Raw genomic sequence first — 72089 nt, forward strand, 5'->3', positions numbered from 1 at the left:
ATTCCAAATAGAAATAAACGTGCATCTTAATATGGTGTAACATAGCTGACATTCATGGCCAGTGTGTTTTCTGAAATCTACACTCATCAGCTAGAATCTGAAGCCAATGGGGGAATGTAATAGGTTGTGAGAATTAGAAAGTAAGAGATTTTGGGAGAGTTCTCCTGGTTTTTTTTTAAAGTAGCAATCATTTAGATGGCGAAATCAACCTGGCTTTGCCATGTACTGTAAAGGAGGGTACTCACGGAGCGATCGCTGCTTAAAATCTAAGCAATCTGACCAGATTGCTTAGATTTTAAGCATGATCGCTCCGTGTGTACCCCCCACAGCGATAGCGATGCGCAGCCCTGCGCATTGCTATCGCTGGTGCTAGATTGGGCTGCCATGCAGGCCAATCTAGCAGGTCGCTCATTTCACCCGCTGGGTGAAATGAGCGCCCCCCCCCCCCTCCCCATCTCCCCCCGCATGCTCAGCACACATCGCGCTGTGCTGAGTGGTGGGAGAGATGTGTGCTGAGCGGTTCGCTCAGCACACATCTCTCCCACATCGGCCCATGAATACGGGCCTTTAAAGATTGCCACTTTAAAAAAAACAGGAGAACTCTCACAATGGGCCTAATTCAGAGTTGATTGCAGCAGCAAATTTGTTAGCAGTTGGGCAAAACCGTGTGCACTGCAGGAGGAGTAGATATAAAATGTGCAGAGAGTTAGATTTGGGTGGGGTGTGTTCAAACTGAAATCTAAATTGCAGTGTAAAAATAAAGCAGCCAGTATTTACCCTGCACAGAAACAAAATAACTCACCCAAATTTAACTCCCTCTGCACATTTTATATCTGCTCCCCTGTAGTGCACATGGTTTTGCCCAACTGCTAACAAATTTGCTGCTGCGACCAACTCTGAATTACCCCCAATATCTCTCACTTTCTCATTCTCACACCCTATTACATTCCCCCCATTGTCTCTTTCCTCCGATGGTTTCAAGCAGTTGCTCTTTACAATTGGGAACAAGACAGTAATAAAGTAAGATTAGTTAATAGTGACAACAGAATAAGAGGTAAGAGGGCACTGCTTGCATAAACTATATACCTTTGTCACCTATACCAACTGCATATTTGTACTATCTGCAATAAGTCCTGGGATCAACTGAGTAACGTGAAGGCTACAGGAAAGGCAGCTGCTATAGGTGAACACTGGAAACTCATTGTATAGGTTTACGCATAGTTGCATATACTGTAGTTATTATACTTGCCAAAGGGGAAACTATGTAAAATACTATGTTAAAGCAAATATAAATGAAGCTCTATCGCAAATGTAAATGAGTTATTTTGCCTTGTGGGTACACTGTACTTCTATACTGTAAATAATAAATGACACTTGAGAAAAAACACAGCTCTGGCATTGGAAAATATTTGATGATCTCCTCTAAAGGTATCTGACTCGTTGCTGACATTGGCCTGTGTGAGAGAGATTTATATGCCAGTGTGTCTTATACCAAATTTGAATCAGTGTTATTTTTATCCTTCAAGACCTTATGTGGCATCTTAAAAATACTCCAAGGATTATGTGAATGGTCTGTTAAGTACCAGTCACATGACTCTCTGCTTATTAACAAGGAGCCATTGCTAATGTGTTCAGAGAAAGCCTGCTCTGTAAGATATATGGACATGTTATTTTTCATAGACTTATTTTTCTTTTCAACCAGTGAACATATCTACATATTCTGTTTGGTGTAAAATTCCATCATTACAATGAACCTCTTCATGAAGTAGTCACTCATAGGAAAATCAAGAATGATCCACAAATAGATTGGCTTATTGAATTTTCTCCAGCATGGAAAAATAATTTTGCTTTGCAATGGAAAATTGCAAAATGTGTTGCCTACTCAAAATAAGAGAGATAGAGGGTTGTCTACAGCGACAAGAAGTGCACAGAGTTTATATCCTCAACAAAACAAGCTACCATTTCTAAAATTGTTACTCCCGTATGTTCACAGTGACTTATAGTGGTAAATTCCATTGACCTCTCCAAGTCAAACAAACCCAGCCCAGTCGTTTCAGGTTGTTATTGCTGTTGATCTGCAGCAGTGTTCCACTTTTCTCACAAACTCCATCTATTTAAAGTGGAACTAAAACAAAGTTAAGAAAATACATATACAAAAAAAAAACTTGTAGCAGTAATGTATTTATGACTGGAATAAAATAGTAATATGAACTGGATTAAGTCAAACTAGCCGGTGATCTGCCTTTGGAGCAAGACCCCTCCTCTGGCACTTTGTCTTCTTTCCATCTTCTTTGACGCAAACTGGAATGTGACTTTATAGCCCATTACTAAATTTTCAGACAATCAAGATTCAGGCTTTCACTTCCACAAATGTTGAAAAAAATAAAAAATTATTTTAAAAAAACTAAAAAAAAAAACAACCTAAAACTAAAGTATTAAAAACAAATTAATTAAAATAAAAAAGCACAACTTTTAATGCATTTGTCATCCTGAGATGGTGTTATCAGTTGTTATCACAGTGATAAAAAAAAAACATGGCGGAGCTTTCCCCAGTAAAAGTAGATGCATCTTACTATCAACGGAGTTATTACCATCTACAATCTCTTTCATGTATTAAGCAATGTGATAATGAGCCAAAAAGGATCTTTTCCTTAGATTTCATAATTTAGGTAAGCGATACAAATTATATAATTATTAACTGTTGTGTCACTTAGTGCAAAGCCATAAATAGGGTGGTGCAGCTTGAATCACTGCCCAGCATTCAAGGCTAAGCAGGGTGCCAGATGTGAGGAGTGATTAAAGCTAATCTGACTGTTACACTGATATTTAAAGCACTCCGAATAACTCAGGACTCAATCATCATGGTGTCCCTGGGTCCTAAAATATGGGAGGCACTATATGGCAGCAGGGCCATCGAGAGTTGAGACGGAACCAGGTACACAGGGGGTGGCCATTCTAATAGGCAGGGCAACACCACCTCCCAAAAATTTAGTAACAAATATTAAGAGAGGGTGATGCACATACAGCACAGATTCTCAAACTACAAGGGTGATGTAAATATACACATCCTCGGGGGGGCATTGAAGAACAATGAAGAATTCCTCAGTGTCTATGTCAGATGAGATGGCCAGGGCAGGGTACAGTAAAGGCCTCAGTGAGATATTTTCTTGGACACTGACAAGGCTGACATACAGTCTACATGTCGCCATTGCTGTTGCTAACCGGCTGGGCCAGGGGGGGTGCTCTTACAGACGGTGGGGTATCATGAGATTACTGCACACGTATGGCTTAGGAGAGATGAAGCGCTGTCATTTTTTTCACATTCCCATTTTCCTCACAGTCATTGCTGTCATTTTGGTGACTGACTGCCCCTTCAGAATCAGCCACCTTGGTCTATGTGCTAATGATCGAAGATCCATTTCTCCACTTTCTTTATAATTTCCTATTCTCTCTCCTCCACTTTATCCCACTCCCTTTCGCTCTCTCACACCTTTTTTTCCATCTCCTTCCTTCCTATCCCTTCCTATCTATGTCTTCTTTCTCCTCTTCTCTGTTCCTCCAGCCAGTCAGCTCCTAATTGCCATGTTACAGGCTGTGTTTGAAAAACATCATTTAAGAGCTGGTTGGTTGGTACTTTATCTCTCTCTACTTCATCTCTCTCCAAGGGGGATATTTCATAAACATAATTATCTAAATAAAATCAGGAAATTGGGATATTTATGTTTTCTGGAGATGGACATACGTTTGCATCTTCTCCAGTGGAAGTTACAGTACAGTCCAAAATTCAAATAGGGAAGCCACCCCAACTGCCAGTGAGACTCGGAGAGTGATGTTTGGCAGTGTTTGGGTGGCAGTTGGTGTGAATCCCCTATTTGAATTTTGAACTGCACTGCAACTGCCACCTGAGAAGAGGCCAACTCATCTCCATCTCCAGAAAACATAAATATCACAATTTCCTGATTTTACTTTGATAATTATGCTTATTAAATATCCTCCTAAGGCTTAGTAAATAAACCGCTATATCTTATACATTTAATTTGCCAGCTGTCGGGATCCCGGTATTCAGGATACCGATGCCGGAATCCCGACAGCTGCCAATGCCAGCAACCGGAATACCAGCTCCACAGGACTATTCCCACTCCTGAATGTCCCTGACTCCCATAGAGTGGGAATAGAACCTGTGGCTGCGAGTCCGCAAGGGGACTCTTTGCGCTCGCCCCGCTGCTGGCATACTGGTAGCCAGGATGCAGCTGTCAACAGTAAATCATACTGAACCCTTCTAAACTACCCTACCTTTGTATGGTGACACTCCTTGTCACTAACATGTACAGTAGTTTCCTGTTGCCTTCCCAACTGCTTTAACAGTTTTATATGAGTAAGTCGATGATTATGTGGAGGTAAGGCACAGAACACAGCTGATCTAAAGCACACCTATCAATACCTGCCATCCTATAAGTAACTCTGACTAACACTAACCCCATTCACATTTTACTATATTACAATCACTTATACATATAAAAGAGAAAACAAAGTTGAACCAGTATTTCGGGACAATGCTGTCTGTAGAGAAAGGTCATACCAATATAAAAGCTATTAAAGAAACAGATTTGCTTTACATAGATACAATAGAATTATATGAAAGAAATGGAAGCAAGTTAATATTTTTCATTTTGTCATAAAAAGTAATCTGATAGGCACAGCACAAGATACTTGCCAAACGTGTTACATTTCCTCAAAGTAATGTAGCAACTCCATGGCTTTGTTCCAGATGATTTTTGTAGAAATATATGTAATGCATTTTAACTCGTCCAAAGGCAAAGGCAGAAATGTGTTCATTGTCTATTTCAACAAATCCAAGCTACCAGTTTTTCACTCTCTCAAGTATACAGTGGCTTGCAAAAGTATTCAATCCCCTAACAGTTTACAGATTTCTGTGAATCACAAATGACACACAGATTGCATTACTATTGTATTGTAAACCAGTAGGCTCTTTAAGACCCATAAATTCATTATTTGCCTGCAAATCGAAGAAATTATAATAATAACAAAATACAAACTGCACAAAGCTGCTTGCATAAGTATTCAATGCCTGTGTTGTGGAAGGTCCAAGTTTACACTAATGAAAGATCAAGCGCATGCTAAAAAAAATGAAAGAGTTTTAGACATGTATAAGATAGGAAGAAGCTATAAAACAATATGCAAGTGCTTGGATATCCCAGTGATAGGGAAACCGAATCATATCACCATGTATCTCCAAGGCACTACTTAGACAAGGCCACCCCTCAAACTTCAGTGTCAGTGCAAGAAGATGAATTGCAAGGCAAGAAAGACCAACTATCACTTTGAGAAGCCTATTCATGATCACTAATGGGCTTGTAACACATGCAGGTCCATTTTATCATTAGGGGCCCAAAGTAATAATTCAGAAAGTACTGAAAACTTCAGATTGTGTTGGTTCCAGGAGCCCCGCTCCTCTCTGCCTCCTTCCTGCCTATATACTGTATACGGGGGTACACACGTAGCGATTTTTGCTTAATTTCTAAACAATCTGACTAGATTGCTTAGAAATGAAGCACACATCGCTCTGTGTGTATGCCCCATAGCGATGCACGGCCCCGTGCGTCGCTATGGCTGGTTCTAGGTTGGTCTGCATGCAGGCACAATCTAATCAGATCACTCAGTTCACCGCTGGGTGAAGTGAGCACACACCCCCCCCCCCTTCCTCGCTCAGCATACATTGCGCTGTGCTGAGCGGGGGGAGAGATGTGTGCTGAGCATTCGGTGATAGATCGCTCGGCACACACCTCCCCGTGTGTACCTCCTTTATGTCTCCCATATCATTCCCTGTCTCTTTATTCTTACTATATAATGATAGCTCTTCATATTAATACTCCCCTTTTATGCAACTCATGTCCACCCCTCAAATAATTCTCACTGTATCAGTAGACATTGTTCCTGCAGATCAAGTGCAGTGAATGTCTTATTTGCAGTTAAGTTGGCAATACATGAACTTTCTCATCTTAGAGCTCCATGTCCTGCACTATGCACCAAGAGACAGCCTGGCAACAAATATCCTATGCAGCTGTGTCCTTCTAATTTGCTGCTAGGCTGCCTGTCATCATTGCATGCTCACTGCTTGTGCTGCTATATCCAGATTTACTACTAGGGCCTGTATACCCCACTGTAGATCTGATTATATATTAATCTCTAGGTAAAAAAAAAAAATTGAAATTTGAAATCTAATGTGAAAACGTAGACAGTTTCCATCCATTTTCATCATTTTCACCCTAGTAACATAGAATATGTTACAATAACCTGGCTAATACAGTGAAACATTGGAGCCTGTTTCCCAGACAACACCAAAGAATAAATTAGGTACTGTAGCCGGAAAATAAAACAAATCTCTCTGCTATACAGTATCTTAAAATATTAATTTTTCTTTTGCAAAATAATGCATCAGCCAACAACATAGCACAAACATTTGTAACACATCTATACATAAGTGACAAATGTGCAAAATAATTCAGTGGTTACAATACGGTCACAAGAAGACCAATAGGAAAATGCAAAAATGTATCACATTGGCCTAAAGTGACCATGCAGACAGTTTGCATGATATACTGTAGATGTAAAAAAGCAGAGTTGGATCAGATAATACTTTGGAAATATGGCTGAAAGAACCTGGGAGGGAGATGCTGGTCATATAATAATTATCAACTTAAGGATATCCTGGTAAGGTACCAGGGAAACTGTATAACGAAAAGGCTGTGGTGAATTTGTTCTCTGGTTGTTAGTGGGAGGATGTCTATATCAGTGACGTGTGGTGAGGTTAGGCAGGTGAGGCAGAGGCTTTCCTGTCATACTAACGTTTGTGCCAGAGTTTTGACTGTATAAAGTATATGAAAAATAGAAAGAATATGTTACAAATATCTTCTTTGTATTATTCTAATCATTTTTTGAGTCAAAACTCTGAAGTAAAAAGTTTGTGACAGGTGATACAGTGCCTCACCTGCCTATCTTTTCCAGACATCTCTGAGCAAACCTCACCAAACTTCCAGGAGTTTATACTACTGCACCTGTGTACAATGCCCACATGTTCCCTTTGGCTCATATATTGTATGTAAATTCCTCACCACACCTCTCTGGTTTTTATACAGTAAGAGTCTCATCATGTGAAAAAGCGTTCACCTGTTAGAATTAGAATATTAATTTTCAATCATTTTGTACAGTGCTGGAATTAATGTAACTGATAATTGGTATCACATTGAGAGTTCAGCCATAGTGCCAGTGGCACAGTGCATATGTATGAAATTAATACAGTATAAAAATGGTGATGTAGCTGTATGCTAAACTGATTCTAAATCTCATTTCAAATACAGTTTTAGAATATGCCTGACATATTGCCATGGTGCCATGGTGCAGTTTTTTATACATTTTACCCATTGCATTTTGTTCTGTATTATGCACTCTTGCACAGGATGGTAAGTTATGACTGAAAAGGAGAGTAAGGTATATTTGTTATGCATGAGCCAGGTTACACCCTGAGTTTGGAGGAGCAGTGTCCCTTTAAGAGTTAAGTTAAACCTCTTTTTTCCTGGAGTTGATTTGGTTATAACCTATAGGGCTTCTAGGGGTGTGTTTAGAGTTTTATATTAGTGTCTGTCACCGATACCCCTTTTCAGACTTACAGAGCCGTGTCGCACCCGGAAATTTGTACACGGATGCTTCCCAGGTGCGACCCGGCTTGAGACCCCTTTCAGACTTGCGGCCCGACTTAGGTTGGTGACATCACCGTCAATGCTGCAGAAAACGGTTGCCGGGTAGCCTTAACCCGGCTTACTCGTTCACACTGCACGCATCCCGGGTCGATTCCAGCTTCAACCCAGGTCTGGACCTGGGATGAAATGCCGGGACGCTAGACCTGGGATATTGCTTTAGGAACCTATCAGACTAAGCAAAATCCTGGGTTGATGCGCGTTCACATGCAATAACCCTGGAAATGTTGCTAGTCTGAAAGGGGTATGAGTGACAGCCTCTCTTTCTTCTGGAAACTTTTAGTCTACAAGGAAGTGATCCTATTATGTTAGTAGTTTGAAGTGAATTCTGTCATATTGCTTTTCTGTATTTTCTATTTTTTTTTTTTCCAAATTCTTTTTTTATTTCAATTGAAGCATATCAAAGAATCACATCAAAGTACAATGATAAACATGTTCGATAAAGTTCGTCACATGAACACTGATCTGTTATATATTTTCGAGACAGATTAACAAAGTAGTCTATTGTTAGGACCAGAGTACATATATATGTCACAGCGAAGTTTCCTTCAAGTATTGGCAAGTATTAAAAATAAATGAGATAGAATGAGTCCGGATCCATGCCCACCCACGCACCTACACCCACCTCCCCCTATGGCAAAGTGTTACAGTCCCTTTTGGGCTTAGCCGGTCATAAACGAGATCGGGGGGTCTTGTTCATAAACTCTAGTTTCGTACCATAAAGTATTGCGGAAACATTTCCATACTTGTTCCTTTAGTGGGTGGGATAGAGTTTCTATGTAGCTTTCCCATGTTTCGAAAAAAAATTCAGTGAACTTTTCCTTTCGTAGGGAAGCCTCCAGCCATTCCATTCTGAAAATGTGGAAGATCTTCCCTAAAAAAAGTGATAATGGTGGGGCTGTGGGTTGTATCCACATTTGTAGAATGCATTTTTTGGCAGCTGCAGAGATCATCATCAATAGTTTTTTAACACCCCGTGCCATCTTAGTGCCTTCCGGCATCATACCGAATATTGCCCATTCAGGGGAAAGCGGTAGATAGTTGACTAGGTGTTGGGTAACATATCTCCATATTTGGACCCAGAACCTCCGGATTATAGGGCACTCCCATAGGCAGTGAAACAGCTCAGCTTGTTGATTACCGCATCTAAGACAGGACGCGTCTTCCAATAAACCCATTAAATGTCTACGGTGTGGTGACAGATATGTTCTGTGCCATATATTTAAAAAGAGTTCGGTGTATGATGCGGAAGGTATCAGCCTGATGGATAATTCAAGGTGTTTCAGCAAATTTGTTACTGAAAGGGATGGGAAATGTTCTGTCCATTGTGCTAATCCCGTTGTTGTATCATTATATTGTAAGGGCGTGTGTAAGAATGAGTACAGGGTAGAAATAGCCTTGGAAGAGGGGTTCCCAGCCAGCAGTAATTTATCTAACGGGTTGTCATAATCCTGTGGGGATAATGTTCTAGAGATAGTAGCCACATAATGCTGAGCTTGTAGGTATGCCAAGGGGAACATGTTCAGTATTGGAAAAAGTTCCACTGCCTGTGCCAGCGTAAGTGGTTTTTGCGATTCCCTATGTATGATTTGACGTATAGAAGTAATACCGTACCGCTCCCAAAGCGTGAAAGGGTGACTCGCATTACCATCCTGAAAACGATTATTGCGGACTAGGGGGAGGAAGAGGGATGCATGCGGATTTAGGGAGCATTTACGTCGTAAGATATGCCAGACCTTCCGAGTGGACATTAGCAATGGGTTCGCTCGGACCGAGATAGGTATCTCTTCTTCGTGTAAATGCAAGAAGGAAGTTATACTACCACCACCCAGGAAGGCAGACTCCAAGGTCGTATTGGAGTACATATTCCCTCCATGCAGCCAATCTCTCAGATAGCGTAAGTGGGAGGCGTAACTATACTCCAACACGTTGGGGAGATTTACACCTCCATTTTGCCTATGCTGTTGTAATTTTACCAAACTAATTCGTGCTCGTTTACCATTCCAGATGAATGTGCGTATTATTTTGTTGATTTCTGTCGTGGCATTTCTAGAGAGTAAAATAGGGAGGGATTGCAATGGGTATAGAAGTCTAGGAAATAGGATCATTTTCACCAGGCTCACTCTGCCCAAGAACGATACTTTGAGATGTTTCCAGCGTTCAGTATCCTCCCTCATACTGCGTATGATTTGTTTTAAGTTAAGACTGTATAGGTTTGTTAAATTTTTTGGGATCTGTACCCCTAGATAAGTGATCGCTTTGGTTTTCCATCCAACTGTGGCTTCTCTGAACCAGGCCGGGCGCGCATAGCCCGGTTTTAAATATAGAGCCGTGGATTTTTCAAAGTTGACCTCGAATCCCGATACTCCTCCGAATTCCCTAACACGCTCCATCAGCGGTCCCAGGGCCCTCCGCGGCTCCGATAGGAACAAGAGGACATCGTCGGCGAATGCCGATATTTTTATCTCCTCCTCTCCGACACTGATTCCTCTAAATTGAGTCCAATTCTGTAGTACCCGCAACATAGGGTCCAATGCTAGGTTGAAGAGTAAGGGTGAAAGGGGGCAGCCCTGTCTCGTCCCTCTAGTAAGCTCAATTTTATCCCCTTTTGTTCCATTAATTAATAATGAGGTATGTGGTTGGGTATAGAAAAATTTTATTAGAGATTGGAACGTTAGTCCAAAGCCCCTCCTCACTAGTATATCGTGTAGATAGGGCCAGGAGACCATGTCAAATGCCTTAGTTGCATCTAGGCTTAAAAGCATGTTTGGGGTATCTGTTTGGAGATTCGCCGCCATTACTGCAGCTATGGCAGTGCGAATTCCCTTTACTGAGTGTCTGCCTTTGGTGAAGCCCAGTTGGTGGTCTGTGAGCATGGATGCTAAAAAGGATTGGAGCCTATCTGCCATTATCTTGGCTAGGATTTTGAAGTCAACGTTCAACAGTGTAATGGGTCGGTAAGAGGATGGTAGGGAAAGGTCTTTATTGGGTTTTGGTAGAAGAGTTGTGAAAGCCTGATTAAAAGTGGGGTATGTAGGAAATTCTGCTTGGATATGTCTATATAAGGCATGTATTGCTGGGATGGCATCATGGTGTAAGAGTTTGTAGTATTCTATGGAGTAGCCATCCGGTCCTGGTGATTTGTTGAGATGCATAGAAGAGATTGCCTTAGCAATCTCCTCCTCTGTAATCGCTCTCTCGAGGTCTTCCCTTTGTAAGGGTGTTATGCAAGGGAGATTCGCTTCATCCAGTAGTTTATCTGACAAGACCGGGTCATGTGGGGTCGGTGCATAAAGCTGACGGAAATAGTTCTGGAATGTTCGTGCAATGTCCGCAGTTTTAGTGTGTAGGGTGTTAGTGTGACTGTCGAGTATAGTAGATATGTGTCCATGTCGCTTAAAGCTTTTGGTCATATTTGCCAGCAAAGTTCCCGTTTTGTTTCCCCAGCGGAAGTATTTTTGTTTAGTGTAGTCCAGTTTTTGCTGGGCTTGTGTTACTAAGAAACTATCATATAGTTGGCGTGATTTAATGTAGGTGTCATGGGTGAGGGTAGTAGGATCTGAGATGTATGCTGCCAGGTGTGTCCGCATAGTGTTTAATAAGTCATCATGTTGTGCCTTGTTCACCCGATTTCTGTTCGCTACATATGACATAATGTGTCCCCTCATTACGGCCTTGGATGTTTCCCAAAATAAGACAGGGTTGTCCCAATGTTCCAGATTGTCGTCCAAGAACTCCGCCCACTTCAATCTAAGAAACTTTTTGAATTGTTCTGAGTGGAAGAGGTAAGAGGGGAATCGCCAGAAAAATGGACGTGATCCCACGGATCGTACGTTGAGCGTAACCGACACTGGGGCGTGGTCGGAGACCGCAATGTCCCCTATCTGGGTATCTATAGTGTCAGAAAGTAGGGGCGTGGACAACAGTATGTGATCTATGCGAGAGAAGGACCCATGGACCGCCGAGTGGAACGCGTAAGACCTATCCGTGGGGTTAAGCGTTCTCCACGGATCAATTAAAGAGTGATCCGCGAGTAATCTAGAAATCTGGCGCCACTGAGGGGCCATCAGGTTCGCCGGGGTCGGGTGTTTGTCGATTAGAGGGTCTAAGATTGTGTTGAAATCACCGCCTATTATGAGTTCATAGTTGCTTCTGCTATGGAGTAATTGGGAGATACGTTGGTAAAAAGCTGGTTGATCAACATTAGGAGCATACAAATTGAGCAGAGTGAACCTAGCATCATATATCTGAATGTCCATAAGAACGTAGCGGCCCTCCGAGTCCAAATTTGTATTTAAGATGGTGTAGGGGAGGTGTCGCGCCAAGACTATTGCCGCTCCGCGCGATTTAGTACGGTAAGACGCAGAAAAGCAATCCCCAATCCACCCATCACGTAGAGCGGAATCCTCTCCCCTCTTCCAATGCGTCTCTTGAATGTAGACAATATCAGGTTTGAGTTTTTTAAGGGCAGAGGTTACTTTTTTGCGTTTTATTGGGGTGTTGAGACCCCCCACGTTCCATGAGGTAATCTTGATGGAGCGGGGTAATCGTTGGGTAGGGTTGTGTGGTTCAGGGTGGTAAGTCGTCATCCCATTCCTGTCGGGGTGCGTATGCAGATACAGGTATATCTATTGTGCGTGGGGTCGCTCCTGTCCCAGCAAGCAGGGCAAACCCCAAGGGCGCGTAGCAGGCATAGATCCGTACCCAACATAGAAAGTAAAACCTTGTACAGTGAGTATAACCATAAACATTTCAGCTTCAAAAGAAAATTTTCAAACTTTTTCCCATCCAAACAGGTATCGCACCAGCCCCTGAATAACATTTCAGTGGGTGGCAAACATAGATAGAAACAATGCATAACATGAAAAATAAGCATTACACCAACTATAGGTGTTAACATATTATTGGTAAATCCAAAGTTGTCGTTTACCACGAAGTCAGGAGAGCATGTCGTCTCAATTCCTGTGAGCCATAAAGGCTCATTAATGAGAATAGGAACCTATATACGATCATTTAGGTGAGGTCCTAGATTGGCGAGTCAATTGTAGGTGAGCCCGGGCTTCAGTTGGGTTGTCAAAAATAAATGTCTGCCCATTCTCTGTGATTTTTAGTTTTGCCGGATATAACAATGCGAAACGTTTGTTGTTGTCAGCTAGAAACTTACATAACGGTGAGAACTCTTTACGTTTCTGGGCCACCGTGACGGAGAAGTCCTGGAAAATGAGGATTCGATGATCCTCAATGACCAGGTCACGATTCCGTTTAAACGCAGTTAGGATCTTCTCTTTGTCACGGTAGTCCAGAAATTTGGCGATTACTGGGCGGGGCCTCCTATCAGGTCCGTCGCGTTCTGGGCCCAGTCTATGGGCTCGTTCAATGCGAGGGATGTCCATGTCACTACCAAGGTTGAGCGCCTCAACTAGCCGCGTACTTATAAAATCTGTCAAGGTCGACCCTCTAATCTGTTCAGGGATGCCCACAAAGCGGAGGTTATTCCGCCTGTGTCGATTTTCTAAGTCGTCTACCTTGTCGACAAGCGTTTGGTATGAGGCCATGGTAGAGGAGTTGGACGACCGTGTGGCAAGTAAGTCGTCTTCAACGTCACTAACCCTTTGTTCCAATGTGTCCAGTCTGTTAGTGTGGTCAGTCAAGGAAGCTAGAGCTGAATCTAGGGACGTTTGTAGTTTGTCCAACCTTTTATCGATTTTAGGCATAAGTTGATCAAATTTAGCTTCAAATCTGGGGAGGAAATTTTTAAGTTTTTCATCAATCATGGGCATGAGTAGTTCAAATTTCTCCTCTATTTTTGGCATTAACACATTGAGTAGTGACGATGCCACGTCCGAGGGTGGTGCAATAGGACCTCCACTTTCCCCTATTGAATGTACAGGTGAGGAGTTACCCTGTGGCGAGGGTGGGGAAGGGCCAGATTTCGCTGGCGTTTTTTTTGGGTTAACCATAGTACGAGTAGTTCTGGGTGGGAGTGAGGACAGTGGTTTGTTTAAAAACTTGTCCATATACCAAGCAAAAAGATAAGTGACCCTGACTCCAAGGTATCAAGGATGAGACAGTTCCAACCCGGGGTTGATATAACAAGATAGAAGAGAGACCGCTCTCCTGAGAGTTAACGAGGTCACATTTTAAGAAATCAAGAAGTAGCTACTAAAATAAAAATAAAAATGGCCCTGATCGCAATACAATAATGAGTGCGTTTAGGAAATTGTATAAAAATCTGAGTAATAGTTGAAGCACTAACATTAAGGTCTAAAGGATGAGACCCACCCTAATATCTAGTGAGTCATAGATACTATAAGTATTTTTCTCCAATAGTATAATGCAGCACTATAAATCTTATAACAAGTATTTTCAAACCGGCCACCAGGTGGCAATACAATCACAGGAGAGAGTATCCATATTTCAGCGTGTCGGCTGTATGCGGGTATATATAAGTGAAAGAAGAAAGTAAAGAAAATAAATAAAAATGAAGATAAGATAATAACAGTCCTGCAATTCAATGGGACAGAGGTGTGTTTCTTCAATATATAGAACAGTTCACACCATCCTTTGGATAGGTATCAGCAGTAGTTGGAGCTTAGGTAACACAATACAGTTCAGAGCAGCTCTTTCTGTATGTCCCCACCAGGTGGCAACGTAATCCTCAATATAGAAAGCTTTTGCATCTAAACATAGAGTGCATATATCCAGAGACAGGGGAAAAGAAATCACTGGTTTCCTAACAAAAAACAAACACAAAAAAACCCCTGGACCTACAGATTTAAGGTCAAATAAAGTTACCCTGGGTAAGGGGTGATTTGATGTGTGCAGTTGAGAAAGCAAGGTACTCCTATAGACTGCTTGTAAGTAATCCACTGACAGCCACAGCACAGTTCACTAAAAGCAAAGTGGAGATAATTCAGGGGCAAGTCCTGTATCCTGGTTGGAACCAGCCACCTCACCTCGTTCAGTGTGACACACAGGAGAATATGTGTCGACTTCCCATATTATTGAAGCACGATTTACCAGAGAAGTGTCAGGAGAGAAGCAATAGTAGGACAGAAAGGGTTAAAATAGGATGGGTATAGGGGAAAGGCGGTGAGGGAGTAGAAGACACACTAGGATGGGTAGAATAGGAGAAAAACGAGTGAATGGATATCAGAGATTGTTAGCAAAGGTAGAAAAAGGAGAGGGGTGATACTTAGTGTTAGTACCTGGGGGAGAAAATGCACTCCGTCCTGTGTAGGCAGGTAAACAGCAGCCTTGTTGATATTATAGCAGAGGCTGCAGGACTTCCCAGACAAGGTCACCGGATGGTCTCTGTCTTAGCCGTAGAGCTGAAGGTATGAGAGACAGCAGATATCTCGTGATCCTCTGGACGCACCTATGGGTCTTGTAAAACCGGGTGATGTTCCCTTCGGGGTCCCCCACTCCACAACCCGGCAGACTGATGTTTAGGCAGTGCAGTGGCCAGAGAGATGTATCCTCGTCCCGTACGGTCCCGTCAGTCACTCACAGCCCGGGACAGAGTGTCCTCCTTTGCTGCAGCCGCAGCGTGTAGAATAGAGCGAGCACCGAATTTAGGAGTATCGTGTGAGGCTAGGGACAGCTCGCACCCCGTCACATCAACGAGGGTCGCAGGTAAGAGCCGGTGTAGGGTCTTTCCTCCTGGGTCCCGGCTGTCACACACAGTCCGGGATAGAGTGTCCTCCTGTGTTGTAGCCGCGTGTGGTAGGGCGATAGCAGGTCCCCGCCGTTGTGTGTAGAGCAGAGCGGATGCCAGACTGAGGAGCAGCCGATCACCGGAGGCTGGAGGCAGCTCGTGTCTCGTCACCGCAATCCTCAACCAGGGCCGTAGGTGGGGGCCGGCGTGGTCACGTCCCGAACGGGTCTCGTCTGTCCCTTACCGCCCGGGACAGGATGATCTCCTCCGCTGCAGCCGCGTGTGTCGGGGTGTCAGCAAATCCTCACCGCAACATGTATAGCAGAGCGGGCACCCATCTGAGGAGCGGTAGACCGTAGGAGGTTGGAGGCAACTTGCGCCTCGTCACAGCAACCCGCACCGAGGGTCGCGGATAAGTGCGTGTATGTTCCAGCAGTCACACGTCCCGCAATCCCCGCAGCCTCACACCAACGGGGACAAGCACAGAGTCTGGGAATAGCAGACTGTAGATGAAGGATAGCAGTCTCCCTCCATCGTCAGCAACTCATAGCGGGGATTCGCGCCAACGCCATGTTGGCGGTCATGCTGGCCATCCAAACCGATGGCCTGGCTCCGGGGTTAATCACCACCCTCCTCTACAATATAGGTATCCCTGCAGTCAGGGAAGTCTCAGCAGCAATGGGATGCTATTTTTATGGATGTTAGATCCACCAAAAAGGGGGATTCAGAGGGATTCTTTCTGAAGTGCAGAGGAGCTCTGTTAAAAAGCGGCCATACTAGCTGGCCACGCCCCCAGAAGTCCTGTATTTTCTATTTTTACATTTCTCTTTACTGCTCATTTGTCTTTGGGAGTTTTTTTGTTTATTACTTTTCTTGTTTTTCTGTTTTTTATTTTTTTATTTTGTTGTTGTTGTTTTGGTTTTCCTCTTTTACTTCGGCTCCTTTTAGTCTTCGTGCTTTTCTTTTATAATGTATTTATTTTGTTGACATTTTACTGTCTCTGCTTTGTCCCAGCCCACATGTGCTGCCACGCTGGGGAGTCTATTGATCATTATGTGGACTGTATGCAGCATGCCACTGTGTGGCATCACCGTTTGGCCTTGGCTTTTCAATCTCAAAAGCAGGAAAAGGACTCTCATATGTCTCAATCATTTGTCTAGATGAGATTTGGTACAGGTGTAGGAGGTGGCTGAGGTAACGAATGCCAGACCTGCCACTTCCAAGATGGCCTTGCCACCTAGGTCAGAAAAGGTGACGCTTTTCCATCCCATGCTCATTCCGCATGGCTAAGCAATTCCCATAGGGGCTCTACAAAGGCACTGCGGCTGAGGAAGCGGCACCCTGCTGCGACGCCGCCCCCCCCCCCCCCCCCCCATGCTTCCTTGCCAGCCCTGGTGCCTCATCCAAGATGGTGGTAGCATACACTGCTGGGACTACGGCTATTATATCACATGAGGGGGGTGGTTGGTGTCCATCACACTGGGTGTGACCCAATCAGAGGTACAAGGTAGTTGACCCTAAAATAGGGACATGGCCAAATTACACTGGTGCTGAGGGACCCTCTGGTCACCCTGGTAACAGTTAATGATGATTGTGCAGTGTTGGCAGTTGGAAAGTGCAACCCCATAGGAATAAGGGGTGGGGCTAAGTTATCCATAATAATGCAATTGCCAGCAGCCCTTTATATACTTTGCCTGCAACAATTGCTGCACCTGATGCTGGATGCTCTGTTGTGTCAGCAGTTGAGGGCTGTGTAACATGATTGCAGAATAGTAGTTTTCTGTAGCTGTAGCTTTGCCCTCTTTGCTTTCACCTGCTGTGGCTGCGAGTGGTATTGTACACCATCCTCCACTTTACAGTGAAGTGGTTGCTGGTGTATCGGCTGAAAGGTGTGCAGGATGTGGTTCTGAGTGGCAGTTCCATAAGCGCAATGTGCATCAGTCAAGGGATTTCCCACACAGAATTGCTCAAGTACCACTTGCGATGATTGATGCAGTGCCCATTACACTGGTGAACTTTTGGCCTGCTCTTCCTAGTACTGTGCCTAATTAATTGGCAGCAGCAAACACAATGGTTGTGCTGGCTAGTGCTTTGGTGTCTTTATTGGCTGCTCAATATTCACTGCCTCCTTGCGCATGTGGGATCTTGCAGATACAAGTGCAATTGCAGCTGCCTTTACTCCTCACAATGGTTAGCTATTGCAAGCTTAAGGCTTGGCATTGCCTACGCTGCCTTCTAACTCTATGGAGACTGCTGAATCTGAATTCTGAACCGTGGTAAGAAATGAATCGGGACGCTCTAATACAAAGCCACATAGACAGTCCCCACATCCCACAACCAACAAAATAGAAACACACCTCATACTGTACTGTATATCCACATAGAACACCCCATTTATACAATTAATTGCCCTAACTCATAGGGTAAAACACAGTACTCCTCTCCTAAAGTGGTAGGAAGTTTGTTGTTTTTATAGGAGATTTAAGGCCAGATGCATCATCGCTTGGAAAGTGATAAAATGAAGAGTGAAAAAGTACCAGCCAATCAGCTCCTAACTGTCATTTTTCAAACACAGCCTGTGACATGGCAGTTAGGAGCTGATTGACTGGTACTTTTTCACTCTCTATTTTATCACTTTCCAAGCGATGATCCATCTAGCCATTACTCTTGTTCACTGTGCTCTTCTTCAGATATTCCCACCTCCCTGTTACCCTAGGAGTAAATCCACTAAGCAGCAGCTTGCAAAAGATGCAATTTCTCAGCAAGTGTAGTAGGAAACAAAGCGTTTTTTTTGCTTTGAATGGTATTGTGTTTTAAATTTCCTACTTAAACATTTAGAGGAGCAGTGACTTTTGCAAGGTGCTGCTTAGCAATTGTGCCCCCTAGATGCACTTCCAACATAGAGTAGACATGCACATTGATATTCTTCGAACAGACAATCTTTCAGTGGGATGGCATTGGGATCCAAGTGCTTGGGATGCCAGCAGTCATAATACCAACAGTGATATCCCAACGCTCAGGATCCCGACATTTAGTAGAAAAGTATTTTAGTCCTAATCCCCAAACCCCCTAACCCTACTTTTCCGTAGCCTGACCCTAACCCTGCCCCCCAAAATAGGGTTTGAGGTGAGAATATGGTTAACAAAGAGGGAAGACTCGATGGGCCAAATGGTTCTTATATGCTATCAAGTTCTATGTTTCTATGATGTTATTTCAACAGTATGTACATTTTTCTGTTATTTGTATTTCAGAATTTATCAGTCACAACTTTATGTTTTTCCACTTACTTAGTGGAAAATATGCAGACAGGTATTCTTCATCCTCATTCTTTGGATTTTTATTTTTTTTTTCATTAGTGCAAATGTCATCAGATTGCTTTAAAAAAATATTTATGTACTTTTAGGATGGTGTAAGACAACCTGTAATCAGACGAAGCAACAGCATGGAGTGATTTCCATGGTATCAGGGAGAATTGAAAATGGAAAGTTTAGTGAGAGGTGCAGCTCCTGAGTAGGGGAGGGCACCCAAAGAGTTGTGCTTGTAGTGAGGTCGCTATATCTATATTATGAAAGCAATAGCCACAACATATCCAGCGATGCTATAAAGCCAGAGGCTTAACTCTAGGAGGCAATGGAGTCATTTGCCGCCGGGCTCCTGCTCTTAAGGGAGGGCACCTCTCCTCCCATTCTGTGACACCATTAAATTAAGTTAATTGATAGCTGCCGCTATCTTTTCAGTGGCCGACTTCCTCACTGGTTCCTGCACTTTACAAATCACACCCTTTTTATTATATTGTAGATATACATTTTACAGGTGTCATACCCAGGATTAGAAACCACGACCTGTTACACTGGAAGAAGCAGACACCTTATTGATGGAACTATTTGCTCCTGTATAAGAAATATGAGAATTCTAACTATATGAAGTTACTTCTCCGACAATTACACTGTAAAGTGTCTGCTGCCAGTGTAACAGGTCATGGGTTCTTCTAAACCTGGGTATGACTGCTAAGTAATGTGTGATTTAAAATAAAAGACAATGAAATATATATATATATATATATATATATATATATCCACAATATGTACATTTTTTTCAGAACACTCCATACACACACACACACACACACACACACACACATATCTATATATATATATATATATATATATATATATACACTGCTCAAAAAAATAAAGGGAACGCTAAAATAACACATCCTAGATCTGAATGAATTAAATATTCTTATTAAATACTTTGTTCTTTACATAGTTGAATGTGCTGACAATAAAATCACACAAAGATTATCAATGGAAATCAAATGTATTAACCCATGGAGGTCTGGATTTGGAGTCACACTCAAAATTAAAGTGGAAAAAACATACTACAGGCTGATCCAACTTTGATGTAATGTTCTTAAAACAAGTCAAAATGAGGCTCAGTAGTGTGTGTGGCCTCCATGTGCCTGTATGACCTCCCTACAATGCCTGGGCATGCTCCTGATGAGGTTGCGGATGGTCTCCTGAGGGATCTCCTCCCAGACCTGGACTAAAGCATCCGCCAACTCCTGGACAGTCTGTGGTGCAACGTGGCGTTGGTGGATGGAGCGAGACATGATGTCCCAGATGTGCTCAATTGGATTCAGGTCTGGGGAATGGGCGGGCCAGTCCATAGCATCAATGCCTTCGTCTTGCAGGAACTGCTGACACACTCCAGCCACATGAGGTCTAGCATTGTCTTGCATTAGGAGGAACCCAGGGCCAACCGCACCAGCATATGGTCTCACAAGGGGTCTGAGGATCTCATCTCAGTACCTAATGGCAGTCAGGCTACCTCTGGCGAGCACATGGAGGGCTGTGTGGCCCCCCAAAGAAATGCCACCCCACACCATTACTGACCCACTGCCAAACCGGTCATGCTGGACGATGTTGCAGGCAGCAGAACGTTCTCCTTGGCGTCTCCAGACTCTGTCATGTCTGTCACATGTGCTCAGTGAGAACCTGCTTTCATCTGTGAAGAGCACAGGGCGCCAGTGGCGAATTTGCCAATCTTGGTGTTCTCTGGCATATGCCAAACGTCCTGCACAGTGTTGGGCTGTAAGCACAACCCCCACCTGTGGACGTTGGGCCCTCATACCACCCTCATGGAGTCTGTTTATGATCGTTTGAGTAGACACATGCACATTTGTAGCTTGCTGGAGGTCATTTTGCAGGGCTCTGGCAGTGCTCCTCCTGTTCCTCCTTGCACAATGGCGGAGGTAGCGGTCCTGCTGCTGGGTTGTTGCCCTCCTACGGCCTCCTCCACGTCTCCTGATGTACTGGCCTGTCTCCTGGTAGCGCCTCCATGCTCTGGACACTACGCTAACAGACACAGCAAACCTTCTTGCCACAGCTCGCATTGATGTGCCATCCTGGATGAGCTGCACTACCTGAGCCACTTGTGTGGGTTGTAGACTCCGTCTCATGCTACCACTAGAGTGAAAGCACCGCCAGCTTTCAAAAGTGACCAAAACATCAGCTAGAAAGCATAGGAGCTGAGAAGTGGTCTGTGGTCACCACCTGCAGAACAACTCCTTTATTGGGGGTGTCTTGCTAATTGCCTATAATTCCCACCTGTTGTCTATTCCATTTGCAAAACAGAATGTGAAATTGATTGTCAATCAGTGTTGCTTTCTAAGTGGACAGTTTGATTTCACAGAAGTGTGATTGACTTGGAGTTACATTGTGTTGTTTAAGTGTTCCCTTTATTTTTTTGAGCAGTGTATATATATATATATATATATATATATATATGTGTGTGCACACAAACATACACATATTTATCTATATATAGCGAGGGGGGGGCGCCGATATTTATCTTGCCTTCGGGCACCTGGGACGAACTTACGCCACTGTATAAAGCATAGATTTAAATATTGCACTTCTCTCTAATCAATAAGGGCCTAATTCAGAGTTGGCCGCTAATGCAGCTGCATAGCAGTTTGCCGTACATTTGCAAACTATAAATGCGCAGTGGCCACATCGCATCTGAGTTGACATTCACATTGCAGGCACATTCCCCAAAAGATGCGTCCACATCATGATTGACAGCGGCGGGTGCTGTGTGAGCAGTGAGGCAGTGTTTCGCGGCCTGAATGAGGGCATGCGGGGAGCATTTTTGGGGAGGATGCGTGACATCACACCAATTTAAAAAATGGCAGCAGGCTGCCCCACAGTGCAGCTAGGCTTCGCTGTAAGGGGTCAACCTTAAATCGATGCTTCCGCAAATTTATTGCGGACGCATCGTGAGGTGGCGCCACACATGCTGGGCCGCCTTACCCTGTGTTGGAGTGTGCCCTGTGTGAGGAGATGGACGCAGATCTTGCTGCGTATGAAGCGATCTGTGTCCATCTCTGAATAACTCCCTAAGTGTACTATCTTTTATTAGAGGTTCCAAAAAAGACTGTGTGCCAGTAGTAGTGTAGTAAAAAGGCCCAGATACTGTAGGCTCAGGCCATAGATAGTGGTAAGGGGTTGGGTACGAAATACCAGTCTTCTGACTATCGGGATCCCGATGGGCTCGCGGCATGCCCCATCTTTTCTAGAGACACACACTTCGGACGATGGGGCGGGCAAACATGGCTCATGAGGGCATGCCGCGTGTCAAGGGGGTGTGGACTCGCGTACGCCACCATCTTTCCTAGAGACACAGACTCCGAGTGGGAAGAGCGGTGGCCAAAACAGAGATCCGGAAATTGTGCTGCACGTGGCCTTCCCAACTCTCTGTGGGACTGGACCGACCCACCAGACCATCAGCCCTTGTGGCATATGCCAGAAGTGCCAGATGGGCAGTCCAGTCCTGGTTCTGAGGCTCGAAGAAGAGCAACACAGACTTTTTTTCCAATGGTCAGAGGCTGATTGAAGTGTTATGTCTGAAGGTGTATTGGAATTTTCTGGCAATAATGAGAAAGCTAAAAGCCAAGGATGAAGACCATATACAGGTGAAACTTAGAAAATTAGAATATCGTGCAAAAGTTAATTTATTTCAGTAATTCAACTTAAAAGCTGAAACTAATATATTATATAGACTCATTACATGCAAAGTGAGATATTTCAAGACTTTATTTGTTATAATTTTGATGATTGTAGCTTTCAGCCCAAGAAAACCCCAAATCCAAAATCTCAGAAAATTAAAATATTACATAAAATCAACAAAAAAAAATAAGATTTTAAACCTACCGGTAAATCTTTTTCTCCTAGTCCGTAGAGGATGCTGGGGACTCCGTAAGAACCATGGGGTATAGACGGGCTCCGCAGGAGACATGGGCACTCTAAAGACTTTAGATGGGTGTGCACTGGCTCCTCCCTCTATGCCCCTCCTCCAGACCTCAGTTAAAGAACTGTGCCCAGAGGAGACGGACAGTACGAGGAAAGGATTTTTGTTAATCTAAGGGCAAGATACATACCAGCCCACACCATCCACACCGTACAACATGGAATATACGAACCAGTTAACAGTATGAAACAAAACAGCATCAGCCAGAGACTGAACAAAACTGTAACATAACCTTTATATAAGCAATAACTATATAAAAGTCTTGCAGAATTTAGTCCGCACTGGGATGGGCGCCCAGCATCCTCTACGGACTAGGAGAAAAAGATTTACCGGTAGGTTTAAAATCTTATTTTCTCTTACGTCCTAGAGGATGCTGGGGACTCCGTAAGGACCATGGGGATTATACCAAAGCTCCAGACCGGGCGGGAGAGTGCGGATGACTCTGCAGCACCGATTGAGCAAACATGAAGTCCTAATCAGCCAAGGTATCAAACTTATAGAATTTAGCAAAAGTGTTTGAACCCGACCAAGTAGCTGCTCGGCAAAGTTGTAATGCCAAGACACCTCGGGCAGCCGCCCAAGAAGAGCCCACCTTCCTAGAGGAGTGGGCCTTCACCGAATTTGGTAACGGCAATCCAGCCGTAGAATGAGCCTGCTGAATCGTGTTACATATCCAGCGAGAAATAGTCTGCTTAGAAGCAGGAGCGCCAACCTTGTTGGCTGCATACAGGACAAACAGTGCCTCTGTTTTCCTAACCCGAGCCGTCCTGGCTACATAAACTTTTAAGGCTCTGACTACATCAAGAGACTTGGAATCCTCCAAGTCACCCGTAGCCACAGGCACCACAATAGGTTGGTTCATATGAAATGATGAAACCACCTTAGGCAGAAATTGAGGACGAGTCCTCAACTCTGCTCTATCCACATGGAAAATCAGATAGGGGCTTTTGTGAGACAAAGCTGCTAATTCGGACACCCGCCTCGCAGATGCCAAGGCTAACAACATGACCACTTTCCAAGTGAGAAATTTTAACTCAACTGTTTGAAGAGGTTCAAACCAGTGTGACTTAAGGAACTGTAACACCACGTTAAGGTCCCATGGTGCCACTGGGGGCACAAAAGGAGGCTGGATGTGCAGCACTCCCTTTACAAAAGTCTGGACTTCTGGGAGAGAAGCCAATTCCTTCTGAAAGAATATTGACAGGGCCGAAATCTGCACCTTAATGGAGCCCACTTTAGGCCCATATCCACTCCTGTCTGCAGAAAGTGGAGAAAACGGCCCAGGTGGAAATCTTCAGTAGGAGCATTCTTGGCTTCACACCAAGATACATATTTCCTCCAGATACGGTGATAATGTTTCACCGTCACCTCCTTCCTAGCTTTTATCAGAGTAGGGATGATTTCCCCCGGAATACCTTTCCTAGCTAGGATTTGGCGTTCAATCACCATGACGTCAAACGTAACCGTGGTAAGTCTTGGAACACGCAGGGCCCCTGCTGCAACAGGTCCTCCCTGGGAGGAAGAGGCCACGGATCTTCTGTGAGCATTTCCTGAAGATCTGAATACCAGGCCCTTCGAGGCCAATCCAGAACAATGCAGTGGAGCCCCAGCGTCATGCGGTGGATTTTGTAGAAGCAGGGGAGGACTTCTGTTTCTGGGAACTAGCTGCAGCAGGCATTCTTTTCCCTCTACCCTTACCTTTGGCGAGGAAGGACGAGCCCCGACCTCTTCTAGACTTATGCGACCGAAAGGACTGCATCTGATATTGAGGTGTTTTCTTTTGCTGTGGGGGAACATAAGGCAAAAAAGAAAATTGACCCGCGGTAGCTGTGGAAACCAGGTCCGCGAGGCCCTCCCCAAATAAAACCTCACCCTTGTAAGGCAAAGCTTCCATATGTCTCTTTGAATCGGCATCACCCGTCCATTGGCGGGTCCACAGGGCTCGCCTAGCAGAAATTGCCATGGCATTGGCTCTTGAACCCAATAGCCCAACGTCTCTCGCAGCGTCTCTCATATATAAAGCTGCATCTTTAATATGACCCAAGGTCAATAAAATGCTATCCTTATCTAGGGTGTCAATGTCAGATGACAAGTAATCTGCCCATGCTGCTATTGCGCTACATACCCATGCCGACACTACTGCCGGTCTGAGCAAGGCACCTGTATGTGTATAAATTGATTTTAAGGTAGTCTCCTGTCTGCGATCAGCAGGATACTTGAGGGCTGCCGTGTCTGGAGACGGTAGCGCCACCTTTTTGGACAAGCGCGTCAAAGCTTTGTCCATCCTAGGCGAGGATTCCCACCGTAACCTGTCCTGTGCGGGGAAAGGATACGCCATAAGAATTCTCTTGGGAATCTGCAGTTTCTTGTCCGGAGTTTCCCAAGCTTTTTCAAATAAAGCGTTCAGCTCATGAGATGGGGGAAAGGTTACCTCAGGTTTCTTCTCCTTAAACATGCATACCCTCGTGTCAGGCACCGAGGGGTCCTCTGTGATATGCAAAACATATTTTATTGCAATAATCATATAATGAATACTTTTGGCCACCCTTGGGTGTAACCTCGCATCATCGTAGTCGACACTGGAGTCAGAATCCGTGTCGGTATCAGTGTCTGCTACCTGGGTAAGGGGAGGTTTATGAGACCCTGAAGGGCCTTGTGACACAGTCAAAGCCATGGATTGACTCCCTGCTTTTTCACTGGACTCTGCTTTGTCCAATCTTTTATGTAATAAAGACACATTTGCATTTAAAACATTCCACATATCCATCCAATCAGGTGTCGACTGTGCCGACGGAGACCCCACAATCATCTGCTCTACCTCCTCCTTAGACGAGCCTTCCGCTTCAGACATGCCGACACACACGTACCGACACCCCCACACACACACTGGGATATATATATATAAACAAGGCGGAGCGGGCAGGGGGAGAGGCAGAGAAAAACGCTAAGGCCTAAAAACGACCTCATTATCAACCTTTCCTCCCACGATCTAACTGCAGAGGAATCCTCATTACTCAACAAGGGGTTAACCTTTGTACCAATAACCAGGTTTAACCGATTTGATTGGAAAGTTGATTCCTGGAAGCACCAGAGGAACATTAAATTAAAAGAATTTTATGGGAAAAATACTGCCGTGGAAGAGGTTGTATCCAGCAAGCACCCCATACGCCCTAAATCCATCTTTGAGCCGCAGACTCATAACGCAGCCATCAAGAGCTACGCTCGCATGTTGGAAGACGGGGTTGATCATGAGGCAGGCAAACTATCCAAAGCTTCTGCTAATTTATCAAAAGGGGAGTTTCAAGCGTTGCAAGATCTAAGCAAAAATAGATCTGTAGTCATAAGGGCAGCCGACAAGGGTGGAGCAATAGTGTTACAAGATCTACCAGCATACAATGCAGAGATTTACCGTCAATTAAACGATCAGGCTGTATATTGCAAGTTGGGCGCAGACCCAACGATCAGGTTTAAGCAAGAGATCGATATGATCCTGATGCAAGCTCATCAAGATGCCATCATAGACAAGCAAACTTTGAAGGCTTTGACGGTTGACTATCCTGTAACTCCACTCTTGTACACGCTGCCAAAAGTCCATAAAAATCGGGACGCCCCCCCAGGACGCCCTATAATCTCAGCCCGGGGATCCCTCTATAGCAACATCTCTAAGTACTTGGATAGTTTTCTTCAGCCTGTTATTCAAGCAGAACCGACGGTTCTGTTGGACACTACCCAGCTTCTATTATTATTACAGAATCTCACGCAGCTTCCGGAAATATGTACACTTGCAAGCGTTGACGTAGTGAGTTTATATACGAACATCCCTCATCTGGAGGGTATTGAGGCTGTGAGAACACTACTGTCTGGCAATTCCATCTATAAAGGGCCAGACGTGGAATATTTTCTTGTTTTGCTGGAGAAGACACTCACACGTAACTTCTTTTACTTTAATGGACATTTTTACCTACAGCGGCTCGGTTGCGCCATGGGGAGCAATGTAGCCCCGGCTTTTGCAAATGCTTACATGCTGAATGTAGAGAAGCGTCTATTTCTACAAAATCCATCTCTTGCTGAGGGACTTATTCTCTTTACACGCTACATTGATGACTTGCTGCTCATTTGGGCTGGCACTCCAGAAGAATTCAAGGACCGGATGCAGACAATTAACCATCTGGATGCCAACATTAAATTCACGTTTGAATGTAGCACTGACGTTATTCATTATCTGGACGTGCAGATTACGAGGCATGAGAACCATCTACAGACATCAGTGTATCATAAACCTACGGATAAAAATACGTTATTACATGCCAAAAGTTTCCACCCCATGGCTATGAAAAAGGGTTTACCCTTCTCACAATTTCTTCGTGCCAGACGTATCATCAGTAATCAGGAAGATTGTGAGTTGGAATTGGATGGAATGATTGGGAAATACCTAGAGAGAGGGTACCCGTTGAAGGACCTTGAAAGTGCCAAAAGAAAAGCTTTAGCACTTCCACGTACACAATGTCTGCAGCGGAGAGAAAAAAAACCTGAAAAGGTAATCCCGTTAATTACCACCTATAATACTGCAAGTACAGTAGTGAGGAGGAAGGTTAGAGAATTGTGGCCAATCATCAAGACTGACAAATCTTTACCATCCCTTAATCAATACAGGGTGTTGAACTGTCATCGGAGGGGACGTAATCTGAAAGACTGGTTGGTTCACAATGACACTACGGCTGAGAAAATGGAATTACGCTCTCACTTTTTAACTAAGAAACCTGGCTCATACAGATGTTTAGGTTGCACTACTTGCAGGTATCTAGAAGTAGGTCCAGTAGTATTACACCCGCATTCAGGAAAGAAAATTCCCATCAAGCATGTTTTGACCTGCACGTCCAAATTCGTGATCTACATTATCAAATGTCCCTGCGGCCTTGCTTATATTGGCAAAACCACCTGTACTTTTAGAGAACGGGCAGCGCATCATAGATCGGCCATAAGGCAGGCCTTGGAAGGGAAGGAGATGGAACAGCCCGTTGCTAGACATTTTAGGGAGGCACGACATACGATGGCTGCTCTCCGATACAAGCTCATCGATCATGTTCCCCCGATGTCTAGAGGAGGTGATCGAAATAGGAAACTATTACAGTTGGAGGCACGCTGGATTTTCGAACTCAACACTGTCGCCCCTTTGGGACTGAATGAAAATCTTTCCCTCCTTTGCTTTTTATGACATTTTTGTTAATTCTGACCTGCATCTTTTGTCTCTTTATAATCCTTTTTTCAGCGTACCCATTCGCTACTAGTGTTTGCCTTTAGGATTAATCATTTGATGTATCCATAGTCTTTCCTGTATGATCAGGTCCACGGTTTTAGATACTATGCACATACGACTTGTTGTGGGCCATTAATTAGATTATAATATATTTTGGCCCTATGCTTATGGAATTGATCTTAGCTCTACAGATGCTATACTTATATCCTTAAGGCAACCATCTATGTATGCTATAATCTGTATGTTGTGGTATGGTTCTATAATTAGTTGCACAGCCACATTGAATTCCGTTCTAAACAGACTATCTTTATGTTTTGTCCCCTCTGGTGCTGGTATTTGGTGGGGGTTTGTGTTTATCACGTCGTTATCCTCATTGGAGCTATGTGGACTGAGTGTAATGTCTCTCAGCCCTATTGGCTCTATACGGGGAGAGATCCGCTGTACTTAGCGGTGTTTTCACACGGGGTATGCCACGGGCTCCCTATTCTGACAGCCCGGCGCACTGGCGGGTTGTTGAGCAGGTCGCTATGGTAACAGCCGCGCCTATCAGGCGTGGTTAGTACGGCCTGCTGGAGCATGACGCTACGCATCTAAAGTCTTGTCCGTTGTTATGACTACCATCCCGCCCATATCCTACGTCACAGTAGGGGACGGCGTTTGTGACGTCGGCGCCGGGTGCCGGAAGCAGGGGGAGCGTGGCATGTCGTACACGCTGGTGTTATATAAGGTATGTGGTCTTGTAATTTTGTATCCTGACGAAAGGTGTAAATAAAGACACCTGAAACGTTGAAATGAAGCTGGCTTGGTGAGCTATTTATTTTTCAAAATCCATTGGAGTGCCGCCCTTTACATTGTTTCTGTTTGCTGGGCCTTGTAGTGCCACGGGAAGGCACCCTGGTATTTATTATCTGCTGTAGGAGTGCCGGTCATATCTGGTGTTTTATATATATATATATATATATATACATGGAGACAATCCCCCAATAAAGCCCTTTGGAGAGACAGAGAGAGAGTATGCCAGCATACACCCGGCGCCACTGGACACTGAGACAAAATCCCAGTCTGTACAGCGCTTTTATATATCAATAATACACTCACTGCGCCAAATAAATGTGCCCCCCCCCTCTTTTTTGCCCTCTGTACTTGTGTTCAGCAGGGGAGAGTCCCGGGAGCAGCTTCTCTGCAGCGTGCTGTGGAGAAAATGGCGCTGGTTAGTGCTGGAGGATCAAGCTCCACCCCCTCAACGTCGGGCTTCGGTCCTGCTCAAATTCTTTATACTGACGGGGGATTATTTTATATACTGCCTCCGCAGTATATATATGTCAGCCAGTGTCCCTTGAGGTTTATTATTGCTGCCCAGGGTGCCCCCCCCTGCGCCCTGCACCCATACAGTGACGTCAGTGTGTGTGAATGTGGGAGTAATACCTCAGTGAAGATCTGAAGTCTTCTGCCGCCTTTGAAGTCTTCTTTCTTCTTATACTCACCCGGCTTCTATCTTCCGGCTCTGTGAGGATGACGGCGGCGCGGCTCCGGGACGAACAGCGAGGATGAGACCTGCGTTCCAAGCCTCTGGAGCTAATGGTGTCCAGTAGCCTAAGAAGCAGAGCCTATCATTTAAGTAGGTCTGCTTCTCTCCCCTCAGTCCCATGATGCAAGGAGCCTGTTGCCAGCAGTGCTCCCTGAAAATAAAAAACCTAACAAAAGTCTTTTTCAGAGAAACTCAGTAGAGCTCCCCTGCAGTGCATCCAGTCTCCTCTGGGCACAGGATCTAACTGAGGTCTGGAGGAGGGGCATAGAGGGAGGAGCCAGTGCACACCCATCTAAAGTCATTAGAGTGCCCATGTCTCCTGCGGAGCCCGTCTATACCCCATGGTCCTTACGGAGTCCCCAGGGTCCTTACGGAGTCCCCACCATCCTCTAGGATGTAAGAGAAAGGATTTTAAACACAGAAATGTCGGCCCTCTGAAAAGTATAATCATGCATATGTACTCAGTACTTGGTTTGGGCCCCTTTTGCATGAATTACTGCCACAATGCAGCATGGCATGGATTCTATCAGCCTGTGGCACTGTTGAAGTGTTATGGAAGACCAGGATGCTTCAATAGTGGCCTTCAGCTCTTTTGCATTGTTCGGTCTCATGTCTCTCATTTTTCTCTTGGCAATGCCCCATAGAATCTCTTTTTTCTTTAGCCATGGTAATATACTTTCGACGTTTTTTGTGGTTCAGGAGCGCTTGACAAGAGGAATACGACATTGGAAGCCCATCTCCAGGATCTGTCTGTGTATGGTGGCTCTTGATGCTCTAACTCCAGCCCCATTCCACTCCTTGTGAAGCTCACCCACACTTTTGAATGGCATTTTCCTGACAAAAAAAAAACTGGTCTGTTGCTCAGTGGTCTAAAGTCCTCTTTTCTGATGAGAGCAAATTTTGCATCTCATTTGGAAACCAAGATCCCAGAGTATGAAGTAAGAATGGAGAGGCACACAATCCAAGATGCTTGAAGTCCAGTGTGAAGTGTCCACAGTCTGTGTTGATTTGTGGAGCCATGTCATCTGCTGCTGTTGGTCCACTGTGCTTTATTAAGTCCAGAGTCAATGCAGCCATCTACCAGGACATTTTAGAGCACTTAATGCTTCCTTCTGCAGACAAGCTTTATGGAGATGCTGACTTCATTTTCCAGCAGGACTTGGCACCTGCCCACACTGCCAAAAGTACCAAAACCTGTTTCAATAACCGTGGGATTACTATGCTGGATAGGCCAACAAACTCCCCTGACCTGAACCCCATGGAGAATCTATAAGGCATTGCCAAGAGAAAGATGGGAGACATGAGACCAAACAATACAGAAGAGCTGAAGGCCGCTATTGAAGCATCCCGGTCTTCCATAACACCTCAGCAGTGCCACAGGCTGATAGAATCCATGCCATGCCGCATTGAGGCGGTAATTCATGCAAAAGGGGCCCAAACCAAGTACTGAGAACATATGCATGATTATACTTTTCAGAGGGCCGACATTTCTGTATTTAAAATCCTTTTTTTTATTGATTTTATGTAATATTCTAATTTTCTGAGATTTTGGATTTGGGGTTATCTTAAACTGTAAGCCACAATCATCAAAATTATAACAAATAAAAACTTTAAATATCTCACTTTGCATGTAATGAGTCTATATAATATATTAGTTTCACCTTTTAAGTTGAATTACTGAAATAAATGAACTTTTGCATGATATTCTAATTTTCTTAGTTTCACCTGTACAGTATGAAATCGAGAGATTTTAGAAGAAATATGGTAGTGATTGTTATGAGCAAATTCTGCCCAAGGCAATAAGTCTGACCGATAATCTAGTGAGAAAGATACATACAGACGAAGGAAAATCTCTAAATCTTGTTTGACTTGTATTTTCCATTTGTTTGAGGGTGATGAACAGAACAGAACTTTATTATGATTTGTAAAGCAGCACAAAGAGCCCTCCAGAATTTGGCTATAAATTGTACTACACTGTCAGAAAATATTTTTTCTGGACACCTATGTAAATGGAAAATTTATTTGACAAATATTTGGGCTAAGACTGTAGCTGAAGGTAAGCCTTTCAATGGAATAAAATTTTAGAGAAGCAGTCAACTACCACCCAGATAGTGTTGAAATGGTTGAAAGGAGGCAATTCATTAATAAAATCCATTGATATATGTGTCCAGGGAACAAGGGCCAGTGGGAGCTTATGTTGATGCTTTGTGTTGCACACATATAGGACAGGCCAATACAGTACTTAGTCCTTCACTCAACATGCACCCCCTTTCCCCACACACTGCTCTCCTACAACACCCCGTCACTGTGCACCCACTCTCTGCACACACTGCTCCCCTACACAACCCCTCACAATGCCCCCCTGATTGTTTATCTGATTACTGCATTGCATGGAGGAATACAGTGCTCTCAACACATTTTGTACTTTTTGACAACAGTCTAGGACTTCATCAGGAGACAAAGAAGCTTTTTTCTCCAGAAGTCCTAGACTTTTGTCAAAAAGGACGAAACGCGTTGAGAGCACTGTACTCCTCCATGCAATGCAGCAATCAGATATGCATATGTTTTGGTTTTAAATTGTACGAGTCCATTCCTTATTCATTTGTTTATGTGTAATAAATGTTTTAAACTTATTACACTATCAGTATATTTTCCCTCTTGGGAGTTCGTTTTAATTTAAAGTGGAGTTTTAAAAGTCCTCAGATGCACATACAGAGCAGTAACAATCCCCAGCTACAATCTGTTGTAACTCCAAAAGGACTCATAATCCAATGTACCCACCGAGTACCGGTGCCATAAGAGGGACAAGTGGAGGAAAGGGATGAAAGACACTGCTATGAGCTGGATTGTCGGTATGCATATATATTTAACTGTTAAGGATTGATTGTACACTGAAGGCACCAGGTTCTACAGTTCTTTGAACATTCTACTTTGGTTTGTGGAATATCAACTAACTTGAGAACTCTTTTGGCTGCCATCATAATTGTGAGTGTTATATGAACTTTATCTATACACTACACTGTATATTTTATACTTTTATTGGTCTTGTCCACAGAAACAATGCAATTGTAGATACTTCTACATATTCAGCAGTTTCACCATAATAGTTTTATAGTGTTTGGTAAATTTAAGTCTTTTGTGCAGCAATACCACATATATATTTTTTTTTTCGACTCTTGTTGCAGCAATAGAATATCTTTTATCACCATAATGTATTATTAAAGTATTCCCTGTCACTCTGGTCCCAAGCAGTAATGTTTCACACCGCTTCACTGGCCAAGGCTCTGGGTTTATGCACAATTGCAGATTGTCATCATCAATGTTTATTTATGAGGCGCAACAGATTAAGCAGTGCAGTATAGTCACCCTTCCATAAAACAGAGCATTGAAGCTTACCAGTTATATTACACGAATACAGGTTGAGTCTCCCATATCCAAAAATCCAAACATTTTATATCACTACTGATATAGAGGCACCTTTGCTTTCTGATGGTTCACTATACACAAACTTTGTGCCAATGTACAAACTTATTAAAAATATTATATAAAATGACCTTCTGGCTGTGTGTATCATTGTTTATGAAACACAAATGTATTTTGTGTTTAGACTTGGGTCCCATCTCCAAGATATCTCATTATGGAAAGTAATTAATCCAAAATACAGAAAAATCCAACAGCCAAAAAACTTCTGTCCTAAGCATTTCAAGACTCAGCCTGTACCTATAGGAACAGAAAAAAGAACAAACAATTGTATAAATAAATGCACAATACAAGATTAGTCATGAAAAAATAACAATTGTTTCAGATATCGGCATGCACAGAAACCTTCCAATGAGGACAAGAGATAACAAGAGAGCGCTCTGCTTGTGAGAGCTAAGATACTAGTATGGTGTTGAGCAAATTGAGGGTTTTGGGAAACAAGTGGAATGGGATGGTGTAGAGTGAGCAGAAAGAGGTCTTAGGAAGGGGCAAACATGAAGAGTTGGAGCTTTAAGAAAGCCCTTAAAGATTAGAGGATAAAGGGTTTTCTGGTTAAGCAAGACAGGAAGTTCACAAAGTGGAGAGCAGTGTGGGTTAAATAATGCCAGCAGGAGTGTCAGATGCCAGCAGTGGAATAAATCTTGACAGAATTGGAGATGAAGGAGGGGAAGGTGTGAAAGAAGGCTTTATAGGTGAGGTTTAGCCATTTTATTGTGTTCTAGAGGGAATAAGGATGCAAATGGAGGGCTATGTAGGATGGCACAGCAGAAGAGTTAGGACAGAAGAGGCCTATGTAGACTGGCTCAGAAGAAAGGTAAGAGAAGGAAAAAGAATAAGAACAGTTGTAATGCTGCATTCATGACAGAATGAAGTTCATCAGGCAGATCATAGATAGACCAGAGATGAAGAGATTGCAGTAATCAAGCTGGGAGATGACAGGGGGCAGGAGCGTGAACAGGGTATAGGTGACATCCAGAAAAAGGAAAGGGTGAATCTTGACATTGTTGCAAAGGAGAGGCAACCGTATTGCACAAGGGTTTGGGGGCCTAATTCAGATCTGATCGCAGCATTTGTTAGCTAATGGGCAAAACCATGTGCACTGCAGGCGAGGGGCAGATATAACATGTGCAGAGAGAGTTAGATTTGCAGTGCACATGGTTTTGCCCATTAGCTAATACATTTTCTGCTGCGATCAGATCTGAATTAGGCCCAGGATGTGGTGAGAGAAATTGGAGACAGTCAATAATGACTCCCAGGTAGCAGGCATGGAGAACATGGAAGAGGGTAATGTTATCAACTGTGAGAAAAATGGGAGGAAGGGATGTTTTATTCAGTGGTGAAAGGATGACAAGCTCAGTTTTGGTTATGTAGCTTTCATGTTTCCAGATGGAGACCTCAATAGGAACAACATGTCAAGGAGAAATATGTTATCGGAATATGAAGACCTTCTCACTACAAAAAACACTGTAAATGAGCTCGGTATGTATTACCGGCAGACAGGATGCAGGCTGTCCATATCCTGAGCGTGGAATCCTGCCCGCCAGAATGCCGGCAGCATGGCAAGCTCCAAGAGTCCCCATGCGGGCTCTCTTTGCTCGCCACACTGCATGCTTGGTGGCTCGCTGCACTCACCACAGGATCTATTCCTTCTCTATGGGTGTCGTGGACACCCACGAGTGGGAATAGACCTGGTGCGCCGGGATTTCGGCTGTCTGCATTATCAGCTGTCAGGATTTCGGCGTCGGAATAGACCTGGTGCGCCGGGATTTCGGCTGTCTGCATTATCAGCTGTCAGGATTTCGGCGTCGGTATCCTGAATGCCGGGATCCAGACCACCGGCAAATTGACTACATCCCCTGTAAATGGTAAAAAAAAATTACAATTAATGATATTATTTAGACCTGATCGCTCCTCTGCGTATTTGCAGAGGTCTGCAATCAGATCGAATGATTTTTCCAGTCTGTGCAGTCTGTGCGCAGCCCAAAACTTAGGGGGACATTTACTAAGCAGTGATAAGAGCGGAGAAGTGAGCCAGTGGAAAAGTTGCCCCATCAACCAATCAGCAGCTCTGTATAATTTTATAGTATGCAAATTATAGATGTTACTTCAGTTCTGATTGGTTGCCATGGGCAACTTCTCCACTGGCTCACTTCTCCGCTCTTATCACTGCTTAGTAAATGTCCCCCTTAGTCCTACGGTGCAATATAAACAGACTGATCGGGGCTGGAGCTGACATCACACACCCTCCCCTGAAAACGCTTGGGCGCGCCTTCGTTTTTCCAGACACTCCCAAAAAAACGGCCAATTACCACCCCCAAACACCCGCTTCCTGTCAATCAGCCTGCTTTCACCTAGTGATCAAAAAAAATGCAGGATTTTTTCCCAGTTTAGCCTTGCACCTGCGCATTACGATCTGTACGCATGTGCAGTCGTTCGATAATCGGTCGCTGTGCAATTTTGCACAACAGCGATCAGGTTTGAATTAGGCCCAAAGTCTCCACGGGAGAACCTTTCACCATTTATTAAGAAGTAAGATCATTCGTTATAGGGCTTTTACTTTGTTTGCACCCACTATCTTGTGTATGTAACAAAAATAAAGAAAAATTACATTAAAGTAATAAATTCACAACATCACAAAATACACAACATCAATATGGCATTGCTTTACAATGACTACTTCCTTAGACACTTGAAAATTCACTTTAATTACAGGTTGAGTATCCCATATCCAAATATTCCAAAATACAGAATATTCCGAAATACGGACTTTTTTGAGTGAGAGTGAGATAGTGAAACCTTTGTTTTTTGATGACTCAATGTACACAAACTTTGTTTAATACACAAAGTTATTAAAAATATTGTATTAAATGACCTTCTGGCTGTGTGTATAAGGTGTATATGAAATATAAATGAATTGTGTGAATGTACACACACTTTGTTTAATGTACAAAGTTATAAAAAATATTGGCTAAAATTACTTTCAGGCTGTGTGTATAAGGTGTATATGAAACATAAATGCATTCTGTGTGTTATGAACCACAGGTAGTGGTTCATTCCTGTTTTCCGTATTTTATGTTTATGGTTCTCTTGCAGGCCAGGATTTCCTTTTGCTCTGGTTTAGAAGATTATTGTTTGCCGTCGGTGGTTAGTCTGTGTAATTGCAGCCTGTTTCCATGTGTTTGGCCTCACCTGTCTGCTAATTGCATCTTGTCAGTTTGGAGTCATGCAACAGGGCAGCTGCACAACATAATTAATTAGGGCTCTCTGTTATATTCTCGCTCAGTGCAATACACAGACGCTGGTGATAGTTCTTGAGTTCTGAGCTAGTTTCTGCCAGTTCCTGAGTGTCGGTTCCAGTGTCGGTTCCAGTGTCTGATCCCATGTCCTGCCGTGAAGCGTTCCTGTCCAGAAGTCCTGTGGCTTTGTCTGTTCCTGGTCGCGTATCTGGCTTCTTGGTGTCCACCGGTCTGTCGTTTGGGATTCTGACTGTCCTCCGGTTCTGAGAGCCTGTGTCGGCTACATTGGGGGTTCCTGTCCGTTTGCCAGTATTTGTACTGGTTCCGTGAGCAGTGGCTTTGCCGCATCCGTCGGCCTAGGCCGCTGTATTCCTTGGTTATATCTGTTACTGGTGTTTTGCAGAGGGTTCTGCATATGCTGTCACCACCGGTACACAACAGTATAGTTTCGGCGTGTGGACAGCATTTCCTTTGTTGTTCTTTTCCTTTGGCGGCGTGCCGCACATGTATTTAGTTTTAGGGTTGTTAGTAGCCCCTAGTCTTCTGTTTGCTTTAGTTAGAGGTCCCCTTGTTATTATCCTGTCTCGGTTCACGCCTTGTCTCACTCTAAGACCTGGGGGCATCGGAGTTGGGCAGACCTAATCCGCCCTTCAAACGCGGCTGCCGTGGGCCCAAGAAACCATAGTCACGCAGGCGTGAACTGACCACACGGGTGAAACAATGGAGGTAGGCTGCTAGGGGCTATTTCCATACCACACCTTATTTCAGCGTCACGTTCTGGTGCTCTGGGCTCACTACGCAACATCTCTCTTGTTCTGAGCACCAGGAATGTAACACTGTGCTTAGATTTAGGCCCCATCACCATGATATCTCATTATGGTATGCAATTATTCCAAAATACGGAAAAATCCGATATCCAAAATACCTCTGGTCCCAAGCATTTTGGATAAGGGATACTCAACCTGTATTACTATTTTTTTGTGTTATTTTTCGATTTTTAATTTGCTTGTATTATCATGTTCTATAATTAATCACATTCTCTGTTACAATGAGAACATCTTTCTATTCATAGAAATCATTTATTTATAACACGTTGTTCCTCTTGCTATTTTGTATAGCATTTATATTCCATTTAATTAATAAAAGTCATTCATTTGTTTATTCTTGGTAGAATATTCCCAATTATTGTAAGATCACTTTATTGCTCAGTAAGGAATTATGGCCCTCATTCCGAGTTGTTCGCTCGCTGCTAATTTTAGCAGAATTGCTAATAGGCTAAAATCCGGCAGTTCTGCGCATGCGTATGCACAGCAGGGCGCACGCGCTAAGCAAATTTACACAAAACTATGCTATTTTACTCACAGGCGAACTAAGCTTTTCAATCACTCTGCTGATTGACAGGAAGTGGGTGTTTCTGGGAGGAAACTGGCCGTTTTCAGGGAGTGTGCTAAAAAACGCAGGCGTGCCAGGTAAAAACGCAGGAGTGGCTGGAGAAACGGGGGAGTGGCTGGTCGGACGCTGGGCGTGTTTGTGACGTCAAACCAGGAACTAAACGGACTGAGGTGATCGCAATCTAGGCGTAGGTCTGGAGCTACTCAGAAACTGCAAGGAAATTGCTTTCGTTAACAATTCTGCTAATATTAGCAGAATTGCTAATCTTTCGTTAGCAATTGCTAATCTTTTGTTAGCAATTCTGCTATGCTAAGATACACTCCCAGAGGGCGGCAGCTTTGTGTTTGCATTTCTGCTAAAAGTAGCTAGCGAGCGAACAACTCGGAATGAGGGCCTATGTTCTACATTCTACCAATTACCATCACAGATGTACTATCCAGGGCCATTTCTAGGGACAGCTGACCCATGCGATCACACAGGGCACCGCTGCAACTGTCTGCAGCTGTATAACATGCACACTGGCTGTCTGCAAGTAATACAGTTGAAAATGTCCCTGCCAGCATGGCTGCCATCTGCAAGGAAACATGCTAGAGATCCTACTGGACCTTTAGTAAGAGGGAATGGACACAGGAAGTCAGATCGGTACCTGGAAGTGCTGGGATTGCGCTAACACGCCAAGAGAAGGAGGGGTAAATAATGCGGGCACCAACCCCTGACAATGAGCAGTCACAAGTAACACAAGTAGTTTACTGTGTGGGGTATATTATGGTGTCAGAGGCATAACTGTGGGGCATAACGTGTAAGGAACATTACTGTGCTTATCTTTAGGGGTTCTTCTGGGAGACACTTTCTTTCAATAGTTTACAGACTCAGGGGTCTATTTACTAAGACTTTGACAGAAAACAAGTACCAGCCAATCAGATCCTAACTGACATTTTTCAAACCCAGCTTGTGACATGGCAGTTAGGAGTTGATTGTCTGTGACTTTATCTCTGGCGACTTTATCTCCATACAAGGCTTATTAAATAGACCCCTAAGGTACATACCGCTTGGCGTCCAATGCAGTCCCTAGAAACATGCTTGTTAATATGAGTGCATGTGCGGGATTGCGATCCCGGGCATTCTCACATTTCAGACCAGCAGGCCCTCAAGCAGGAAATAGAGGTAGAGTATGGGCCGCTGCTGGTGACAGCAAAATAACTACTTAAGCCTGTCCACTAAATCCAAGTTGTAACCCACACAAGTTTTGTGATCATTTTGGCAGCAAAATATACCGCATAGTTTTATGATTGAGCAAGTATCATATGGTTCTTTTTTGTGAAAATGTTTCTGTTTTGTTATATTGTTATCTGTGTATTTTATTATGAAATCAATTCATTCTTCCATGTTGTACATGCTTGGTGTAACTATTCTGCCCTATTGATACACAGATTCATTAGTTTCTAGTATTTTCAGGTTGGACAAAGCACTGTGCTCATCCTATGAAAGCTAAATCATCATTATTTATGAATTACAATTAGACTAACAGTCATCAAAAGATTTTAGCATATAAACCACCAAAATCTTAATTTGTCATTCAAGTAGGTTTCACTGTGATATGTGGACGGAACTGTGCTGAATGCTAAATATAAACCACTTCTCTCTTGATGCAACCACAGATCAATAGTAAACAGCCGCTAGGTTAGATTAAATTATATTGCTATGGAAAATGTTTTCTTCAACTTCCTTCCCCGGTATGTATATGATCGTTTTTAACAGCATATTAAATAGGTGCCCTTGTGATTTAAACCATCACATTACAGAACAGAAGAGCTCTCATTTGCTGTTTTTATGCTGTTGAACAAAATAGTAAAGAGACTTGAGAGTTTCATAAAGTATTTACTGAATGAAGTACAAAATAAGTGTCTAAAGATTTATTTTTTTTAGATGTTCAAGTACTGTATTTCTATCAAAGCTTTCACAGTTACTGATTCATCATTTTTGTACTGGTTAAAAGATTCAGACTTTGGCGTTCCAAACAATTTGCTTAGGGAGTGCCGCCTCAGTATCATTGTTAACAGGCAAGAAGGGCTCATTTACTAAAACTGCATTTAGGTAGAAACATGGCACTAAACCACCTCAACCAATCAGTAGTTCACTTTTATTTGTGTAGTGCAAGTCAGTCAATGAAAAGGAGTGTTTCATTTGGTTAATTTAGTGCAAATTATGTACTCAAATGTTATTGTTAGTAAATGAGTTCTGTCATCCCTAAAGTTCTGAGTCCCTTTTTGTGATTCATTGATTTATAGCTAGACATTTACTGAAATGTAGTTAATCATTAGACATTTAGGCAACCATTTTGTGAACCAAGTAATATTCATGGGATGAGAAGGCAGGCTATCAATTTACAAGAAAACAGTGCCTAAATTCTCATGAATATTGTTATCATCAATAGGATGATAGTTAGTGGCCGGGATGTGATGAAGTCAAAGCTCGGTGGTCATGCTGGATGTCTGACACCTTTTGACGTTTGCCTTGTACATGATTTCCACTTTAAAAACAAATCTGCGTTTGCTCGACATCCCGCACAGCCGCCGAACTCTGGCCCTCATTTCGAGATGAATGTAGCTGTGCTAAATTTAGCACAGCTACAGTCATTCACACTGACATGCGGGGGGACGCCCAGCACAGGGCTAGTCCGCCCAGCATTTCAGTGCCGCCCCCTCCCCCCCTGCAGCAGTGCAAAGGCATCGCACAGCGGCGATGCCTTTGCACTTCAAGAGTAGCTCCCGACCAGCGCAGCTTTAGCGTACTGGCCGGAAGCTACTCGTCGCTACCCGGCCCGCAGCGGCTGCATGTGACGTCACACAGCCGCTGCGGCCCGCCCCCCGCAACGGTCTGGCCACGCCTGCTTTGGCCGGACCGCGCCCACAAAATGGCGGACAAACGGCTGCGTTCAGCCCCCTCCCGCCAAGCAACCGCCTCTGCCTGTCAATCAGGCAGAGGAGATCGCAGCCCTGCTACGACCTTCGGCCATCTGGCATGTGCTGGCGCACTATGCCGCCGGCGCATGTGCAGTGGGTACCTGTTCGCTCGGCTGCAATAAAAAGCAGCGAGCGAACGGGTCAGAATGACCCCCACTGACTAAATGACATCCTGCCCTGTGTGTTAGTTAGTGTGATTGGGGTAGTTCTATAAAGGCAGTTGTCAAGTTTGGTGTAATTCAGCATTTTCATAGCCACATGTGGGTCTATTAATGCTGAGGAATTTATCCTGGTTGTTTATCAATCATTTCAGGAGGAATTACAATTAGTTTAAGAACAACGTGTGGGGCCCTTATGGGAAACATTGATGTTGAGTCAGCTTTTTGGCTCCTTCCATCATACTGTGATTCTTTGGCTGATGGATACTGTGTTAAATGTTTGCTAATGGGATATTCTGCCTCTTGTGCTTTCTTTGAATGATTTAGATCCATTTTGCTTTGGTATATTGTGGGCTGGGCAGCCAGGAACTGCTCGCTTTTTTTATTTATTTTTCTTGAAGTGTGGGGATCTGTTATGTTTAGTGCAGGCTTTACTTCAGTACGTTAGGGCTCACATGGCAGTGTTTGAGGCTTAGGTGTCTAACTCCCATTTGTCATATTTGCTGATTGAGATTGATACAGTGGTATGTTGTTTCAGATAGCCCAGTAATAAGGCTCGAGGAAGCGTTAGGTGTTGAAGCTGTGTGAAACTGTTCATTTGTTCAGTATGAGCAGATGGTCACTTTGAAACAAATGAAGTCACTGTTGGGTCTGCTGAATTTTGCACTCAGAATTATCACTATGGTGGTCATTCCGAGTTGATTAGTCGCTAATGCGCATGCGCAATGTCCGTAGTGCGACTGCGCCAAGTAAATTTGCTATTAAGTTAGGTATTTTACTCACGACATTACAAGGTTTTTTCTTCGTTCTGGTGATCATAATGTGATTGACAGGAAGTGGGTGTTTCTGGGCGGAAACTGGCGGTTTTATGGGTGTGTGCGAAAAAACGCTGCCGTTTCTGGGAAAAACACGGGAGTGTCTGAAGAAACGGGGGAGTGTCTGGGCGAACGCTGGGTGTGTTTGTGACGTCAAACGAGGAACGAAACTGACTGAACTGATCACAGTGGCAGAGTAAGTCTCGAGCTACTCAGAAACTGCTAAGAACTGTCTATTCGCAATTTTGAGAATCTTTCGTTCGCAATTTTGCTAAGCTAAGATTCACTCCCAGTAGGCGGCGGCTTAGCGTGTGCAATGCTGCTAAAAGCAGCTTGCGAGCGAACAACTCGGAATGAGGGCCTATGTGTAGGAAATTTGTACTTAGGGGGTAATTCCAAGTTGAATGCAGCAGGAAATTTTTTAGCAGTTGGGCAAAACCATGTGCACTGCAGGGGGGGGGCAGATATAACATTTGCAGAGAGAGTTAGATTTGGGTGGGTTATTTTGTTTCTGTGCAGGGTAAATACTGGCTGCTTTATTCTTACACTGCAATTTAGATTGCAGATTTAACTCACCACACCCAAATCTATCTCTCTCTGCACATGTTATATCTGCCCCCCCCCCCCCCCCTGCAGTGCACATGGTTTTGCCCAACTGCTAACAAAGTTCCTGCTGCCATCAACTCAGAATTACCCCCTTAATTGGAAAGGGCTACTATTGGTTGACAAAATCTCATCATTTTATTGTTTGCCTGCGGAGTGCAATGTGATTTCTAGGTTTAGGACTGTCTCCTTGAAAATTTTAATGGCGTGCAATTCTTGGTTGCACCAGCATTACATGCATGTGGCCAGAAGTTGCCACTATTTCCTGTGATGAATAGAATTATTAATTAAATATCTCTTAGAAACACCACGGGGATGTAGGGTTATTTATTTGGTCATTGTTTATTGGCATATAATGAAACAGAATATATTTGACTAGCTGGTCAGTGTTATACAAACCGTTACCTTGCTGTGCGTACATAAGTTCATTGTGTAGTTTGGAGGAGTTCACTGTGAATGAATGCTATTGTATTTCACCCTCTCTAGCAAATAGTATACTTAACTCATGTTAAATAATCAAATACTGTATCAAGTTTGATTGTGTTGATTGTTCTATTATGTAACATGTTGTTTAGTATTGGTCTATAATATTATACGATTTGATTGTATAAATGAGTTTGTGAAGCAAACAAAGGAGAGCTTCATTTTACACTGCACAGTGGCAGTACCAGAAACTACAAGACTGCTGTGAAGCTCCATGGCTATATTTCAAATTAGAGATGAGCGCCTGAAATTTTTCGGGTTTTGTGTTTTGGTTTTGGGTTCGGTTCCGCGGCCGTGTTTTGGGTTCGAACGCGTTTTGGCAAAACCTCACCGAATTTTTTTTGTCGGATTCGGGTGTGTTTTGGATTCGGGTGTTTTTTTCAAAAAACCCTAAAAAACAGCTTAAATCATAGAATTTGGGGGTCATTTTGATCCCATAGTATTATTAACCTCAATAACCATAATTTCCACTCATTTTCAGTCTATTCTGAATACCTCACACCTCACAATATTATTTTTAGTCCTAAAATTTGCACCGAGGTCGCTGTGTGAGTAAGATAAGCGACCCTAGTGGCCGACACAAACACCGGGCCCATCTAGGAGTGGCACTGCAGTGTCACGCAGGATGTCCCTTCCAAAAAACCCTCCCCAAACAGCACATGACGCAAAGAAAAAAAGAGGCGCAATGAGGTAGCTGTGTGAGTAAGATTAGCGACCCTAGTGGCCGACACAAACACCGGGCCCATCTAGGAGTGGCACTGCAGTGTCACGCAGGATGGCCCTTCCAAAAAACCCTCCCCAAACAGCACATGACGCAAAGAAAAAAAGAGGCGCAATGAGGTAGCTGTGTGAGTAAGATTAGCGACCCTAGTGGCCGACACAAACACCGGGCCCATCTAGGAGTGGCACTGCAGTGTCACGCAGGATGTCCCTTCCAAAAAACCCTCCCCAAACAGCACATGACGCAAAGAAAAAAAGAGGCGCAATGAGGTAGCTGACTGTGTGAGTAAGATTAGCGACCCTAGTGGCCGACACAAACACCGGGCCCATTTAGGAGTGGCACTGCAGTGTCACGCAGGATGTCCCTTCCAAAAAACCCTCCCCAATCAGCACATGATGCAAAGAAAAAGAAAAGAAAAAAGAGGTGCAAGATGGAATTGTCCTTGGGCCCTCCCACCCACGCTTATGTTGTATAAACAAAACAGGACATGCACACTTTAACCAACCCATCATTTCAGTGACAGGGTCTGCCACACGACTGTGACTGATATGACGGGTTGGTTTGGACCCCCCCCAAAAAAGAAGCAATTAATCTCTCCTTGCACAAACTGGCTCTACAGAGGCAAGATGTCCACCTCATCATCACCCTCCGATATATCACCGTGTACATCCCCCTCCTCACAGATTATCAATTCGTCCCCACTGGAATCCACCATCTCAGCTCCCTGTGTACTTTGTGGAGGCAATTGCTGCTGGTCAATGTCTCCGCGGAGGAATTGATTATAATTCATTTTAATGAACATCATCTTCTCCACATTTTCTGGATGTAACCTCGTACGCCGATTGCTGACAAGGTGAGCGGCGGCACTAAACACTCTTTCGGAGTACACACTTGTGGGAGGGCAACTTAGGTAGAATAAAGCCAGTTTGTGCAAGGGCCTCCAAATTGCCTCTTTTTCCTGCCAGTATAAGTACGGACTGTGTGACGTGCCTACTTGGATGCGGTCACTCATATAATCCTCCACCATTCTATCAATGTTGAGAGAATCATATGCAGTGACAGTAGACGACATGTCCGTAATCGTTGTCAGGTCCTTCAGTCCGGACCAGATGTCAGCATCAGCAGTCGCTCCAGACTGCCCTGCATCACCGCCAGCGGGTGGGCTCGGAATTCTGAGCCTTTTCCTCGCACCCCCAGTTGCGGGAGAATGTGAAGGAGGAGATGTTGACAGGTCGCGTTCCGCTTGACTTGACAATTTTGTCACCAGCAGGTCTTTCAACCCCAGCAGACTTGTGTCTGCCGGAAAGAGAGATCCAAGGTAGGCTTTAAATCTAGGATCGAGCACGGTGGCCAAAATGTAGTGCTCTGATTTCAACAGATTGACCACCCGTGAATCCTTGTTAAGCGAATTAAGGGCTCCATCCACAAGTCCCACATGCCTAGCGGAATCGCTCCGTGTTAGCTCCTCCTTCAATGTCTCCAGCTTCTTCTGCAAAAGCCTGATGAGGGGAATGACCTGACTCAGGCTGGCAGTGTCTGAACTGACTTCACGTGTGGCAAGTTCAAAGGGCATCAGAACCTTGCACAACGTTGAAATCATTCTCCACTGCGCTTGAGACAGGTGCATTCCACCTACTATATCGTGCTCAATTGTATAGGCTTGAATGGCCTTTTGCTGCTCCTCCAACCTCTGAAGCATATAGAGGGTTGAATTCCACCTCGTTACCACTTCTTGCTTCAGATGATGGCAGGGCAGGTTCAGTAGTTTTTGGTGGTGCTCCAGTCTTCTGTACGTGGTGCCTGTACGCCGAAAGTGTCCCGCAATTCTTCTGGCCACCGACAGCATCTCTTGCACGCCCCTGTCGTTTTTTAAAAAATTCTGCACCACCAAATTCAAGGTATGTGCAAAACATGGGACGTGCTGGAATTTGCCCATATTTAATGCACACACAATATTGCTGGCGTTGTCCGATGCCACAAATCCACAGGAGAGTCCAATTGGGGTAAGCCATTCCGCGATGATCTTCCTCAGTTGCCGTAAGAGGTTTTCAGCTGTGTGCGTATTCTGGAAAGCGGTGATACAAAGCGTAGCCTGCCTAGGAAAGAGTTGGCGTTTGCGAGATGCTGCTACTGGTGCCGCCGCTGCTGTTCTTGCGGCGGGAGTCCATACATCTACCCAGTGGGCTGTCACAGTCATATAGTCCTGACCCTGCCCTGCTCCACTTGTCCACATGTCCGTGGTTAAGTGGACATTGGGTACAACTGCATTTTTTAGGACACTGGTGAGTCTTTTTCTGACGTCCGTGTACATTCTCGGTATCGCCTGCCTACAGAAGTGGAACCTAGATGGTATTTGGTAACGGGGGCACACTGCCTCAATAAATTGTCTAGTTCCCTGTGAACTAACGGCGGATACCGGACGCACGTCTAACACCAACATAGTTGTCAAGGCCTCAGTTATCCGCTTTGCAGCAGGATGACTGCTGTGATATTTCATCTTCCTCGCAAAGGACTGTTGGACAGTCAATTGCTTACTGGAAGTAGTACAAGTGGGCTTACGACTTCCCCTCTGGGATGACCATCGACTCCCAGCAGCAACAACAGCAGCGCCAGCAGCAGTAGGCGTTACACGCAAGGATGCATTGGAGGAATCCCAGGCAGGAGAGGACTCGTCAGAATTGCCAGTGACATGGCCTGCAGGACTATTGGCATTCCTGGGGAAGGAGGAAATTGACACTGAGGGAGTTGGTGGGGTGGTTTGCGTGAGCTTGGTTACAAGAGGAAGGGATTTACTGGTCAGTGGACTGCTTCCGCTGTCGCCCAAAGTTTTTGAACTTGTCACTGACTTATTATGAATGCGCTGCAGGTGACGTATAAGGGAGGATGTTCCGAGGTGGTTAACGTCCTTACCCCTACTTATTACAGCTTGACAAAGGCAACACACGGCTTGACACCTGTTGTCCGCTTTTCTGTTGAAATACCTCCACACTGAAGAGCTGATTTTTTTGGTATTTTCACCAGGCATGTCAACGGCCATATTCCTCCCACGGACAACAGGTGTCTCCCCGGGTGCCTGACTTAAACAAACCACCTCACCATCAGAATCCTCCTGGTCAATTTCCTCCCCAGCGCCAGCAACACCCATATCCTCCTCATCCTGGTGTACTTCAACATCTTCATCTTCAATCTGACTATCAGGAACTGGACTGCGGGTGCTCCTTCCAGCACTTGCAGGGGGCGTGCAAATGGTGGAAGGCGCATGCTCTTCACGTCCAGTGTTGGGAAGGTCAGGCATCGCAACCGACACAATTGGACTCTCCTTGTGGATTTGGGATTTCGAAGAACGCACAGTTCTTTGCGGTGCTTTTGCCAGCTTGAGTCTTTTCAGTTTTCTAGCGAGAGGCTGAGTGCTTCCATCCTCATGTGAAGCTGAACCACTAGCCATGAACATAGGCCAGGGCCTCAGCCGTTCCTTGCCACTCCGTGTGGTAAATGGCATATTGGCAAGTTTACGCTTCTCCTCCGACAATTTTATTTTAGGTTTTGGAGTCCTTTTTTTACTGATATTTGGTGTTTTGGATTTGACATGCTCTGTACTATGACATTGGGCATCGGCCTTGGCAGACGACGTTGCTGGCATTTCATCGTCTCGGCCATGACTAGTGGCAGCAGCTTCAGCACGAGGTGGAAGTGGATCTTGATCTTTCCCTAATTTTGGAACCTCAACATTTTTGTTCTCCATATTTTAATAGGCACAACTAAAAGGCACCTCAGGTAAACAATGGAGATGGATACTAGTATACAATTATGGACGGACTGCCGAGTGCAGACACAGAGGTAGCCACAGCCGTGAACTACCGTACTGTACTGTGTCTGCTGCTAATATAGACTGGTTGATAAAGAGATGTCTATGTAACTATGTATGTATAAAGAAGAAAGAAAAAAAAACCACGGTTAGGTGGTATACAATTATGGACGGACTGCCTGCCGAGTGCAGACACAGAGGTAGCCACAGCCGTGAACTACCGTACTGTACTGTGTCTGCTGCTAATAATATAGACTGGTTGATAAAGAGATGTCGTAGTAGTATGTATGTATAAAGAAGAAAGAAAAAAAAACCACGGTTAGGTGGTATACAATTATGGACGGACTGCCTGCCGAGTGCAGACACAGAGGTAGCCACAGCCGTGAACTACCGTACTGTACTGTGTCTGCTGCTAATATAGACTGGTTGATAAAGAGATGTCTATGTAACTATGTATGTATAAAGAAGAAAGAAAAAAAAACCACGGTTAGGTGGTATACAATTATGGACGGACTGCCTGCCGAGTGCAGACACAGAGGTAGCCACAGCCGTGAACTACCGTACTGTACTGTGTCTGCTGCTAATATAGACTGGTTGATAAAGAGATGTCGTAGTAGTATGTATGTATAAAGAAGAAAAAAAAACCACGGTTAGGTGGTATACAATTATGGACGGACTGCCTGCCGAGTGCAGACACAGAGGTAGCCACAGCCGTGAACTACCGTACTGTGTCTGCTGCGACTGGATGATAAATGATATAAAAATATATATATATATCACTACTGCAGCCGGACAGGTATATATTATATATTATATAATGACGGACCTGCTGGACACTGTCTGTCAGCAGAATGAGTTTTATTTTTATAGAATAAAAAAAAAAACAACACACAAGTGAAGTCACACGACGAGTGTTTAACTTTTTCAGGCAATCACAATATAAGTATACTACTAACTATACTGGTGGTCAGTGTGGTCAGGTCACTGGTCAGTCACACTGGCAGTGGCACTCCTGCAGCAAAAGTGTGCACTGTTTAATTTTAATATAATATTATGTACTCCTGGCTCCTGCTATAACCTATAACTGGCACTGCAGTGCTCCCCAGTCTCCCCCACAATTATAAGCTGTGTGAGCTGAGCAGTCAGACAGATATATAATATATATAGATGATGCAGCACACTGGGCTGAGCCTGAGCAGTGCACACAGATATGGTATGTGACTGAGTCACTGTGTGTATCGCTTTTTTCAGGCAGAGAACGGATATATTAAATAAACTGCACTGTCTGGTGGTCACTCACTATATAATATTATGTACTCCTGGCTCCTGCTATAACCTATAACTGGCACTGCAGTGCTCCCCAGTCTCCCCCACAATTATAAGCTGTGTGAGCTGAGCAGTCAGACAGATATATAATATATATAGATGATGCAGCACACTGGGCTGAGCCTGAGCAGTGCACACAGATATGGTATGTGACTGAGTCACTGTGTGTATCGCTTTTTTCAGGCAGAGAACGGATATATTAAATAAACTGCACTGTCTGGTGGTCACTCACTATATAATATTATGTACTCCTGGCTCCTGCTATAACCTATAACTGGCACTGCAGTGCTCCCCAGTCTCCCCCACAATTATAAGCTGTGTGAGCTGAGCAGTCAGACAGATATATAATATATATAGATGATGCAGCACACTGGGCTGAGCCTGAGCAGTGCACACAGATATGGTATGTGACTGAGTCACTGTGTGTATCGCTTTTTTCAGGCAGAGAACGGATATATTAAATAAACTGCACTGTCTGGTGGTCACTCACTAGTAAACTCTCTGCACTCTCTACACTTCTACAGTACTCCTCCTAGTCCTAAGCTCCAGTAAATCTCTCTCTCTTATAATCTAAATGGAGAGGACGCCAGCCACGTCCTCTCCCTATCAATCTCAATGCACGTGTGAAAATGGCGGCGACGCGCGGCTCCTTATATAGAATCCGAGTCTCGCGATAGAATCCGAGCCTCGCGAGAATCCGACAGCGTCATGATGACGTTCGGGCGCGCTCGGGTTAACCGAGCAAGGCGGGAAGATCCGAGTCGCTCGGACCCGTGAAAAAAAACATGAAGTTCGGGCGGGTTCGGATTCAGAGAAACCGAACCCGCTCATCTCTATTTCAAATCACTGATTATTTGATTCAACCACAAAGTTATTATTTTTATTACTTATGTTGTTGCGGTGTCATTTACTTGCATTATTTTAATCTTAGTAACCTAATTAATTATTGTCTAACACAAGACCAGACCTTATACCTCCTCCCAAGCACTCACCAGCTAAATATTCACACCCATGTGATGCACCTCTGTAGCTGTGCAGGGATATGTCAGGAATTAACCTTGTCTTTATCATGAGTCTGCAGTCTCTCAGAGAAAGCAGTAGTCTCTTTCACAAGACATCTGGACAAACGGGATGTAGTCAGAATCCCGGCGCTCGGGATCCAGGCGGTCAGAATACTGACGCCGGAATCCCGACCACCAGAATGCCGGCAGCACTGCCACAGCTATTCCCACTCCTGGGTGTTTATGACACCCATGGAGTGGGAATAGAACCTTGGGCAAGCACAGCAAGCTACCAAGCCCGCAGTGTGGCGAGCACAGCGAGCCCGCAAGGGTCTTTGTTCCGCTTGCCCCCCTGCTGGCATTCTGGCGGTCGGGATCCTGGCGTCGGTATTCTGACCGCTAGGATCCCGACCGCCAGAATCCCATACCCAACCTGGACAAACCACCCTGTTAATCTCAAAATACATATATATGAGTAATTCAATTGATCACGATATTTTTTACAGCCAAAATAAAAAACAAACAGGCTTTTTCGCAGTTATTTTGCCCCAATTTTTTTCAGGCAGTTCAGTTATTTTCTTCATGGTAAAATGTAACTGCTTTCATGCAAAAACACAGGGATCCAGGAACTTATCCTGATCGCAGGGGTGAAAAAACGGTGCCTTCAGGCAGGTGAAACTGAATCGCTATCAGGGATTACTGAATTACTCCCTGGGGATCAATTAGTTAATAGTAAGATCCTATTATCTCACTATAACATTTTAAAACAATTAGATTTATTTGCTATATAATTTAATGGCAGCAGCATATACTGTACATGCAATGTATGCGTAAAAGTGAGTTGTATACTGTATATTAAAACCAAATACTTTAAAGTTAACCTACATTATTTGACAGCACAGAAAAATATTTCTGATGAATTATGTATGAAACCTTCAATATTTCTGTTCTCTTATGTAAAACTGTCATATTATGTGAGTTATTGATTTTCCTGTACACTGCAAAATCACATTTGGTGTTTTTCAATACCATGTCTAAAATAATGACTTGTACTGGTCAGTCAGAGATGAGTAAATCGACCAGATGGGAAAAACAAAGTTCTATTATGTTGATCTGAACCTGACCTCATAATGGTGTAATTAATTAACCATTACATTTATATAACACTGGAAGGCAGTTGACTGGCCTTAAACTAGCAGGGTCATTTAATATATTACTGCCTACAATATGGTAAGTGAATGTTGTTTTACAGTTATAATACAATGGAGCATTTCTTAAATGTAACAAATATTGTTTTTCATTTCTACGTTAAAATAGCAGACTAAGGGGGTGATTCAGACCTGATCGCACGTAGGCGGTTTTTTGCAGTGCTCTGATCAGGTAGTTGCCACCTACAGGGGGAGGGGATAAACGCTGCGCAGGGGTGCGATCGCTTGTTCAGAGAGCTGCACAAACAAATGTTTGTGCAGTCTCTGCACAGCTCAGGACTTACTCAGCCGCTGCGATGATCCGGCCAGGAGCTGACGTCAGGAACCTTCCCTCCAAACGGCTGGGCACGCCTGCGTTTTTCTGGACACTCCCAAGAAATGGTTAATTGTCACCCACAAACGGCCTCTTCCTGTCAATCTTCTTGTGATCGCTTTCTTCGTAGATTCCGTCGCTGTCCGGCGATCCCCGTCGCCGGGGGCCGACACGCCTGCGCATTGCGGTGCATACACATGCGCAGTTCAGACCTAAGGTGAGGTAAATGCCTGGGGAGGCACTGGCTAAACTGAGCAGCAGCATATGTATATACACAGCAATGGGGAATTATTTCCCGGAACAGCCAGAGGTGACATGCTCCCTAGTAGCTATGACAGGAGGTGTTGTACTAGGGGCCTTATTCAGCATCAGTTGCAGTTTTGCTAAAATAGCGAAACTGCAACTGCTATCACTCCCATGCTGGGGGTCGCCCAGCACAGGTCAAGGCCGCCCAGCATGCTAATGGTGAGCAGCGATGCAATTGCAATTCAATTGTGATTGCATCTCTTAGTAAGTGAAGCCACCCTGCCTCCACATGCCTGCAAAGGCAGTCAGGCCGCTGCCATTTTCCACGTCACAGCTGCCACGTGTGACGAAACGCGCTCAACCCAGCAATGCCGCATCGCCACCCCCATGAACGCATTGCCTGGCCTACACAGAACGGTTTCTGAGCATGCACACTGGGCAAAAAAAGGGGCCATATGCGGTCACATAGCACCAGCATGTGATGCTGAATGAGGCCCTAGGCCCCGGATTGACACCCACAGTACAAACGTATAACCAGAGCTGTAGCTAGATGCCGTGGTGCCTGGAGCAAAGGAATGTTTCGGCGCTCCCTTCCTTGTGCTGAATTGGGTGCATGTTACATTTGAAAATAAAAAATAAAAATCCTAAATTGGTGACGGGGCTGGTTTTAGACCTTGTGGCGCTCAGGGCGAAAGTTTCCTTTGGGAGCCTCCCATGTTTAAAATAGGGGACAGTGTGCGCCAAAGGTGTGCACCAAAAATATAGGGGCGTGTCTTTATGGGGATGGGGTGTGGCCACAGAATAGTACCAATTCAGATTACACCACACAGTATTGTCCGCTATTCACATTACCAATTCAGATTACACCACACAGTAGTGTCCGTTATTAGTAGCGCCCCTTATACACTTTACTCTATGCAGTAGAGCCCCTTATGCACATTAAGCTACACAGTAGAGCCCCTTATACACGTTACAAAACACAGTAGAGCCGCTTATATACGTGAAATCACAGTAGAGTCGCTTATACAGGTTATGCCACAGTAGAGCCGCTTATACATTTTACTCTGCAGCTTCTAATGCAGAGAGAGGTGCTGCAGCAGCAGCTGGGGAAAATAGAGTGCTGCAGCATCAAAGTAGAGAGAGGTGCTGTAGCAGCCGAGTCAGAGAGGGGTGCTGTAGGATCCGAGGCAGAAAGAGGTGCTGCAGCAATTGGGACAGAGAGAACTCTGTATAGCAAGCAGCCCGTGGTATAGTGGGTGGAGGAAGGGGTAGCGGCAAAGCGCCCTCTAACTTTCTGGCGCCCGGAGCTAGTGCTCCACCCTTGCGTATAACATGATCTGTGTTCTGTTGAATGTATCCCAAGGGGTAGCTGCATAATACTGTATTGCTGCCCCCCAAATGTCGCTGCGGGATGTAGTCAGGATCCCGGCGGTTGGGATCCTGGTGGTCAGAATTCAGACGCCGGGATCCCAACTGCCAGAATGCCGGCAGCGCCGCCACAGCTATTCACACTCGTGGGAGTCCATGACACCCATGGAGTGGAAATAGAGACACCGAGCCCACAGCGCATTGCGCTCACCTACCTGCCAGCATTCTGGTGGTCGGGGTCCCGGCGTTGGAGCCCGTACCCAACCTGTTGCTGCCGGGCAAATGTCCTCACTGACTGCACAGCGGGAATTCCTCAGCTACTACTCACAATCTCCATAACCAGCACATCTAGTGCTACAGAACATGAGGCCCTGTACTCACCTGGCAGCGGCACACTATGGGGGTGATTCAGATCTGATTGCCGGGCTGCAAAGTTTGCTGTCCTGTGTTCGGATAGTCGCCGCCTCCAGGGGGAGTGTAAATTCACTGTGCAAAAATCCACTGTGTGCAGTCTCTGCGCAGCTCAGGACTTACTCCTGCAGTGCGATGAGAGCGAGCTGATTGGGCGGAACTGACTTCACACAAACTCCCTGAAAATGCTTGGACATGCCTGCGTTTTTCTGAACACTCCCTGTAAATGGTCAGTTACCACCCTCTTCCTGTCAATCACCTTGCAAACGCCCATGCAATCGGATTTTTCGCACGGGTGTTCGCTGACCGGCGATGCCCTTTGTTGTCCGATGCGCATGCGTATTGTGGTGCATTTGCATGCGCAGTTAGGACCTGATCGCCAGCTGTGCAAAAACGCACAGCAGCGATCAGGTCTGAATGACCCCCTATGTCCGCATTCTGAGCCAGCAGATTCACCACTGTGCCCTTCTCTTCATCACTCCACTGAATGCCCAGCACCACTGTCACTCTGCTGTCCACAAGTACAAGAATGCAAGCAGAGGATCACCTGCAGCTGCAGAGAGCTGTCAGCGGCCGAAGAGGAGGTCACCTTTGCAGGTTCGGAAGCTAGGGCAGCGAAGCATCAGCAAGTCTGGCTGAACTGGAGGTAAGGAGCTGCGGAAGCTCCGTGGTTGAGCTGCGCCCGCAGGCAGGAGCAGCAGGTGACAGAATATCATGATCCCTCCTGAAGGGAATGCTGGTCCTGTCGGCACTTTGATCATTTGTGTCACTGATTGCAGGGTCCTGGAATATTTTGGGAAGTGGCCCTAAGTGGGTGGCACCTGGCGGGGGTGATGGGGAAACACAGTAGGTGATGTCAGGGATAGACAGAGAGTGACAGGGGGAAGAGACGGAGAGAGGCAGTGGGAGATGTGGAGAGTGTGACAAGCAGTGGGTGACAATGTAAAATAGTAGGGAGAGGTTAAAAGGGCGAGGCAGTGGATGACAGGGAGAGACAGTCAGTGCTTGGGAGAGGCAGAGGGTGACGTCTGGGAGACAGAGAGAGTTTTGGGGAGAGATAGAGGGTGACAAAGAGGCAATGGGTGACAGGAGAGTGTGGCGGGAAGATGCAATGGGTGATATCAGGGAGACTACATGGAGAATATAAGTGATATACAGGGTGGCAATGGGCTGAATGGCGGGTGCATTGCGATGGGAGGACACTGGGCTGGATCGGAAAGGGGGGCAGTGAGATGCTGATTGGAGGGGCGGGATACTAGGCTGGAGAAGGGGGACTGAGCTGAATGAGGGAGGGATGACACTGTGATTGGACTGGCTGGGGGTTTCTAGGAGCGGGGGTAGTGAGATGGCTGCAGTAGGTTGGTAGAGGGTGGAAGGGAGGAAGACACTGGGATGGGGGAGTCAGTAATGGTGTGGGACAGGAACACTGGACTGAGCACTGACCTGGTGTTGTTGCTGGTGTCCCATTCCTGGCATGCCTGGTCCCGCAGGCTAGCTGCAGCATCGCACTCTCACACAGCAGCCCCTAAGATGTGGCTGCTGCAATCTGGCATACTGGTGTGTCCGTGAGGTGGTTGCCAGTGATGACTGCCTCACCCTGGCGGTGCTGTTTGGTGCGGCTCTTTTCAGTGGGAGCCTGGGGAAACGAGACCGTGTTGTGCCCAGCCCCGACGTCGGTCTCATGCATCCACCATCAGCAAGAGGCTGACCTAGACAGGGCCTCTCTCCGGCTCTGACCCCATGGCCGGCTTCTTATCAGCGCTGGTCGAGGCATGACAGATGATTTCAGCGGCCTCCACACAGACTGACATCCTGGGTAAACGCCTGGTAAAGCCTACTCCTGCCAATCTGCACCTGGTAATAAGAATACTCTATGTACTAAAAATGCATCCGGCCGGGGGGGCATCTGACTCTCTGCCCATCCGTTCCAGCCCACCCGGTCCCGCTGTCCAATCACATCTTCCTGATTGACAGGGGTGTGCCTTGATGTGGGCTGAAGGCACAGCCCCTGTCAATGAGGCAATTGTGCTGGTGCCGCTTTTCATTAGTTTTTTAATGGGCTTTTCCAGCCCGTGGCTTGGCCCCACCCCCCGCTTCAGACACTTTATTATTGTCAGTGGGAGGCAGCACTCTCGCTGCTTCCCATAGAGATTTGGCTGCCTTTTCACGTTAAAAATGATTAAAATAACACAAAGTAGAATCTGTGTTATTAATATCTTATTTGTATTATTTTAATCATTATGACAGGGGAGGCACTGCCTCCCCTGACTGTATGTCCATGCTTTGGCCCAGGCCATGCCGGATTGCCTATACACAACAGATAATGTAATGAAGGATGAAGCAACATCTCGCACTGTATTTCATCACAGTGCACCCTATAGCACAGAATATCTTCTGGTTGGCCTTGATGCATATCCGACCAGAATATCTCACTTGCGACCTGCAAGTGAAATAGTGGGTACACACTAGGCGATGGAGACGATTTGTCGTTCTGACATGGCAAATCGCCCTGACATCGCTCTAGTGTGTACACAGCCTTACTAACATAATATATAATAATTGAAAAGGAATGTCTGTGATGAACCCACCAACGGTCCTCATTCCTGAGGTAGACAGGGAATAGACCTAGAAAGGAGAAGCCTATGCTGGCACAGGTAAGTATTACAGGAGGGCAGGGCAGGTCAGGCTGAGGTGTTTTACACTTAATATTAGTGTCGCTTTAAATTTTGCGGCAGGTTGTACAAGAAAGGTGTAGCTATCATAAGTGCAGGGAGTGAAGCTGCTATTGGGCCCAGAGCAGAGAGGGGCCTATCTTTGCTGTGAAACTTACACGTGTTATATACATTTTTCACCATTGGGTGCTACATAGGGGCCCTTACAATCTTTTGCCTTGGGGCCTACAATTTATCTATTTATGTCCCTGGACCTGCTCATTGTAATGTGGTAGAAACGAACTGGAGGTCATTACAATGTTACATAATATGAACTGCGAAACTTGTAATGTGGCACAATATGAACTGGGGCACTGTAATGTTAGATAATATGAACTGGGCCACTATACTGTGGAACAATATGAAGTGGAGCCACTATACTGTGGAACAATATGATGTAGAGGCATTATACTGTGGCATGATATGTACTGGGGACACTATGTCATAATGTAAATTGGGGGAACTGTGTTGCATAACGTGTACTGGCAGCCCTACAATGTGACATAATTTGAACTAGGGCAATACTAGGGATCATAAAATGAGCTAGGGCACTACTATGGGGCATAACATTAACTAAGGCACTATTATGTAGATATTACAGTAGGGAACTATTAAGTGGCTTAAAATTAACAACTGCTGCAGGAAAGTGTCTCTCAAGAAGCATTGGGACAGGGGCATGTCAAAATGTTGCTATGGTACACACCTATACAATCCAAGGCCAAAGCACCCGATATCAGGTGAACTGGCTGACATTGTAGGAGTGTTAGCCAATAAATGGCTTATAACGCTCCTGCAACATCTGGGATCGGTAGGCCGCATCTTATGTCCTGTTTAATATTTGTTGGGCTGACCTCCCGATCCCATAGAAGCCTGTACACACATAGCTATTTCTAGAACTGTGTGTACGGGGTGTCACAGGAGGCCAATAGCAGGTCAGGTCAGGTCAGGGACACACTGCTCTGCTGATCTGGAGCCTTATCCCAATCAGCAGAGTGATCATAAAACTGGCTACCCAGCTTTAGAGGCACAGACTTTTTTTCTATTTCCCATTATTTATATTTGTTTTACTATATTATGTAGTTTTATTTATTTCTCTGTATTTGATCTTCAATAATATATATATATATATATATATATATATATACAGGTTGAGTATCCCTTATCCAAAATGCTCGGGACCAGAACTATTTTGGATATCGGATTTTTCGGTATTTTGGACTAATTGCATACCATAATGAGATATCATGGCGATGGGACCTAAGTCTAAGCACAGAATGCATTTATGTTTCATATATACCTTATACATACAGCCTGAAGGTAACTTTAGCCAATATTTTTAATAACTTTGTGCATTAAACAAAGTGTGTCTACAGTCACACAATTAATTTATGTTTCATATACACCTTATACACACATCCTGAAGGTCATATAATACAATAATTGTAATAACTTTGGGGGTCATTCCGACCCGTTCGCACGCAGCGGTTTATCGCTGCGGTGCGAACGGGTGCGGAATGCGCATGCGCGTCGGCCGCAGCACGCGTGCGCGACGTTGCCCGGCGACAGGGGTCACCGAGTTATGTCGCGGCTTACAAAGGAAGCGGTCGCAGAGCCGACCGCAAAGAAGTTTGACAGGAAGAAGGCGTTCCGGACCGTTTGGAGCCGTTTTCGGGGAGTGGTGAATAAAACGCAGGCGTGTCCAGAAGAACGGAGGGCGGATGTCTGACGTCAAAGCCGGCTCCAGCATCGCAGGGATCGTCGCACAGGGTAAGTAGGTACAGGCCTAGTCTTGTTTCGTGTGAATTTTTTTTAGCTTAGCAGGGCTGCACAAGCGATCGCAGCCCTGCTAAGCTAAAATACACTCCCCCATAGGCGTGGACTAGTTGATCGCATTTGATATACAAGGGTGCAGTTAGTCCATGTGATAAACAGAATTACTAACATTTATTAATTAAATGTTTCTTAGAAACACCATGGGTATGTAGGGTTTTTTATTTGGTCAGTGTTTATTGGCAAATAATTGAACAGAATATATTTGACTAGCTAGCCAGTGTTAAGGTTATATAAAACCGTTACCTTGCTGTGTGTACATCAGTTCATTGTGTGGTTTTTAGGAGTTCATTGTGACTGATCAGATAACTGATTTAAAGTTGTCCATCTGTTTATTCGTCTTTTCTGCTATTGTATGTTACACTCTCTAGCAAATATAGTATACTTTACGCATGTTAAATAATCAAATATCAAGTTACATTGTTGATTGTTCTATTATGTAACATGTTGTTTAGTATTGGTCTATAATATTATGATTTTTCTGTATAAATGAGTTCCACAGCTAACAATAGAGAGCCTCTTTTTGGACTGCACATTGGCAGTACCCAGGACAACAAAACTGTCTGCTGTTAAGCTCCATGGCTATATTTTGAATCATTGATTATTTGACTCAACCACAAAGTTATTATTTTTGTTGTGGTCTTACTTGCTTGCATTGGGAATCTTAGGGATCTATTTACTAAGCCTTGGAGAGAGATACAATGGACAAAGATAAAGCACCAGCCAATGAGCTCCTATCTGGCATGTTACCGATAGTGGGGTCTAATCATAAAGCAGTGAAAAGTGTAGAGAAGTGAGCCAGTGGAGAGGTTGCCCAAGGCAACCAATCAGCACTGAAGTAACATTTAATTTTTGCATACTATACAATTGTACAGAGCAGCTGATTGGAAACCTCATAGGGAAACCCGGTGACATCCCTACGAGGGCAGCCCAGCATCACACGAAGAAGCCAGTCTGCCCCCCCAAAGACCAATAAATGCAGTGTGGGCTTCCCGTGTGTGACAGGAGCCGAGTGCTGCAGGAGATTGTTGCACTTCAGCACCCTGCTCCTGTGAGTGTGAGAAGCCAACATTTTGGTGTCACCCCCTCCTACGTAGGGAGGCCAATCCCGGGTCGTTTTTTCAATCCCGGGATTCCCGGGATCCCGGGATTGCAGTAGGGATCAGTGAAGAAGGGTGTAGGGAGCAGCGCTGGAGGGTAGGTAGCGGTGCGGGAGGGTGTAGGTAGCGGCGTGGAAGGGAGGGAGGGTGTAGGTAGCGGTGCGGGAGGGTGTAGGTAGCTGGACAGGAGGATGTAGGTAGCGGTGCGGGAGTATGTAGGTAGCAGTGCAGGAGGCTGTAGGTAGCGGTGCGGGAGGGTGTAGGTAGCTGGGCGGGAGGATGTAGGTAGCGGTGCGGGAGGGTGTAGGTAGCGGTGCAGGAGGCTGTAGGTAGCGGTGCGGGAGGGTGTAGGTAGCGGTGCGGGAGGGTGTAGTTAGCGGAGAGGGATGGTAGTGGCGCGGGAGGGATGCTGTTAGCACTGCACGGAGGGAGGGTGGATGTAAGTAATACCACTTACTATTAGGTGGGCGGCAGCCATGGACACACTGAACGTGGCGGCATTTAAAATGAAGCGTCGGCCGCCAACCAACCAGAGCTGGCGGACCGGCAGCCAATCAGGGAAGCGGCCGCAACAGTCGCTCCTGATTGGCAGCTTTCCTGATTGGCTGCCGGTCCGCCAGCTCTGATTGGCTGGCGGCTGGCGCCACATTTGAAGTGCCGCCGCGTTCAGCGTTTGTCTATAGCTGCCTCCCGCCTAATTGTAAGTAGTATTACTTACACACCCTCCCACCCGCACATGCGCAGTGTAATCCCGTGAATCCCGGGATAGGATGCTCCAATCCCGGGATTCAAATCCCGGCATTTTTGGGCCCAAATCCCGGGATCCCGCCGATCCCGGGATTGGCCTCCCTACTCCTACGGTGACACCTGGGTGCCGGTCTCACACTCTGCACCCCCTTCTGACGCCATTGGCATATATCATATTATCTCAAATGTATTCCAGGAGAATAAAATGAAAGAAAGTCAAGTAAATAAACACCTATAAACATAGGCTCTCTGCCATTGGTTATTTGAAACTGTACATTTAGAAACTTAATTGTATATTTCTACATTATGAAAAATAAGCAACAACATACTTTAATGTGTATTTAGGAATCATTCTCTGGGACAAATATGTCCATATACAGTATACCTAGTTTCAAAGCATGCCAAATAGCCCTGTTTGATGTGCCACCAATTTTGCAGCTAAGCCATGTGGTGAATCTCACCATAGACTTTTTCACTAAATATGTGTCATATTTGCATCACTAAGACAACAAAATGACAATGCATGGGTACCCTGGACCTGACGTTGCACTGCGTGCACTGCGAGCAGCTGCTGTGTGTGACTCAGATGCTAAAATGTGTAAATACGTGACAGATGGAGCTCCAATACCAGTGAGCTGCTAGATGCTTCACACCACGCATCACTAGGCTTAATCTGGAGCTTTATTACCAATAGTGCCTAGTACACTATAATCAACTTTACATGTGGCTACAATAGGAATAAGACACTAAAGTTAGCAAAAAGTAAGACAGTCTGGGAATTGCTACCTGTGGTAGACTAAAGCGCCTAGGTCACACCATGAGTCTCGCTCCACATAGCACAAAAAGGCTCAGAATCAATGTGATATATCAGATTCATCATTTTCTTGTTCTGCCCAGCTTCTATAGTAGAGCTATAATGAATTGGGTAAAAAAGTGTAAATGGGAAGCCTTTTGTACATCAGGAGTCTAGACATCGTAATTACACAGCTGTCTGTATCTTATCCATCATTTACATTCTATATTTTGTTATAAACCTTGCATTCCTAAGAGTGCAACAGTCCAAGCTGTAGATATTATGAAAACATGGAGTATTTAGTTTTGATACACAGGTTTACACCTGTTTTTCCACTACTGTATGTTACATTTGATATATTATGTTTGTGTTGCTAAAGCCATGATGGAAACAGTGTCATTACAAAACAATTGTAACAAATGACAAAATTCTACAAAAGCAGAATAACTAGACTGTAAACTAATACACATTACAGGCTTCATCAGGGGCGGATCCAGAAGAAAATGATAGGGGGGGCACCATGGAAGGGGCAAGTACATTTGCGTGCGGCTTCGGTGCATATGAGGTGGCGCTTCTTATACAATGCCCACAGTTGTAGCGCTCATTATGCAATGTCCACTGTACTGGTAGTGCCCCTTATATAGACCCCATAGTAGTGGTACCCCTTATGCAATGCCTGTATTGCCCCTAGTAGTAATGTTGCCTGTAGTAATGCCCCCAGTCACTTAGCGCCCTAGTAGTTATGCCCCAGTGGTAATGCCCCTGCAGTTATGACCCCAGTAGTTTACCCCCGCCCCCTTTAGTTTAGCCTCCCAGTGGTAATGCCCCCAGTAGTTTGCCTGCTTGTAGTTTAGCCACCAGTAGTAATGCCCCCCTGTAGTTTGCCCCATTGTAGTTTAGCCCCTATAGTTATGCCCCCCTTGTAGTTTAGCCCCCAGTAGTAATGCCCCCAGTAGTTTGGCCCCTGTAGTTATCCCCCAATAATTTGGCCCCTGTTATGCCCCCAGTAGTTTGGCCCCCCTGTAGTTTAGCCCCCAAGTAGTAATGCCCCTGTAGTTAAGCCGCCAGTAGTAATGCCCTTCTGTAGTATGCCCCCAGTAGTTAGCCCCTTTGTAGTTGGCCCCCAGTAATAATGTCCCCCAGTAGTTTGCCCCAGTAGATGCCCCACAGTAATAATGTCCTCCAGTAGTTTGCCACCAGTAGTAATGCCCCCTAGGAGTTTGCCCCCAATATATGACCCCCCAGTAGTAATGCCCCCAGTAGATGCCCCCCAGTAATAATGCCCCAGTAGATGGCCCCCAGTAAAAATGTCCCCCAGTAGCTGCCCCCAGTAGTAATGCCCCCAATAGATGACCCCCAGTAGTAATGCCCCCAGTAGATGCCCCCCAGTAATAATGCCCCCAGTAGTTTGCCCCCAGTTGTAATGCCCCCCCAGTAGTAATGTCCCTTGTTGATGCCCCCCAGTAGTAATGTCCCCCCGTAGTTTGCCCCCAGTAGATGCCCCCCGCTGCACTAAGGAAGAAAAAAACATCATACTTACCGAGCCCCGTTCCCGCTTCCAGATCGCTGCAGTCCTCTTCTTGGCGTCTGCTCCTCAGCACTGACTGACATCTCTCCCATAGCGCACGCCGCACAGTGACAGCGCCGGAAGCCGGAGCTCAGTACTGAGCTCCTGCCTCCGGCTGCCGCTGTGCACAAAGACGGGCGCCCGCTGGTAACACAATCTCAGCGGGCGCCCGTCATCTCCCTGTGCGGCGCCGGGAGGGGACGGGGCACGGAGGCCACAACTGACAGGGGGGGGCACGGGCCCGAGTGCCCCCCCTGGATCCGCCACTGGGCTTCATACATTATAGGTGTAAAGAAATGAATCTAAAGCTGGCCATAGACCTAAAGATTTATCTGTCCAATCTGGCTGGTTGGAATAAAAACCTGGTAGTGGATGAGAGCAAATGGCAATTGACCATTTGCTTCTAAATGCTGTAAAACTGACAAAAAGGTCATTCAGACAAATTGGTTAAATCAAGTGGATTTAACCAATTTGTCTGATTGACCTAACAATTGTATTTTCTTATTACAAATTAATTTTACATTTAAATACTGAATTTGCTATTGTATTTCTTCTAGCTCATTACTACAGAGACCAGGGGTGTAACTCCCAGCGGTAATGGACACACCTGCCTCCGGACACCAAGCCCTGAAGAGGCACCTGCATGTACAACAGCACAGGTGTGGTTTACAGCAGGTTCCAAGTGTGACCGCTGCTTTTCCAACGGAGCTCTGCGCCACACCTGCTGCAGAGTTAATCGCCTCTGTCCTAGGTGCCATGTTAACACCTGCAATAGGGGACAGGATAGCTCCATCATGGTACCACTCAGCCTGCACTACAGCAAGCGACGGACTGTGAGGTGGGACCCACCGGTGAATGCTGACTCTGCTGGAGCTCTGCCGATTCACTGCAGTCTCTGGTTCCTGTAGATCAGCTGAGAGCGCTATCTATATAATTTTGTAAGTGGTGTGTGTTTATATACTGTATGCACTATATATATATATATATATATATATATATATACATATACACACGGCCCAATTATTATGACCACCATCTAATAGCCAGCGCAACCGCTGTGCAGCACAGATAGCAGCTGTAAGGGCTGAACTGCTCCACTGCAGAAATGTGTACAGGCCCTTATATAAACTCAGATTACCTCATTACCCATATGCTGTAAAAATTAGCTAAATAAATTATTTTATTTTCAGTAAATGTGGAATGTTACGTCAACCAGTATGAGAAAAAAAATTACAGCATCAGCTTAACATTTTGGATTCTAAGAGAACTGATTGGATACAAATAAGGAAACCAGTTACAATGAATTCTGAGGATTGCCAGCCAGCAATATAATGGCACAATTCACTCTATTTATGGATAGCAGGATCCTTTCTTGCTACAATAAGCTTGTTTTCAGAATTCTTGAGGTTTAAGCTCTTTGAGATGGATCATTTGCATTGGACATATCTATGCAATATACAGCTGGTAGTGTTACTATAGTTTGTCCCTACATATTCCAGTTAAGAAAGGAAAAATTAGACATTATTGCTGGTATCCTATTAGCTACAGTAATTACAGCTGACGGGGCTAGGGGGCTAATTCAGACCTGACCGCTGCTGTGCATTTTCGCACAGCAGGCAATCAGGCCTGAACAGCGCATGCATATGCACCGCAATGCGCAGGTGTGAGGGACTGCAGCAACGGGGATCGCCGGCCAGCGATGGGATGTTGCGAAAAATCCGAATGCACCGTGGGGTCGCAAGGTGATTGACAGGAAGAGGGCTTTTGTGGGTGGCAACTGACCGTTTTCAAGGAGTGTCCGGAAATACGCAGGTGGGACCAGCTTCGGCCCTGATCATCGCACTGGAAGAGTAAGTCCTGGGCTGCGCAGAGACTGCCCAAAATGAGTTTGTGCAGCTCTGCTACACATCCAAATGCACCCTTGCACAGCGAATTCCCCCTCCCCCTGTAGGTGGCGACTATCCGATCACAGGAATGCAAAAACCGCACCCTAGCGATCAGGTCTGAATTACCTCCTATGTGTGAGCTTTTTTGTACTGTGCAAATCAGTACTATAGCAGAAATGTGAGAGATAACAGTAGAGTGACTTATCCCATGTCACTGGGGATACATACTATTTACCGGCGGACGGTGTGCCGGCTGTCAAGATCCCACCAGCTGCATCCTGCCTGCCAGAATACTGGCAGCGTTGTGAGCGCTAAGAGTTGCCTTGCGGGCTCAGTGGCTCCCTGCGCTCGCCACAGGTTCTAGTCTCACTCTGTGGGTGTCTTTGGAATAGCCCTGTGCTCTAGGATTCCGGCTGTTGGCATTGTTGGCTGTCAGGATTCCAGCATCGGTATCCTGACTGCCAGAATCCCGACAGCCGGCAAATTGACTGCAACCCTGTCACTGCATCCTTTAGATGCTAGTTATCATTTACCTGAATCAGAGGCAGTTTAATGTGCAAATTTAGAATATGGGCCTCCTCCCCACTAAAATATGGTGGCAGCACATGCATAGAAGTTAACAAGGACATTTGCACAGTGACAGTCACTGTCCATGTGTCAGTAAAATTTTAGGAAATACAGGCAGCAGTATTTCCAAAGAAATTACTAGAGTAACTGTGTTTGCAGCTCCAGGGTAAGCAATGCGAATGGGTGTAGTTTGTGCAGTGTGGGGCCCTTTTCACTCAGGGGCCTGTGTGCATCGCACAGTCTGCACCCATTATATTATATGTCAATGATCTGATCCGATGGTTTGTATTTGAAATATAATATATCATTAAACAATGGGCATTTTAGATGATTTATCCAATGAATTACACAAATCCAATCAATTGCTAAGCCAAAAGTCCCAGACTTTATTATCTGTGCATTAAATAACACAATCAAAAATGCACTGACAGAACATGCAGACACATTTCACCTTTTATGTGGAATTAAATAATAAGAATTTACTCACCGGTAATTCTATTTCTCGTAGTCCGTAGTGGATGCTGGGAACTCCGTAAGGACCATGGGGAATAGACGGGCTCCGCAGGAGACTGGGCACTCTAAAGAAAAGATTAGGTACTATCTGGTGTGCACTGGCTCCTCCCTCTATGCCCCTCCTCCAGACCTCAGTTAGGGAAACTGTGCCCGGAGCTGACATTACAAGGAAAGGATTTTTGGAATCCAGGGTAAGACTTATACCAGCCACACCAATCACACCGTACAACTTGTGATAACCTTACCCAGTTAACAGTATGAACAACAACTGAGCCTCTCTCAACGGATGGCTCATAACAATAATCCTTATTTAAGCAATAACTATATACACGTATTGCAGAAAGTCCGCACTTGGGACGGGCGCCCAGCATCCACTACGGACTACGAGAAATAGAATTACCGGTGAGTAAATTCTTATTTTCTCTGACGTCCTAGTGGATGCTGGGAACTCCGTAAGGACCATGGGGATTATACCAAAGCTCCCAAACAGGCGGGAGAGTGCGGATGACTCTGCAGCACCGAATGAGCAAACACAAGGTCCTCCTCAGCCAGGGTATCAAACTTGTAGAACTTTGCAAATGTGTTTGAACCCGACCAAGTAGCCGCTCGGCAAAGCTGTAAAGCCGAGACCCCTCGGGCAGCCGCCCAAGAAGAGCCCACCTTCCTTGTGGAATGGGCTTTTACTGATTTTGGATGCGGCAATCCAGCCGCAGAATGAGCTAGCTGAATCGTGCTACAGATCCAGCGTGCAATAGTTTGCTTTGAAGCAGGAGCGCCCAGCTTGTTGGGTGCATGCAGGATAAACAGCGAGTCACTCTTCCTGACTCCAGCCATTCTGGAAACATATATTTTCAAAGCCCTGACTACGTCCAGCAACTTGGAGTCCTCCAAGTCCCGAGTAGCCGCAGGCACCACAATAGGTTGGTTCAAATGAAACGATGATACCACCTTTGGGAGAAATTGGGGACGAGTCCTCAATTCTGCCCTGTCCATATGGAAGATCAGATATGGGCTTTTACATGACAAAGCCGCCAATTCCGACACACGCCTAGCCGAAGCTAAGGCCAACAGCATGACCACTTTCCACGTGAGATACTTTAGTTCCACGGTCCTAAGTGGCTCAAACCAGTGGGATTTCAGGAAATCCAACACAACGTTAAGATCCGAGGGTGCCACTGGTGGCACAAAAGGGGGCTGAATATGCAGCACTCCCTTAACAAACGTCTGAACCTCAGGCAGTGAAGCCAGTTCTTTTTGAAAGAAAATGGAGAGGGGCGAAATCTGGACCTTTATGGACCCCAATTTTAGGCCCATAGTCACCCCTGACTGCAGGAAGTGCAGGAAACGACCCAGCTGGAATTCCTCTGTAGGGGCCTTCCTGGCCTCACACCAAGCAACATATTTTCGCCATATACGGTGATAATGCTTTGCTGTCACGTCTTTCCTAGCCTTTATCAGCGTAGGAATAACTTCATCCGGAATGCCTTTTTCCGCTAGGATCCGGCGTTCAACCGCCATGCCGTCAAACGCAGCCACGGTAAGTCTTGGAACAGACAGGGCCCTTGTTGCAGCAGGTCCTGTCTGAGAGGCAGAGGCCATGGGTCCTCTGTGCGCATTTCTTGCAGTTCCGGGTACCAAGTCCTTCTTGGCCAATCCGGAACAATGAGTATTGTTCTTATTCCTCTGTTTCTTACTATTCTCAGTACCTTGGGTATGAGAGGAAGAAACACATATACCGACTGGTACACCCACGGTGTCACTAGGGCGTCCACAGCTATCGCCTGAGGGTCCCTTGACCTGGCGCAATATCTTTTTAGCTTTTTGTTGAGGCGGGACGCCATCATGTCCACCTGTGGCAGTTCCCATAGGTTTGCAATCAGTTGGAAGACTTCTTGATGTAGTCCCCACTCTCCCGGGTGGAGGTCGTGTCTGCTGAGGAAGTCTGCTTCCCAGTTGTCCACTCCCGGAATGAACACTGCTGACAGTGCTTGCACGTGATTCTCCGCCCATCGAAGAATCTTTGTGGCTTCCGCCATTGCCATCCTGCTTCTTGTGCCGCCCTGGCGGTTTACATGGGCGACTGCCGTGATGTTGTCTGACTGAATCAGCACTGGCCGGTTTCGAAGCAGGGGCTCTGCTTGACTCAGGGCGTTGTAAATGGCCCTTAATTCCAGTATATTTATGTGTAGAGAAGTCTCCAGACTTGACCACAGCCCATGGAAGTTTCTTCCCTGAGTGACTGCCCCCCATCCTCGGAGGCTTGCATCCGTGGTCACCAGGACCCAGTCCTGTAGGCCGAACCTGTGGCCTTCGAGAAGGTGAGCACTCTGCAGCCACCACAGAAGAGACACCCTGGCCCTCGGGGACAGGGTGATCAGCCGATGCATCTGAAGATGCGATCCGGACCACTTGTCCAACAGATCCCACTGAAAGATCCTCACATGGAACCTGCCGAAGGGAATGGCTTCGTATGAAGCCCCCATCTTTCCCAGGACTCGCGTGCAGTGATGCACCGATACCTGTTTTGGTTTCAGGAGGTCCCTGACCAGAGATGCTAATTCCTGGGCCTTCTCCACCGGGAGAAACACCTTCTTCTGTTCTGTGTCCAGAATCATGCCCAGGAAAAGCAGACGCGTCGTAGGAATCAGCTGCGACTTTGGAACATTAAGAAACCAGCCGTGCTGTTGCAACACTTCCTGAGAGAGTGCTACGCTGATCAACAACTGCTCCCTGGACCTCGCCTTTATGAGGTGATCGTCCAAGTACGGGATAATTATAACTCCCTTCTGCCGAAGGAGAATCATCATTTCGGCCATTACCTTGGTAAATATTCTCGGTGCCGTGGACAGGCCAAACGGCAATGTCTGGAATTGGTAATGACAGTCCTGTACCACAAATCTGAGGTACTCCTGGTGAGGTGGGTAAATGGGGACATGCAAGTAAGCATCTTTGATGTCCAGCGACACCATAAAATCCCCCTCTTCCAGGCTTGCAATAACCGCTCTGAGCGATTCCATTTTGAACTTGAATTTCTTTATATAAGTCTTCTTTATATAAGGATTTTAAATTCAGAATGGGTCTCACCGAACCGTCCGGTTTCGGTACCACAAACATTGTGGAATAGTAACCCCTTCCCTGTTGAAGGAGGGGGACCCTGACAATCACTTGCTGGAGGTACAGCTTGTGAATTGCCGCCAGCACTACCTCCCTTTCCATGGGGGAAGCTGGCAAGGCTGATTTGAGGTAACGGCGGGGGGGAGTCGCTTCGAATTCCAGCTTGTATCCCTGAGATACAATATGTATAGCCCAGAGATCCACCTGTGAGCGAACCCACTGGCTGCTGAAGTTTCGGAGACGCGCCCCCACCGCACCTGGCTCCGCCTGTGGAGCCCCAACGTCATGCGGTGGACTTAGTGGAAGCAGGGGAGGACTTTTGTTCCTGGGAACTGGCTGCATGGTGCAGCTTCTTACCTCTACCCCTGCCTCTGGCAAGAAAGGATGCGCCCCTGACTCTCTTGCCTTTCTGGGAACGAAAGGACTGCATTTGATAATACGGTGCTTTCTTAGGCTGTGAGGAAACCTGAGGCAAGAAAGTCGACTTTCCAGCTGTCGCTGTAGACACGAGGTCCGACAGACCGTCCCCAAACAATTCCTCACCCTTATAAGGCAAAACCTCCATGTGTTTTTTAGAATCAGCATCTCCTGTCCATTGCCGAGTCCATAAGACCCTCCTGGCAGAAATGGACATAGCATTAATTCTAGAGCCCAGCAGGCAAATGTCACTCTGAGCATCCTGCATATATAAGACGACGTCTTTGATATGGTCCAGGGTTAGCAAAACAGTAACTCTGTCGAGGGAATCTATGTCGTCTAACAGAGTATCTGTCCACGCTGCTACAGCACTACACATCCAGGCTGAAGCAATAGCAGGTCTCAGTAGAGTACCAGAGTGTGTATACACTGACTTCAGGATAGCTTCCTGCTTTCTATCCGCAGGCTCCTTTAGGGCGGCCGTATCCTGAGACGGCAGGGCCACCTTTTTAGATAAGCGTGTCAGCGCCTTGTCCACCCTAGGGTATGTTTCCCAACGTAACCTGTCCGTTGGCGGGAAAGGGTATGCCATCAGTAACCTCTTAGAAATCACTAGTTTCTTATCAGGGGAACACCACGCCTCTTCACACAATTCATTTAATTCATCAGATGGGGAAAAGTCACTGGCTGCTTTTTCTCCCCAAACATATAAACCAACCTGGTATTAAGTATTAACAGGGTTAATCTCAGAAATGTGTAATACATCTTTCATTGCAACAATCATGTATCGGATGGCCTTGGTCATTTTAGACTGTAAATGTGCCTCATCATCGTCGACACTGGAGTCGGACTCCGTGTCGACATCTGTGTCAGCCATCTGAGATAGAGGGCATTTATGAGCCCCTGATGGTTTCTGAGTCGCCTGGGCAGGCGCGGGCTGAGACCCCGGCTGTCCCAAGGCTGCAGCGTCATCAAACCTTTTATGTAAGGAGTTAACATTGTCATTTAAGACCTTCCACATATCCATCCAATCAGGTGTCGGCCCCGACGGGGGCGACACCACACTTATCTGCCCTTGCTCCGCCTCCACGTAACCTTCCTCATAAAACATGTCGACACAGCCGTACCGACACACCGCACACACACAGGAAATGCTCAGACTGAGGACAGGACCCCACAAAGTCCTTTGGGGAGACAGAGAGAGAGTATGCCAGCACACACCACAGCGCTATATAACACAGGGATTTTCACTGACAATAAGTGATTTACCCAATAGCTGCTTTATAAGTCTTATTTGCGCCTAAATTTATGTGTCCCCCTCTCTTTTTATCCCGTCTTGTACCTGGATACTGCAGGGGAGAGCCTGGGGAGCTGCTTCCAGCGGAGCTGTGAAGAAAAAATGGCGCTGGTGTGCTGAGGAAGAGGCTTCTGTCCCGCTTTCTGTGTAAAAAAATGGCGGGGGTTTTTACATATATACAGTGCCAGACTGTATATATGTATTTTTATGCCAAAAGGTACCACAATCGCAGCCCCCCCCCCCCCCCCCCAACGCCCTGCACCCTACAGTGACCGGAGTGTGTAAGTGTGCTGGGAGCAATGGCGCACAGCTGCGGTGCTGTGCGCTACCTTAATGATGACAGGAGTCTTCAGCCGCCGATTTCGTCGTCTTCAAGCTTCTGCTCTTCTGGCTCTGCGAGGGGGACGGCGGCGCGGCTCCGGGAACGGACGATCGAGGACAGGTGCCTGTGTTCGAACCCTCTGGAGCTAATGGTGTCCAGTAGCCTAAGAAGCACAAGCTAGCTGCAAGCAGGTAGGTTTGCTTCTCTCCCCTTAGTCCCACGTAGCAGTGAGTCTGTTGCCAGCAGAAGCTCACTGAAAATAAAAAACCTAACAAATACTTTCTTTACTAGCAAGCTCAGGAGAGCCCACTAGGAGCACCCAGCTCTGGCTGGGCACAGATTCTAACTGAGGTCTGGAGGAGGGGCATAGAGGGAGGAGCCAGTGCACACCAGATAGTACCTAATCTTTTCTTTAGAGTGCCCAGTCTCCTGCGGAGCCCGTCTATTCCCCATGGTCCTTACGGAGTTCCCAGCATCCACTAGGACGTCAGAGAAAAATCAGATAACTTAACACTTACTGAAGACATGAAGCTTGATTTTATCATAACAACAAAAATAGAAAATAAGCAATAGCAAAGAACATACTACAGCATTATTCACTATATAAATCTACTTAAAAATATTTATACACTGTGTACACAAGTCCGTTGTAGCTTACGCTTGCAAGGACTAGTACAAAGGCTGCTACTGTGCAACTGTTACTAGACGTTACAGCGGCTCAGTGCTAGTATCTGTCGCTGCTAAGCGACCAGGACGTTATAGCGTTTCCCCCTGGCAGCTTCCCTGACAGTCGCCCAGGCAACATAGACGTGGCCGGATGGCCGCTGGGGATTGTGGATCTTTATAGGGACATGCAGCGCTCTGTCTGCAGAGTTTGTAATTAAAAGGGCCTTGTCCCAGCAAGCCTCCAGATTGGCTCTCCTCCCCTTTTTCTTCCAGACACACCTTCCTGACCTTGCCACTTATAGTCCTCTGTTACTGCGGGATCCCTTGTCACTCTGTGTTGTAGTCCAGATCTTTCTGGCCCCTTTGTCTGCTTTAGCCAATCCTGCAAACCTGGTCTGTCAGTTAATATCTTGCAAATCCACACTTCAGTAAGTCCTGCAAACTTGGTCTGTCTGTTAATATCCTGCAAGTCCATGCTTCAATCAATCCCGCAAACCTGGTCTGTCAGCTAATATTCTGCAAGTCCACGCTTTAGCTAATCTTGCAAATCTGGTTTGTCATCTAACATCCTGCAATGTTTAGCTTCGGTCATTGCTGCATGCCTGGTCAGTCTGCTAACATCTTTAAAGGCTAAGCTTCGTACAATTCTGCATGCCAGGTCTGTCTATTAACATCCAGCAAGGCCAAGCTCAGGTCAATTCTGCATACCTCGCCTGTCAATTAATATTCTGCAAAATCAAACCTACAGTTAATCCAGTACATATGGTCTGGTTGCTGACATTCTACAAGACCAAGCTTCAATTTGTCCAGCAATCCAGTCCTGTCTGCTGACAGCCTGCTATGCCAAGCATTGGCCTATACTGCATACCTGACTTTTCTGCTGATTTCCTGTAAGGTCAAGCAACTTCTGCTCTAATATATCTGGCCAGACTGATGTTACCCCGTATGGCTGAGCTGCAGCCATTCCTGACATACTGTCTGTCTGCATCTGCCAACGTTCTACTCCTCCTTCTGGCAACCTCTGGTACAGGTGGATCATGTTGGACCCAGTGGTACTGGAGTCTTATCACATTGTGCTTTAGCTACCAAGAAACTGCCATATCTTTTCTCATCACTCTTTATTCTGTGTAATCTGGGATCTCTGGTCCATTGGGTGAGCTCCTACTGCTGGAGGAATTAAGTCCAAGGGGCCCACTTAGTACCGGTGTGTGCAACAAGCACTAAGGAAACAGCGGGTGGTTGCTAATGGTGAAATGCCTCTTGAGGGCTCTAGGAGTCTTACCATGATAGAACTGGTGCTTCCTTCAACTTCAAGCAAGTCCAAGACAGCTACATTCCCAATTAGTTCTGAAGTACTCTATGGCATCTTGCAAATCCAAAGATCTAGTCTTTCGTAACAGCAATGTTGTATTTGAATGTACGCTAGTACAAAGCAGCAAAAAGGGTACAGAAATGCCAGTTTAACACTCCATGGAGTATCAGCTAAAATAGTAGTTTGGGGA

This window comes from Pseudophryne corroboree, chromosome 6 (assembly GCF_028390025.1).
Source record: "Pseudophryne corroboree isolate aPseCor3 chromosome 6, aPseCor3.hap2, whole genome shotgun sequence".
NCBI lineage: Eukaryota > Metazoa > Chordata > Amphibia > Anura > Myobatrachidae > Pseudophryne > Pseudophryne corroboree.